The 72089-nt window shown below is 35.7% G+C and overlaps 1 protein-coding gene across 3 annotated transcripts; it reads right to left on the reverse strand.

The window, feature by feature from the left end:
* Positions 1–11226: 11226 nt before the first annotated feature.
* KCNJ15 (potassium voltage-gated channel subfamily J member 15) lies at positions 11227–50694 on the reverse strand. 3 transcript variants are annotated; one of them, XM_027875443.1, is made up of 4 exons: positions 50606–50694; positions 50444–50521; positions 17631–17714; positions 11227–12712 (listed from the first exon to the last, which is right to left on the reverse strand). In XM_027875443.1, exon 4 carries the CDS (start codon positions 12690–12692, stop codon positions 11565–11567), a length of 1128 nt encoding a protein of 375 aa, XP_027731244.1. In that variant the 5' UTR covers positions 12693–12712; positions 17631–17714; positions 50444–50521; positions 50606–50694; the 3' UTR covers positions 11227–11564. The 3 variants fall into 3 exon arrangements, with proteins under 3 accessions (XP_027731244.1, XP_027731242.1, XP_027731245.1); XM_027875441.1 differs by lacking the exon at positions 17631–17714; XM_027875444.1 differs by lacking the exons at positions 50444–50521; positions 50606–50694 and adding an exon at positions 22685–22715.
* Between the last annotated feature and the right edge of the window lie 21395 nt (positions 50695–72089).

The raw sequence follows: 72089 nt of genomic DNA on the forward strand, positions 1-72089 counted from the left end.
TATGACCTGGATGCCACCTGTCATTCTCCTTCACTCATGTCTTACATGAAGAGATGACCATTTTGAACCCCTCTTTTACCCAAATTATCCCATTTCATCTTATTTTCTCCAGAAGACTGCTCTATTATTCCCACTCTCATATATTTTCATTCACTGCCTACCAGCTGCTTTTCTGTCACCTACAAATGCCCATGTCTCTCCTGTCATAAAAAAAACTCTTACTTCATCCATCCATCCATCTTTACTATCTATCTAGCCTCCTTTTTTGTGGCTAAACTTGAGAAGGCCATTTGCAATAGTTGCCTCTACTTCCTTTCCCCCTTACTCTTTTTAACCAATTTTTTTCTTTTTTACTTACATTTTAATTTTTTTCATTCATCAAAAATCTGCCTTCTCTTCTTCTCCTACTTCCATCCTCCACTCTAGACATTAAGAAAAAAAGAAAAATAAGACCATTGTTACAGAATATATAGTCAAGCAAAACAAATTTTCACATTGGCCGTGTCCAAAAAACCTTATGTCTCATTATACACTTTGAGTCCTTCTTTCTGAGTTTTTCACCTTGCTGTCATGAGGTGGGTACCATGTTTCATCACTAGCCCTCTGGAATTATGGTTGGTTATTAGACTGATTGATCAGTCATTATTTTTCAAAGTTACTTGTTTTTATCATATTGCCTTTCCTCAGTTTATAAATATCCCCTCAGATTTGTAGTCTTTGTCACCTCAAAAAAGACTAAATATTTTTGGACATCCCTAGAGTTTGTTTTGCTTAGGGCTAAGCCTTCCCTTCATCTATCTTCTGTATTCTTTTCCTTCTCTCCTTTCCCTCCTATTTCCCTGTTTAGTGAAATGTATTTATGTTGTATAAATTGTGTATCTATCTATCCTTCCCTTCTTATCTGTGCACCCTACTTATGTGAGGTAATTTTCTATAACCTTCCTTTCCCCTAGTGTATTCCTCTCCCCCTCTCTTTCCATTTCTCTTCTAAGATAGTCAAACAAAGAGAACCATGTCCAGACCTTGCATAATAAGATTCCCCCTATCACCTTTGAAAATGGTAGAGTTCAAAGGGGACAAATGTATCACCTCCCCTCATTAGAACATGGGCAGTTTATCCTTGTTTAGCCCTTTATCATTTTTTGTTCAATTTTTATGTTTCTCTTAATTCTTATGTTGTACTTCAAAGTTTCCACACAGTTCTGATCTTTTTACCCAAAATTCTTAGAAGTCTATTCATTAAAAATTTATTTTTACCCTGAAGAATTATATTCTGTTTGCTGCTTAAGTTATTCTTGACTATAAACCCATATCCTTTACCTTCTGAAATATCATATTCTAAATTCTCTGCTCCTTCACAGGGGTGGCTACTAAATCATGTGTTAACCTGAGTGTAGCTCCTCAGTACTTTAATTCATTTATTTTCTGGCTGCTTACAGTATTTTTTCTTTGATCTGGAAGCTCTGCATTTTGCCTACAATTTACCCAGGAGTTTTCATTTTGGGATTTTTTTTTTCAGATGAACAATGGATTCTTTATATTTCCATTTTGCACTCTAATTCTAAAAGAACTGGGTAGTTTTCTATTAAGATTTCTTTTTTTTTTTTTGCCTCTTCAGCAGAAGTTTATTTCTTAATGATTTAACATTTTATTTTTCCCCCAATTACATATAAAAAAATTTAACATTCTTTTTAAAAAATTTTGAATTCCAAATTCTCTCCCTCTCTTCCTCCCCTCACCCCATCATTGAAAAGGCAAGAAATTTATGTAGGTTGTACATGTGAAGTTATGTAACCCATATTTCCATGTTAGTCATGTTGTGAAAGAAAACACAGACCAAAAAAAATCCTAAGAAAAATAAAGTAAGGAAAAAGTATGTATTGATCTACATTCAGATTCCATAGTTCTTAATCTGGAGATGGAGAGTATTTTTTCATCATAAGTTCTTTGGAATTGTCTTGGATCATTGTATTGCTGAGAATAGTTAAGTCATTCACAGTTACTCACCATACAATGTTGCTGTACTGTGTATAATGTTCTTTTACTCTGCTCATTTCAATTTGCATCATTTCATGTAAGTCTTTCCAGGTTTTTCTGAAAGCATCCTACTCATCCTTTCTTAAAATAGCACAATAGTATTCCATCACAATCATATACCACAACTTGTTCAGCCATTCATGTTGATGAACATCCCTTCAATTTCCAATTCTTTCCCACCATTAAAAGAATTGCTATAAATATTTTTGTACATATAGGTCTTTTTATTTTTTTTTATCTCTTTGGGATACAGACCTAGTAGTGGCATTGCCAGGTCAAAGGACACACGTGGTTTTATAGCTCTTTGGGCATGGTTCCAAATTGCTCTCCAGAATGGTTGAATCAGTGTACAACTTCACCAATAATGTGTTAGTGTCTCAATTTTCCCACATCCACTTGACATTTGTCATTTTTCTTTTCTCTTATATTAGCCAATCTGATAAATGTAAAGTGGTACCTCAGAATTGTTTTAATTAGCATTTCTTTAATCAATAGTGATTTAGATCATTTTTCATATGATTATACATAGCTTTGATTACTTTGAAAACTGCCTGTTTATATCCTTTGACTATTTTTCAATTGAGGAATGGCTCTCATTTTTATAAATTTGATTCATTTATCTATAATTTGAGAAATGAGGTATGTATCAGAGAAACAATGTAAAATTTTTTTCACACTTTTGATTACTATGTATTTCCCTCAATCATATTCCCCCCCATGTTTATCCTACTCTCTTTCCTTTCACCCTGTTCACACTCAAAAGTGTTTTGCTTCTGTCTTTTACCTACCTCAATCTGCCCTCCCTTTCATCATCATTTCCCTTTTGTTATCCTCTTCAACTCCTACTTTCCTGTAGGGTAAGATTGATTTCTATACCCAGCTGAGTGTGTATGTTTATTCCCTCTTCAAACCAATTCCAATGAGAGTTAGGTTTGCTCTCTCCCCTCACCCCTACCTTCCCCATTTTCCTCTTCATTATAAATAAAGGCTCTTTCATGTTTCTTTTATGTGAGATAATTTATGCCATTCTACCACTCCCTTTCTCCTTCTCCTAGTGGATTCTTCTTTATTACTCCTTAGTTTTATTTTTTTTGGATAATCATACCATCATATTCAACTCACATTCATGCCTTCTATGTATACTCTTTATAACTGCCCTAATGATAAGAAAGTTTTTAGGAGTTGTAAATATCATTTTCCCATGCAGGAATGTAAACAGTTAAACTTTATTGAAATTTTTAATGATTTCTCTTTTCTGTTTACCTTTTTATGCTTCTCTTGAATTTTGTATTTGAAGTAAAAAAAAATCTATTTAACTCTGGTCTTTTCATCAGGAATGCTTGAAAGTCTTCTATTTCATTGAATGTTTATTTCCCCCCCTCCCCAAGGGTAGATGTTTCATGGTTGTAATCCTAGCTCCTTTGCCTTCTGGAATATCATATTCAAAACCCTCCAATCCTTTAATGTAGAAACTACTAAATCTTGTGGTATCCTGACTGTGGCTCCACAATATTTGAATTGATTCTTTCTGGCTGCTTGCAATATTTTCTACTTGACCTGGGAGCTCTGGAATTTGGTCATAATATTCCTGGGAGTTCTCATTTGGGGATCTATTTCAGGAGGTGATAGGTGTATTCTTTCAATTATTATTTTGCCCTCTGGTTCTAGAACATTGGGGCAGTTTTCCTTGATAATTTCTTAAAAGATAATGTCTAGGTTTTTTTTTTATCATGGCTTTCAGGTAGTCCAATAATTAAATTATCTCTCCTGGATCTATTTTCTAGGTTATTTGTTTTTCCGATGAGATATTTCACATTTTCCTCTCTTTTTTCATTATTTTGATTTTGTTTGATTGTTTCTTGATGTTTCATAAAGTCATTAGCTTCTATTTGTGCAACTCTAATTTTTTAGGAATTATTTTCTTTAGTGAACTTTTGTACCTCCTTTTCCATTTGGACAATTCTACTTTTTAAGGAGTTCTTCACCTCACTGAATTTTTGTATAACTTTTTCCATTTGGCTAATTCTGCCTTTCAAGGCATTCTTCTTCTCATTGAATTTTTGTACCCCTTCCCTTTTTTTTTTTTTTTTTACCATTTGGCCTATTCTGTTTATTAAGATATTATTTTCTTCAGTATTTTTTGTTCCTTCTTTACTAAGCTGTTGACTCTTTTTTCATGATTTTTGCATCACCCTCACTTCTCTTCCCAATTTTTCCTCTACTTATCTTACTTGATTTTTAAAATCTTTTTTGAGCTCTTCTGTGGCCTGAGACCAATTAATGTTTTTCTTTGAAGTTTTGGATGTAGCAGTTTTGACTCTGTAGTCTTCTTTTGAGTGTGTGTTTTGATCTTCCTTGTCACCATACTAGCTTTCTATAGTTAGCATTTTTTTTCTGTTGTTGACTCATTTTCCAGTCTATTTCTTGATTTTTAACTACATAATAAAGTGGGGATCTGCTTCTGAGTTAGAAGGTGTACTTTCCCAAGCTTCAGGGTTTTTGTGCTACTGTTTTCAGAGCAAGTTCTGGGGGTCTGTAAGCTTTCTGTTCTTCAAAGGTGGTAAGATCTAGGGGAAGATGTGTTTACTCCTTTCCTGGATGGTGCTTAGGTCTGTGAGTGACTATAAGCAATTTTTTTTGCAACAGAGTCCTGCCCCAGTTGCCAGCAAAGTGCCTCCTTTAATCTCCTCCTGAACAGTTTTCTGACCCTTTTCCTGTCTCTGGGCTAAGAGCTCCAGAAGTAGCCAGCCACTGCTGCTGCTGATTCAGTTGCCCCCAAGGCCTGTTCCTGGTTTTTCTGGGGCCCAGTCTGAGCTGGTGCAGCCTGCAATGAACTGTGTTCCACTTTCACTCCAGTATGACAGACCTTTCCTACTGAACTTCTAAGTTGTTTTGGACTGGAAAATTGTTTAACTCCATCCTTTTGTGGGTTCTGCTCTTCTAGAAATTGATTTTGAGGCATTGTTTTAAAGGTATTTGGAAGGGAATTTGAGAGACCTCAGGCAAGTCCCTGACTTTCTCCACCATCTTCCCTCTGCCCCCAAGATTTCGTGAAATGTGGTTTCTAGTTTCCCCCCCTTTTTTTGTCATAATGATCAGGTACTAAAATGATTTTTAATTTTTTTAATCTCCAATCTGTTTTCCAGGTCAGTTGTTTTTGTTAAGAGCTAATATGCATTTTCTTTTATTTTTCAGGGTTTTTTTAACTTCAATTTAAAATTTCTTCTTATTTTGTTGAGTCATTAACTTGTAATGATCCATTTAGGCAATTTTTTGTCTGGCTAAAGTTTTATTATCTTTCTTCCAAGTAAGTAATTCCCTTTCTCATTATTTCTTCTATACTTCTTATTATAAAAATATCTTTTCTCCTTTTTAAACTCTTGCTTCATCTCCTCTAGGAATTCTTGATGAATTTGTACTCAAACTGTTTTTATTTGAGACTTTTCTTGTAGATGTTTTGGAGGTATTCTTTTTTTTAATAGGTTTATCATACCAATCTCTGTCACAATAGCTTTTTATGATGTGCTTCTTTTCATCGTTGTTGTTTGCTGATTCTTCTAGTTTACTTCTTGATTTCAAACAATGTTAGATCCAAGGTCTGAGAACTTTTGGAAGAAAAGTCTGGATTTGCCTTGTTGCTGCTTTCTTGGAGTATTATGTTGTTTCAGGCTCTTAGAACAGCTCAGATCCAAGACCTGCAAACTTTCTGTGCTCCCAAAATGGTCTGATCAGGGCCTCCTTGGTCTGTACTCTTCAAGTCACTTTCCTTGGTTTTAATCTGACCACAGTAGACTTCTGGACTCAGCCATTATGAACCAGCTGTGAAACTCTCCTAATTCTGAGGCAAAGAACTACAAGTTCTTCTTGGTTCTGGGATTGCTGCCCTGGGATTCAGACTGGACTAGAAGATGGAACTGAGACCTTGATCTAATCTGGGAGTCAGCATCATACTACTATGGTTGTTTCTGAATTTATTCCTCTCTTCCTAGGGCCTGTGTCTGTTCCCTACCCAAAAATGCCAACCCTGGGCAAAGGTCAATCTTCAATCTATAACTTGGAAATGGATAGTAATGACAAATTTCCAGTTAGTACCTATTCCCCTACTCTGCAGTATCCTAGTGTGGAGCTGGGACCTCTTCTTAACTAGTGTACAGACTATCCCTGGGCACTGAAGTGTTTTACCATACTCTTGGATGGACCTAGTTCTCAATGTCAATAGATTTCTCAGTCTGTATCCTATATCCTATATCCTATATCCTGGGTTGGAAATATGACTTACTGAGATTTTTTCTTGGATTTCCCCATCATGATTTAATCTGGTGCGCTTTCTAGGTCTGTTTGCAGGAGGTTATTTTGTTTTGTTTTGCACAAAATTTGAGTGTGGGGGGGAGTGTTCAATGTACTGTTTTCAGATATTCCCCCTATTTTGGTTCCACCCTATGACTTAATTCTCTTCAATCTATCTTCCAACTGACCTGCTCATTCAACCAAAACTGTTCTCTTCAAAGTTATTAATGATCTCTTAATTGCCAAATCTAATGGCCTTTTCTCAATCTTCATTCCTCTTGACCTCTCTGCAACCTTTCACACTATTGATTACTTTTTTCTTTTCTCTAGGTTTTGTGTGTGTGTGTGTGTGTGTGTGTGTGTGTGTGACAAAAATCTTTCCTGGTTTTCCTCCTCTGACCTCTCCTCAGTGTCTTTTTCTGGATCTTCATCCAGGTCATACCTGCACACTGTAGGTGTCCCACAGAATTCTGTCTTGGGTCCTCTTCTCTCTATATACTCTTTCATCATATCTATGCTAATGATCCTCAAATTTACTTACTGAGATCTAAGCTCTCTGCTTACCCCAGTCTCTCATCTCTAACTGCCTATTGTCAATCTCAAATGTCCTGTAGACAACTTAAACTCAATATATCTAAAACTAATCTCATTATCTTTCCCCCAAATCTTCTCCATTTCATAACTTTCCTATTACTGTTGAGGATATCACCATTCTCCTAGAGATCTAGACTCACTGTCTAAGTGTCATCCTCAACTCCCCACTCGTGTAAAACATTTCCATGTAAGTCATGTTGTGAAAGAAAACACACACACACACAACTCCAAGAAAAATAAAAAAATTGAAGAAAAGGTATCTTTGATCTGCATTCAGGCTCTACCAGTTCTTTTTCTGGAGATAGATAGCACCTTTCATCATATATCCTACAGAATTGTCTTGGATCATTGTATTGCTAAGAATAGCTAAATTATTCATGGTAGATCATTATACAATATTGCTGTTACTGTTTACAGTGTTCTCCTGGTTATTCTAATTTCACTTTGCATTAATTCATGTAAGTCTTTCCAGGTTTTCCTGAGAGCACCCTGTTCATCATTTCTTAAAGCACATTAGTAATCCATCACAATCATATGCAACAACTTGTTCAGCTATTCCCCAATTGATGGACATTCCCTCAATTTCCAATTCTTTTCTACCACTAAAAGAGCTGCTATAAATATTTTTGTATACTTAGGTCCTTTACCTTTTAGTTTTATCCTTTTGGGATACAGACCTAGTAGTGGTATTGTTAGGTGAAAGGATATGCATAGGTGCCCTTTGGGCATAGTTCCAAATTGCTCTCCAGAATGATTGAATCAGTATACAACTTCACCAATAGTACACGTGTTTCAATTTTCCCACAAGCACTCCAACATTTGTCATTTTCTTTTTCTGTCATATTAGTGCATCTGACATGTGTGACCTTTTTTTGGAGAGATTTAGGGGAGAGATCAAGTGAGTTCCTGACTTTACTGTGCCATCTTGGCTCTACCTCCCTCACAATCTTGCCAATTTTTTTAAAAATTCTACCTTTGTGACATCTCTTAACTGCCACCACTCTGGTGCAGGCCTTTATTTACCCCATATCTAGATCATTATAATAGCCTCATGGTTGGTCTCCCTATCACAAGTCTCCTTCCACCCCAGTCCATCCTTCACTTATATCAGTCATATCATGAGTCTGAAAATTAGTATTAGTGAGTTCATGTTCATAAAACAATTTGAGATCATTGGTGAAAGGTGTGTTAAACTGATCTTCGTAAAGTGTAGATCTGGCTACATCACCCCCATACTCAATAAACTCCAGTAGTTCTCTGTCACTTGTAGGATGAAATATAAAATCCTCTGTTTAGCATTCAAAGCCCTTCAGAACTTCTCCCATCTATTTCCCATTTTCTTATATCTTTCACTCCCCTCCACAAACGCTCTGTGATCCAATGATATTGGAATTCCTTGCTGTTCCTCAAACAAGGTAAGCCTTCTCCTGACTAGGAATTTTCATTTGCTGTCTCACATAGCCTAGAATGCTCTCTTTCCTCATCTCCACATCTTAATTTCCCTGGCTTCCTTCAAATCCCAGATAAAATCCCACCTTCTACATGAAGTGTTTCCAGATCCTGCTTAAATCTAGTGACTTCCCTCTGCTAATTATTTCTAATTTTTGTTTATATATCTTGTCTATACATTGTTGTTTGCATGTTGTCTGCAACATGCATTAGTCTGTGATCTACTTGAGAGCAGAGAATAATTTTTGTCTTTCTTTGTATCTGTAGCACTTAGCATAGTAGGTGCTTATAGGTGTTATTGATTGGCTGACTAAATCAATTGTTTAGAACTGTAATGAGAAACTGCTCAGTTGATTGAATTTTTCAGCTGCTATTTTGACCAAAATCTCTTTTAGTTACTCTCTTATTATAGACCAGTCATTCTCCACAGTGACAGAAATCTTGTAGTAAAAGCCTCTAAAATTATTGTTTTAATACCTTTCAACAAACAATATCTGATTCATTTTGAAGTGTCTCAAGGTTTCTTGCAACACAGTTTGAGGAACAAAATAGGAAGGCATGTATCAATTATATCACAAGAGTCTGAAAATTAGTATTAATGAGTTCATGTTCTTGAAACAATTTGAGATCATTGGGTGAAAGGTGCTACATATTTTATTACTGAAATAAGACACTGTTTACAGATTGCACTGCCATTCTGCTATTTATCTGAGATTTTCAAGAAGGAACAAAGTGGTGGTTTTTTTTAAACAGTTTTCAATAAGAAAGCTTTATGACCAGAAAAATTTCAAAATGCCAAAGTTCAGTGAAATTATGCTTAGAATGAATATTTTAACATCAGAAAACTTCAAATATAAGAAATTTGTTCATTACCTGTATGCTTTGGCCAGATCCTAATTTTATAGATAACAGAGCATAGTTTTATAGATAAGCAATATGATTGGATGCATCTATTCAGACTATAATCAGAGATAAATTAAGTTCTATACATTTTGTATTGATAGTATCACAATTTATTGCTCAAATTACTTTTTTAGATTCTCTGTGAACTTGTTGTATATCAAATTAATCAAACATTGCAATCCTTACTCAAATAAAAAGTCACTAAATGAACATGTCAGAAGAATCTTATGAAAATCTTATTTAAAAGTATTCCTATGAACTATAGATTGAGCTTCTTCACTTTTATTCAGATTTGCTTCACTATAAATCTTTGTTAATTCAACAAATTTGTTTTCTCAGCAGCGTGGGCATTGTGTCTCAAGGAAGCATATAGCACTATTTCTATATCTCTACATCCTGTGTTTTGGTGAGCTTTTCCTAGGTTTCTTGATGCTGATTAGTTACCAACAAAACATCTGGATTTTCCATTGATTTTCCTCCTTTACTACGTGATGATCTCCATATTTTTCAGTCATGCATTTCTATGAAAATATCCCTTATAATAATAGTAATAATAATAATAATAATAACTGACATTTACATAGCACTTGAAAGTTTACACAGTGCTTCACAATTGTTATCATATTTTATCCTCACAAAAATTCTGAGAAGTAGGTACTGTTATTATTCCCATTTTATAGATGAGGAAAATGAGGCAGACAGGTTAAGAGCTGCCTATGGTCACATAGTAAATATCTGAAACTGGACTTGAATTCATCTTTCTGACTCCAGATTCAGTGCTCACCCACTGTGCCACTAAGTTCTTCATTGGTAAGATACTGTAGTCTATTTTGCCAATTATATAATTTGAGTGAACCATAAATTTAATTTTTCAGAAACTGTTGTATTCTATTACTTGAAACCAGAATATTGTCAGAAGAATACTGATATTAAAAATATAAACCTTTGTTCAAGAAATAAGCTTGGCATTGTTAAAAACACTATATGATTTCCCAAAGGCAATTCAACTATTTTCTTCCTTTTCAGTTATGGGTGAAATTAATTATTCATTTGCACTGCTTGTCCAAGATGTATGTCCTGAAAGATTAGGTCCATGGGATTTCCATCCAACCACAACTCATAGTGTCAAAAATACATATTCTTCACCTGCTTTGTTTTCCTAAGGCAAGCTCATGAGTGTTTATGAATCTCATTTCAGAGGGTCAGCAGTGATCTGAGCTTGCTGAACTCAGCATAATACCATCTACAAGCATAAGCTTCTAAGAGACCTTCCAATCTATGAATCCCTCTTTCTTTTGGAATCTATATGAGATATCTTCCATAACAGTAATGAATACTATTGGGGAATATGTCCTATGCTATTGTAAGTCCAGATGTTAATAATCAAAGGATTGTAGAACAAAGTTCTCTTCATTATTATAATTTTCAAAGAATCTTTTATGATTATGATACACATTGGAGAGAACTTTAAGGCAAAGTTGTACTCAGGTGAATGAAGTGAAAACCAAAAGAATTCAATTAAAAAAGGAATTGCAGTTAATATGTATCTGGGCATTATTTTCTTACAGATTATAGCACATTAAGTAGATAAGTGGTAAAAAGTAAATGACCCTAAGAAACTAATGATTTTAAGTATCTCTCTTAAAGTGCAGCCAAATAGCAATACATAAATACATACATACACATAATTTTCTCTTCCCCAAAACCAAGAAACAAGATTTTAAATTATGACTACATGATTTTTGTCTATTTTTTTGTCCTTTGAACCAAATAAATACCTCATATAATTGTCTTGCTAATTATCTTTATACAGTCCTATTTCCTTTCAATATTTATTCCATTAATATCTAACAAAACTCTTGAAGGAGTGAAATTCTTAGAATTATGCTTGACCAAGTTCATTCCAAGTTCATTGTTAGAAAACTTTATTTTTTAAAGATTTTAAATAAAGTATAGTAAGTGCACCCAGGAGGGAAGTGGAGAAAAATATTTCATGGAGAAAAATATTTTATTTGACCAGATATAAAGAAAGAATCAATTTTTTCTACCTAATGACTTTTTTGATGTCATTGCCAAATATTTATAATTAGTAGCCTCATAGAAGATAGAATGACTTAATTCAACAAGCATTTATTAAGTACCTACTATGTGCAAGACACTGTATCAGGGGCTGGAGCCACCAAGACAGAAGTGATACAGTTTCTACCTTTTAAGAGCTTACATTCTATAAATTCCTACCCTTTCATAATCTGGAGAATCAGCTTGTAAAGTTAGATTTTTAGATTCCAATGTAATCAGACATTATTCTGTTGCAACAAAATTGTCCTAAGTTCCCTCTCTCTCTGCTCTTCTTCTCTGTATTTCATTTCAAGTTTTTGTTTTTCTGGGTCTATACAATAAAATGTACAGTCTGAACTTCTTCGGATTTCTTCAAACTGACTAAAATCAGCCACATACTTTCCATTTTTTGAGAGAGATACCACAGGTACAAATTCAAATCCCCAATAGATCTCCTCTGGAATATAAGATGTTCGGCTCTGGCAGACAGCACTAGTGGACTCCACGGTGGCATTGAGGAGAACCACTAATTCAAACTCCTTTTCTTTCAGGTTTTGTGATGTCAGATCTCTCAGGGGGCTTGTCTCATCCAGCACATGATAAAATGTCATGGGTAGAATGAGGAAGGGACTTTCAGAAGAAGAATCCACATGAAACTTGACAGTTGCTTGGTTGAGTAGTATCATTTCCCCTTCTTTGGTAAGGTGAGTCTTGAGGAGCTTGCCAGAAAGCTGGCATTGGATCAAAAGACTTTTCCTCATGTTGGCCACTTGAATCACCAGGCATAACTTCCCATTATGCTTGGTAATGACAGCACAATGGCTAAACTTAATGGTCTCAGCCCGTTTTTTAGGTCTTGCAATTTTGGCCAGGAAAGTGCCAGTGATAAAGATCTCAACCAAGGTTGTTATAACCAGTTGAGTAACCAGCAAGAAAATGGCATGAGGACACTCTTCAGTGATGAAACGGGCACCATATCCAATGGTTGTCTGAGACTCAAGAGAAAAGAGAAATGCCCCAGTTAAGGAGTTGACTTTCATAATGCAGGCTGTTTGATTTGGGGAATGCTCACTCTGTTCCAGATCCCCATGAATAAATGCAATCACATAATAGATGACTCCAAATAGGAACCAGGTCACCACAAAAGTGGCAGCAAATAGGGAGAGTTTGTACCTCCACTTCATGTCTATAACTGTTGTCCATAAGTCTTGAAGGTAAAGTAAGTAGATGCCATCAACTTTGTCAATCCTCACATTGCTGTGTCCATTTTTTGACATGACCCGAGGTCTCTTTGTCTTCAGTTCAGAATTAGTTGAGTGATTCACAAGAGGTGTGCTTGACATATTGATGCGAATGCCTTCCATTTTCAATAGCTTGCTATCTCCTAAGAAAATACAATAATTCAGTCACTTAAAATCATATATTAATAAAATGTATGTCTAAAAATGTACCAATCAGTAGGAAGTAGGTATTGTCACATGTAGTATTTCATGAAAAGTAATTATAGAAGACATATAATATATAGGATGTTAAAGCAAGTTAAATATATTTAAGGAAACATACTATCATGCAGTGTTCTCTGGTATATACTTATACTTAGAAATGTGCTGTAACAACATTCACGATGATGCTTAATTTCTCTGAAGAGAAAAGGAAAAACAGACTAAAACCAAAATTAAGCTTCCTCTTTATGCTCTTAAGAGTGTTATATACAAGAGAATTATGTGGTATGTGAAAAGGATGCATCAATGTTATGTAAGTTAAAAGCAAACTACTTAAACCTAGTATAATTGATTTCTACCCAAGTCTGGAAAATTTTCCACAAGACTCTCCAAATAGGTAGAGAGAAGGCTGACCCAAAGCTGCATGATTACATGGAGGGAGGAGTTGACACTTTGGAGATTAGAGACATTCTTCTTTTTCTTCTTTGAGAGAAGTCATGGATGGTTCCAGACTTTCTCCTGGACTAACTCCAGACACATGAAGAAAAAGAGAAAGACATGGGAAATCAGCGATGTACTGAGGAATTAGCTTCCTCTACTTGTCTGTAGTTTACAAAGTCTTTGTTGGCTAGAAACCTAGGTTATACCAGCATTTTCTGAGAAACATTAATTTTTTTTCACTTATTTAAGCATAAGCTAGAATTCATGACCAATCTTACATCCCCATGAAAATATGACAATAAAAAAAATAAAACTGGTGGCAATAAGTTCTCTATTTTGAAGTCATCAATGTCACTTATTCCAGGAGAAATACAGTCAACATAACATTTTAGGCATAAAACCTTCTCCACATAAAGAAGCTACATTTGGCATAGTCTCTCTTTAGCCATATGAAAATAATAAATATCTCTTTTCAAATAGTCACTGAAAATTGAGAGAGATCTTGAAATTCCAGCAGACATGACCTACATATTCTAGCAAAAGAACTGAGAAAGTAGCATATGGCATTATATGGGTTTTTATATGTATCTGTTTGGTGAATTTTGTAAATTGGTAATTTTGTAAGTTGACTCTGTATTCTCTTAAGACACAGCTGGGAGATTAAAGGGTGTATTTCAAGGCTTAACAAAATTCCACTTTGTAATGAAGAATTTCCATCTAATGGCTCTATGATTTATATTAAACTTCTTGGTTTTATGGTCATCCACTTTCAATAGAATTTTTGAAAGTATTTGTCAATAATTTTTTAAAAGCCTTCTAGATAAACCCTTAAAAAAAATCAAACACCTCTTCAGGATAGTGCAAATTTGTCAAATGTTTCAATTTTCCCATTAAGTTAACAAAGCTTTTTTTTCTAAGTAACACTCAAAATGAACATTTTTTCTCAGAAAGGAAGTAGAGACATTTTTATTACATTAAGGATTTTATGGTTTTTTTCAGAATTTGTTTCATTCATTTAGCATATTTTGGGATCAGTTTCAAAGAAAATATAGAATATCATTGATATTCTTTTCTTTGGAAAAGACAGTATTTTATTTTTTTCCAATTACATGTAAAGATAGTTTTCAATATTCATTTTTTATAAAATTTTGAGCTCCAAATTTTTTCTCCTGCCCTCCCTCTCATCCTCACTGCCCAAGGTGGCAAGTATTCTGATGTAGGCTATATATATGCGATCAAATAAACATATTTCCACATCAGTCATGTTGTGAAAGAAGAAATAGAACAAAAATGAAAAGCCACAAATAAAAAAGTGAAAATAGTATGCTTTGATTTGCATTCAGACTCCATGGTTCTTTCTCCAGATACGGATAGTACTTTCTATCATGAGTCTTTGGGAATTGTATTGGATCATTGTACAACTGAGAAGAGGTAAATCATAATTGATCATCACAAAATAAAATGCTCAGAGTGAGCATTCCCCAAATCAATAGTCATTATGTACAATGTTCTCCTGGTTCTGCTCAATTCACTCGGCATCAGTTCATGTAAGTCCAGGTTTTTCTGAAGGCATTTTGCTCATCATTTCTTAAAGCCCAGTAGTATTCCACCACAACCATACACCACAACTTGTTTAGCCATTCCCCAATTGATGGGCATCTCCTCAATTTCTACTTCTTTGCCACCACATAAAGAGCTGCTATAAATATTTTTGAACATGGAGGTCATTTTCCTTTTTTTTTATATCATTGATATTCTTAATACAAGTTGTGACCATGGGAGTCAATATATCCACAGCACAGCATTTCTCAGCAACCAAAGTGGAAAAAATGCCACAAAGCCTGAAAGTCTAGAAAATAAAAGCCATGTAGACATGAAACTAATAATGTTTAGACAAACTCAGAATGATAGAACTCTCAGAGAAAAATTCAGTTGGGGTAACATTAACTACAAATAGTTTTATGAAAGGGAAATATAAAGGACATATGAAGAAAGATACTATCTGTAGCCAGAGAAAGAACTGATAAATAGAAGTATGTATAGAATAATTTTAAACACACACATACAAATATATATATATATATATATATATACATATATATATACCTATTTGTACTATTTGTGTCTAATGGCAACCCTCTCTAGGGTGGGGGGGGAGGTAGGGAAGAAAAAAAAGAGGAAAAAAATGAAATTTGCATAATAATTTTGTTGTATAATTGAAAGTAATAGCAAGTTGTACACAGTAGATTTTGCAATTTCATGTACAATCATCTTTTTTATTGTACTATGTTAGGAAAATGCTTATTTTATTCTATAAATTAAATATTTTAAAAAGAAAGGGAAATTGCTTAGAAAAGGTGAAATTAATACAAATAATCTATTTAATATTAATTTAAATATTAAATATAAAATTTAATCAAACTATATAAATGTTGAAACTTTAGTTTTAATGTGTGACCCACATTCATATAGCCTGTGAGCATAAATGGAGCTTTTGGAGGCTCATGATTTTCCACCAGATTCTGTAACTCTCTAGCCTTGTTTATATAAATTAAGCATTGGAATTCTTTTTCTAAGATATTTTTTCAAATGGGCAATAGGATAGAAATAAGAAAATATTTGTTTTTTCCTTGGTTTTACCAAAGGCTATTGTGATCCATTAACCTCATTATTCTTAAATTCTCCATATCTGGAAAATAGAATAAAGGATAGTAGTTCCTAAATACTTTACGGCCATTGTGCATGTTAATGAACTATTTTAGTGAGCTTTGATCATCTTGGGTAAATTGCAAAATATCTGAATTTATTATTTAATCTAAGTATTTAATAATTCTTTTCCTTTTCATAGATTCAAGGGTCATATGTATCTCAAACTATATATATATATATATTTATATATATATACATATATATATATATCTCATAGTCAAATATCTTTGGACTCAGGGGACTTCTACAAAGTTACGTGCTGTGGTGATCACAATTTAAAGAGGATTTAAATTTAAAGTTATCATTGGCATACAAAATCAATGTTAATCTTTACACTTTTTTTCTGTGCCTTCTGCATTTCTGTGGGGAGGAGGAAATAAAATTGGTTTTTTGTTGATCCCTGTTTTTTTCCTGCTTCATTTACCAACCAATGTCCAAATTCCCTTAGCATGATTGCCTACCTGGTCTTCCCACTTATTTGCACCTAAATACAGCCATTTATCAGATCACTCCCTCCCATTCAAAGATAAGGAATCTCCTTATCTGCTTTCATCCAATCTGGCCACCATTTGACCACCATATAGTTACTTTTTTATTGAATAGGCTCATTAATGGAATTAACCTAATAAATAGAAAGTGTGAAACTGTTCTTGACTTTAGAAACTTCCTTATCATGGATTTTTCACTACTCTGGAAAACTAGGCTACATACCTTGCCTAGTTTTGAGATAAGAGTTTTCTTTCTCCTTTGAGCTAGGTGCCACAGTGGATAGAGTTGTGCCTAGAGTTAGGAAGATATGAATTTAAATCCCGTCTCAGATATTTACTAGCTTTAATTTGTGTTTGCTTTGGCTTCCTCAGCTATAAAAATAGCTTCTACCTCTCAGGGTTGTTGAGTCTAATTTGAGTCCCAGGTAGGCATAAATAGATATTTGTGGAATCACAACCACTCATCTTCAAAGGAGGCTTTAGTTCCTACCTAGAAAAGAATAGAAGAAGGGGCCACTAGGTTGACTGCTCTGTGCTTTTCATAGACTAGAATTCTATTTGACTTACAACTATTACTAACCTAAGGGAAATTATTTTGGGGCTCAAACTCTTCCTGGTCATTATCTCTTAAAGAGAAAGGGGAACATCTTATAGCCAAAGGATTGATTCCTTCCCACCAAGATAGTTATAAAAGTATATCATAGTTCAAGTGAGAGAGTCCTTGATCTCACAAGAGAAATACCCCAATGTCTCCAAGGAAACAAGCTGGAAATCAGGAATATATTGGGGTCCTCTACATGTCTGCTACTTCCCAATCTTTTTTTCCCTTTCTCTGTCTTGTGTTCTTCCCACAAAATGTCTGGTATCAAGGTTTTTGAAACAGAAAGGAAGAAGAAAGTGACTTCTCACAAGCTCTCTCAATAACTCCACCTCTCCTGAAGGCATCCAGAGTACTCAATCACTCCTCCAGTAAGAAAAGCCTTTATACAAATGCACCAGGTTTGAAACTCAGATTACAGAAATAATGTGAAAGAAGTCTCAAAAAGGAGACAAAAAAAGGCAAGAAAAAAGTTAAGGACTTGAATAGATTTTGAGAAGACTTAGATATGATAGATCTCTGGCAATTACTGAATGGAAATAGAAAGAACTTTATGTCAAGATTGATATGATACAGCTATACCATGAGTATAACCATATAATGGTTATTGGATATGTGTCTCACATTTAGAGTGCAGATAGCCAAGTCAAAGGTCACATTTCCAACATTATCAGGTGATAAGTCTCTCCATATCTGGCTAGGCTGAACCTTGGGAAAAAAAAAGATTTGTTTTTGTTACTTGGGGCATACTTGAAACCTTTGCAGCGTGACAGAACCTCTAAGAGTTTACACTAAGAACCAAGAGTCACTTCCATTCTGTATGACTTTGTAATCAGCAAAATCACAAGGAAAAAAAAAAAAGATAGAACATATACCACAATTCATCCTTTAAAAAAAAAGTTTGGGGCAGCTAGGTGGTGCAGTAGATAGAGCACCAGCCCTGGAGTCAGGAGGACCTGAGTTCAAATCCAGCCTCAGACACTTGACACTTACTAACTGTGTGACCCTGGGCAAGTCACTTAACTCCATTACCTAGCCGCCACCCCCCCACCAAAAAGTTTACATTTTCTTGTGTGGGCTTTTTTTCTTCTTCTTGGTATATAGAAATGTTTATGTTTGTTGATAATTGTCAAGTTCACAATAAATGGAAATTCAATTAAAAATATAGGGCATACAGTTGAAACAACACAATTTAAACAAGTAACTGGTAATGAAAAGTGAATAACGAACAAAATAACTCACATGGACATCAGTTATAACAATTTTGTAATTTAATCATTAATATCAATTAATTGTCACAACAAGAAGAGCAAAAGAACTCAGAATACATGTTAGTCAGGAACGATCTGTCTTATTTGATAATCATGGAGAGATGGCGTCCAAAGCAATCTCAGTTAGGCATATAAACTCATGTATAAAATTGTATGAAGTAGGATGATAGCTGTTTGAATATGGCCTTATAAAGCAGACAGAAGCTGTGGAGGGTAAAACTAATTTAAAGAAAGCTTGACAAAAGATCCAACTTGTCATCCTCATGGCATTTAACGATAAAAATGGAAAAAACATAATGAACAGAACATAAAAAGAAAGGAAATATCTACCAAGATTTTTATACCACATTGTTTGCACAGTCAAAGTCAGTGAAGTCACTTAGCATTGGACTCTAGCATCACAGTCCCAGGTATGCTAATAGGGGACATAGAAATGGCACTAAAAAGAAATAAATGAGAAATACAGGCAGCTAGATTGGGCCAAGTAAATACAGAAGCTATTTGTGTTGGAGATGCCACAACTGTGAAGGCATTTAGGGATCAATCCACAAAGGATAGTGGAGGGTGGGTCAAGATACTAAATGTGTTTTTCAAAAATGGCCATTATGAGACCATCATACTGTCCATATAAATGCTAATTGTTATTGTTGTTGTTGTTATTGTTGTTGTTGTTATTGTTGTTGTTATTGTTATTATTAGTTTGCTGTCCCTAGGCCTCCAATCTAATGATGACTTCATTCCCAGAGCCTTCTACTGCACCTCATGCTGAATTCAAGGAAAGTGAAAAATAAGAACAATGCAAGTGTATGTTGGTAAATATTTAACAACTGGGCTTTCCAGGGGAAAAAAAAGTTACATTCACATTTAAGTTCAATTGGCATTATTAACTCTTTCCCAAGTCTATACAATCAACAAAACAATAAATCAAGCTCTGATGCTATTGTCAAATTCTGAGATGTAAATTCTCACACTGATAATTTAACAACTGTTTTTGTAAGAAGGTTAGAGCTGAAACCAGCACACCTTTATAACTTTTCTGTTCTATTCTTCTATTTAAGACTTTTATGAGACCTACAAATTAAATGTTTCCTTAATGAAAGTATTAGAAGGGAACAAGCAAGGTCTTGCAAATGATAATCTACGATAGACCATATTTTTACCATTTTATAACTGAAGGATGTAGAGAAAACAACATCCTTCTGTGCTTATTGTCTGTTGATTATGAAAAATCATTTGATTCAGTGGAGCAAAACTCCAACGCTAGAAGACTTTCTTCAATAAGGTGCCTGAAATTCACATGGAACATTGTCTAGTGTATACACAAAGTCTCTCTACTAGTAACTCCCCACATGTAGAGCCTGAGGAATATGCTTCCATGTTAGTCATGATAACATGTAATGGAAGTGCCTTGGATAGATAACAGAATGCGTGTTCATATTTTATAACTGTTTCTAATTGGCTGACTGTGTGGTGAAGACGAGGCTCTTTGACCGACTGAGAAGGCATTCAGAAAGGCCTGAATCGGCCTTGGCCTCTTGGATTACTATGCTGTTGGTCTAACTCCATCACTCATGGCATCTGATAAGAGAGGGGAGAGATTTTGGGCTTTCTTTCCCTCCAAGGCCATGTGGCCCCTTAAATACAGGCTATGCTTATTTTTTTGCCTTTGTATTTGTTCTTTTCCAAGTATAGGGAGAGAGGATCTAAGTGTCTACGTTTTACAGTCAGATAAGCATTGATGAGCCAAAAAGAAAGAAATAACCCTTGAGAGTTGCCTTCAGGACCCAGCCCATTAGTGGCTAAGATAAAGATTCAGGTATTGGGGGAAAATATTTGTACTTTTGTTCTTGTTGTAACTTCAAAATAAGTATTTTTCACCATTTAGCACAGTGTCTAGCACATAGTAGGTGCCTAATACATGTTTATTGATTCATTGATATCCCTTGATATTAGTTAAATGGAACTAGGTAGCTAGTCACTGTCATTTAACAGTGAGGGAGGGGAAGGAGGAACAGCCCATGGGGTTAAAACCAATATCAGTAGAGAAGAGAGACAACTCTTAAGCCTCCAGGGTACCCTAGGGCCCTGAGGAGGCTATAAAGCAGGCCTTGCTCTGGGAGAGTAAGACCAGAGAAAACTTAATACATATGCATCAAAATCATTCAATAGTTATTGAAAGAAATAACCCTGAAGCAACAGAAACAATCCTGTTTAGCAGCCTTACGTTACAAAATCTCAAATAAAGCATAAAATAGAGATTGTATACTTGTCATAGTTGTCCATCATTGTGATGGACTCCAACGCAGTTCATATTTAAGAGGAGTTCTTTGTGGATGGTGAGTTCCTACAAATACCCCTGTTAAAGATAATATTGTGCCAACTGAATCAAAGTTTGGAACATTGCCAAAACCAGGGTTGGGGAATCTGTGGCCTCAAGGCCACATGTGACCCTCTAGGTCCTCAAGTGTGGCCGTTTGACTGAATCCAAACTTCACAGAACAAATCCTCTTAATAAAAGGATTTGTTCTGTAAAACTTGGACTCAGTCAAAAGGCTTCAAACAAGGACCTACAAGGCCACATGTGGCCTAGAGGTTGTAGGTTTCCCATCCCTGGCCAACCCCCTTGAAAGATCTGTAATCCCTCAAAAGTTTGTTTTGATAAAGGCCAAGTAGATGAAAGAAGTCTATTGCTCAGATTATGTCATGCATTGGGATGGTCCTGCTATTGAATTTGTCCAGCAGTAGTGTGTGTATAACATACATATATATGTATGTGTACCTGGGATTGAAAATACAGATGGAAAAAGAGTTAAATTCAGAATTAAACTGAAAGGGTATAGTAGGCTGCATTGCCTTCTAAAAATTACAAAGCTACTTTAATAATAAAAAGGTTTTTTCCCCTAGAATCAATGGCCTATATTTTTAAAAGCAACTTTAAATCAGTGTTTCTATATGATTTGAGACATGGAATATAACAATCTCTGAAGAACTGAAAATGAATATAACACGGAGGGCATTAGAGAGAAACGTTCTGAGTGAGCAGGCTGAAACATATTACCAGTGAAGAAACCTGAACAAGGACAAGTATAAAAAATGTCATTGGGAGGCAGCTAGGCGGAACAGTGGATAGAGCACCAGCCCTGAAGTCTGGAGGACCCGAGTTCAAATCTGGTCTCAGAGTAAACACTCGACACTTACTAGCTGTGTGATCCTGGGCAAGTTACTTAACCCCAATTGCCTAAAAAAAAAAAAATTTTATTGGGAAAATGTGATGGGAAGAAAAGAAGGGTTGATCATTTGGGAAAAAAAAAGGGATTACAAATGAACAACCTTAATGCTCCAATGATGCCTTAATGATGTGTCAAGACAAAGCAAGAAAAGAATCTAGCATGTTGGATTTACCACCTGAGATGAACTTATAATTGCAGAGTTATTCTGAGGTTCCTTGCTTAGGATATTGGTAAATATAAAGCAATATCCACTGTAATGGATATGGATAAGAGTCACACAGGATATGCAAGCATGGATGCATTATGATCTGCATTGTGGGAAAGAACATCTAAATTGTTAAGGTTATGTATCTATTTGTTGCTGGTTTTATTTTATAAGTACCTTTTATATGTTTATTATTATTTTAATATTTTATTTTTCACCAATTATATGTTAAAACAATTTTTAACACTTTTTTTGTTTTGAATTCCAAATTCTATTCTTCCCTGTCTCCCCTCCCCCCTACCTGAGACAGTAAGGAATGCAATACAGGTTATACGTGTGCAATCATGTAAAACATTTCCATATTAGTCATTTTGGAGAAGAAGACTTGAATGAAAAAACGATGAAAGAATTTATGTGGTGCCTACTCTGTGCCAGCCACGAATATTATCTCATTTGATCCTCACAACAACCCTGGGAGGTAGTTGCCATCATTATCCCCATTTTACAGCAGAGGAAAGAGGCAAAAGTTAAATAATTTGCCCAAGGGCATGCAGCTATTAAGTATCTGAGCCCAGATTTTAGTTCAGGTTTTTCCTGACTCTAGGACTAACATTCCATCCACTGCATCACCTAGCTGAATTATTATGGTCCATTCCTTTATAGTAATTTGGGTAAAGAAACTTTTTTTAAATTTACATGCTAATAGTTCAAGTAATACAATGTTTTTTTTTTTTACCTCTGAAGTAAAATACTAATCCTGTAGTAAACAAAAAACAAAATAGACTTGCACATAAATATATGGAAAAGGCGAATGTGAAAAAAACAACTTTACGCCAGCAAGTATTTTTGACAAAGAAAAAGGAGTCCTCCCTGTTTAAAGTGTGATAGTTACATGAAACAAACCACTCCAATGTATGAATCATGCCCATAACTAATCTAAATACACTCTCCTAAGCACATAAGTTTTCATACCTTGTTAGTTTAATGGTAGCAGGGACAGGTGGAGAAAACATTTTTCAGTGAGGAACTTCCCTGTTCTTATGACCTTGGTGGGCTTTCTTCATTAAAAAAAAAAAGTCAGAAATAAGCAATATAGTACACAGTTGGAAAGTTAGTCATTCAATGCAATCTAAGTAAAAAATGTTCATCTCTTCACTTGAACAGTTAAAATATAGGTACAAAAGTCTTCTGGCAGAAATTTCTTTCATGAGAAAATATTATAAGTACATATCTTCCCAAAGTATTTGCAAATCACAGGTGGTACAATGGACACTGTCTATCAACATGACCAAAAGCACTTGAGCTTAGGGCAGTGCCTGGTATATTGTAGGTGCTTAATAAATGTTAATTCTGGTTGTTGTCTTTCATGCTTGAAGAAGACCAAAATTACATCGCTATGTTGAGGTAAAGGTACATTGTGTCTGACTATGGCTAATCAATCCAAAACAATCTTGGAAGGCTCTGTACCACAGTATGAATAGCCCACATGAACATTTTGAGTGAAAAAGTCTCTAAATTTGTGCACCTCATATTTCTTTTGAGCTACTGCAATTCTGTTTTGCTCATAGAGCACAATACCTTCTTTGATGCAGGCACACCATGCTGGGTGGTCCTGTGCCAATGTCTCCCATGTCTCACAATTGATTCCAAAATTCTTCAGAGAGATGTATCACTTCTGACCTCCATGTGAGTGCTTGTCTTGTGTGAGTTCTCTGTAAAATAGTCTTTCAGACAAATGTACATTTGGTATTCAAACAATGTGGCCAGCTCATCAGAGTTGTGCTCTCTGTGGTAAAGTTTGAATGCTTGGCAGTTCAGTTCAAGAAAGGACCTCAGTGTCTGGTACCTTATCTTGACAGGTGATCTTCAGAATCTTCCTGAAACAGTTCAAATAACTGTGGTACACTGTCCAAGTTTCACAGGCATACCATAATGGGGTCAACTCAACAGCTCTACAGACTTTCAATTTGGTAGGCGCCTAATACCTCTTTTCTTCCACACTTTCCTTTGGAGCCTCCCAAACACTGAGCTAGCTCTGGCAATGCATGCACCAACCTTATCATCTGTGCGTGCTTCCCTGGAAAGTATACTGCCAAAGTAAGTGAACCTAATCATAGCATTCAAAATTTCTCTATTTGCTGTAACTTATATTCCACATATGGATGGTGTGGTGCTGATTGGTGGAGAATTTCTGTTTTCTTCATGTTAATTATCAGAACAAAATTAGCACAAGCAACAGGGAATCAGTCACAGGGGCTGCATTGGGTACACAATCATCTGTGAACACAAAGTTGCACACCAATTCTCCCTCCACTTTAGTCTTGGCTTTTCTTCTTTTCAAGTTAAATAATTTACCTTCAGTGCAGTAGGTGACCTTGATGCCATTTTTGTCTTCACTGAAGGCATCTGACAACATTGCTGAAAACATCATGCTAAAAAACATGGGGGAAAGCACAAGGCTCTGCTTTACTTCATTGGTGACTGGGAAAGCACTAGAGCATGGTTCATTATCTAGAACCCATGCAAGCACACCATCATGGAACTGGCATGCTGATGAACTTCTCTGGGCAACTAAATTTTGCTATGTTGATGATCAAGCCCTCATGACTGACACTATCAAAGGCTTTAGTCAGATCAATGAATGTTATGTATAGACCACTATTCTGCTCCTGGCATTTCTCCAGAAGTTACTGGGCAATAAACACCATACCGACCATTCCTCAGCCCTTTCTGAAGCCACAAAGACTCTTGGGTAGATGACTATGTTCCAGATGAAGAATCAACCTATTAAGGAGGACTCTGGCAAGAATCTTACCAGCAATGACTAAGAAAGAGAACCCCATGTGATTGTCACAGGACAATCTATTTCCTTTTTCTTTATGGACAATAAAGGTATCCTTGAACTCCTGGAGGATAACCTTTTCTTGCCATATAACCTGGAAGATTACAATCAGCTTTTGTATGAGCAGTGGATCCCTTGCCTTATGAATCTCAGCTGGAATAGAATTAGCACCAGACACTTTGCCACACAAGTGGAGCCTAATGGCATTTAAAATCTCTTCTCCAGTTGGAAGTTTGGCTAGAGAGGGACTGACTTCACCTTGATATATATGGTCAGTGACTTGAGCATTGATTCATGAATGTCTGTTGAGAACACTATGGAAGTGTTCAGTCCATCTCTTTAGGATCGTCGGTACTGAGTAGTTGAGATGCACCAGAGGTCTTTGCCTCATAAGTAACCATCAGAGAATTATAAAAGAGCTTTGGATTGTTACAAGCAGCATAAAACTGAATTTCATCTACCTTCTTACTATGCCAAGAATCCTGCATCTCTCTGAGTTTCACTTGTACTTTAGTTTTGATGGAGTTAAATGCTGTCTTTTTAGAGTTGGATGAACTATGCCGCTGGTAAATCCTGTAGAGTCCTCATTTTTCATTTAGCAGTTTCTGAATTTCCCCAACATTTTTGTCAGACCAATATTAATGTTTGCAAATGTTCTGGTCCAGATGAGTAAAGGCAGTTCAGTACACCAAATCTGCCCACTCCTTTTCTGTTCCACTGTTGCCAACCATGTGTTGGCTCAGTTTTCTTTCCAGGGTAGCAACAAACTGTTCCCTCACAGAGAAGCATTCTGATCTGTTGACATTAAATCTTTTGGTAGTTGTCCTACTTTGGAACTGCAGGTTGTTTAACTTGGAGATGATAAGTCTATGATTGGTTCAGCATTCTGGGCCACACATTGGCATTGTCACTCTCACATCTTGACTATCTCTTCTCTTTACAATGATATAGTCTATTAAATACAAATGTTTGCTGAAAGGGTGCATCAATGAAGTATTATTACATTTAGGTAAGAGGAAGTCAGTGTTGGTTATGAGAAGGTCATGAGACACACAAATATTCAGTACTACATTCAGTAGATCATTGCTGTTTCTGACTCCATTCCTCCCAAGGACTCCCTTCCACAGATGATAGTCTGCACCTACTCTTATGTTAAGCCACCCTGAATTACAAGCTTGTCTTCTTTCAGCACATTGATGATGAGTGTCTCTAGATCTTCATAAAATTTTTCTTTCACCTCATCAGGGTTCATCATGGTGGGAGCATATGCACTGATGATGGTGGTGTAGTGCTTACCTGCAAGTGGCAATTACATTGTCATGAGCCTGTTATTCACTCATTTTGGGAAGCATGCAAGTTTGCTTTGATTTTAAAACCTAACACCAGCTTCAGGGTACTCCCCATCACTGCAGCCACTACAGAAAAACATGTGTCTAGCTCCAACTTTGGTAAGGTGGCCTTCATTTGCCAACTTTGTTTCATTCCAGAATATTATTTGGGTGTAATACCTGCTGAGTTCCCTTGCAATAAGAGTTATTTGTCTTTCAGGTCTACCTGATTTCCTGTTGTTTATAAGTATGTATACTTTCTATATTCCAATGATGAGTGGAATCATCTTCACAAAAATTTTTATGCATATTTTTGTGTTTGGACCTCAGGGTAGGATCCAGTTAGGTTAGGTGAAACAGACAGTTTTTAGGGCATCTTTTCTAACCCCTTCCTCACACCAGGAGGTGATCAGTGCAGTTCTTAAAATTTGCTCAGATGGGGAGAAAATTTGGAACTCAAAATCTTGTGGAAGTGAATGTTGAAAACCCAAAATAAGTAAATTAATAAAATCTGAAAGAAAAAAAACTGCCCAGACACTTAGGGGGCTGTCAAATACTACTGTCGCTTCAGTCCAGTAAGAAGACAACCCTATGGCCTGGGTGCAGGGTTGTGACTATAGCTCCCAGTGTAACCACACCTGTTGCTTTGTTACTTGCCTCTTGCCACAGGACTTTGAGATAAGTAAAAATGGTAAAATAGTATAGGTGATGTCTTTTGACTCATGCATAAACTGGATTTCAGTGAGGCCAAGTTGGGCAAAGTGGTTGGCCCTGTTCTCTCTTCCAGAGTCATCAAAGTCCAGTGGCAAGGCAAAAGTCAATATAACTAATGATGGCTTAGAATGCAGTAGGTGACCTTGGCATCTTCAATGTCTGACCAAGCTGTCAGCTCTCCATAACACCTGCTTCTTCCACCTTTGTGGCCCATTGAAACAAATTGTTCACATCTGCCTTTCCTGCTGTGGAAGTCTTCACATGGTTGGGACAGCCATTCCCCTAACTCACCAATGGTTTCGAGGCCTCTTGGTTACCCTCAGCCTAGGTTAGCCCATCTGCCAAAACAGTTTACCAGGGTGTGGCCATTGTGCATGTTACAGCTGCTTGGAGCCACAGATGAGAACTGGGTGGTAGATGGACACCAAAGGAGGAAAGCAGTCCTAAAAAGGTCTTGGCAACTCTCACACCAACAGGACTAGTTTTTGCCAAACACCTGTATACTCTAATTAATAAATGCTAGTTTATTATTGACTAAGTGAGGGAATTAGACTCTAAAAATCCTTGAGTTATCTATGAAGAAAATCTTTACAGCACATGGTCTCCCATTTTAAGAGGTCATTTGAACAACTGTACCCTTAATGGACCAATAGATACTATTATCTTTATTATTAACAAAAAAAAATAATTTACCAAGTGCTTGGGCTATTGCCCTAGGTGTTATAAAAAGGACTCTCCAGCAACCTAATACAACATTGATTTAGACACAAAAAATTTACAGTAAACCCAAAGAGTACATACATTTATTTTCTCAATATTTTGTATAAGGGAAGATAAGTTTATCATGGAACATGATAGAACAGATTACCAACTGTCATAGTATTGGTGCTATCCTTATGAAAGAGACAAAGGCTATAGGACGTTAAATATTTAGAAAAAGCATCTCTAGGGAAGATAGTCATTAACTCTTTTCCATGGGAATGCTTAAATGAAAAAAGAGAGGAAGAAAGAAGAGGGCACTAGCCTGTAGGAAATTATTCTGAGATTTCTTGCTTAGGAGAGTGGTCAGTGTGTGATGCGGTTATAGAAAAAACCAAGCATTAGAGAAAGACATGAAAAAAATCAGGACTTTAGACATCATATATATATATATAATTGCTAATCACTATAATGATGACAAATGTTTTATTAAAGTCCTATCCAAATTGTGCATTTCATTAGACCTTTATTCTGACTAATTCACTTCTATAACTAAAGAGTCATCTTCTTCCTTATATCAGCCAATCATCTGCAAACAATTTATTAAGCACATTACTGGTGCAGAAACACAAAGAATAAAATAATACCTACTCTGGGAGAATTTATATTATAATGTGTAAACAAGTATGTATATAAGTATTTATAGAATAAATTTGAGATAAATACAAATAAATAAAGGTATTTAGAGAAGGAAGACACTGGCGTTTGTTGGCCTAGGAAAGGTTTCATGTAGAAGGAAATGTTTGATTAATGTCTTGAAGAAGATAGGGATTCTCTAAGGCATAGAAGGAAGTACAAATCAGACATGGGGCAGAGCAAAGGTACAAAGATACAATTTAGACTGTCATGCACAAGAAAGAGAAAAGGCAAATTATATATATATATATATATATACACATATATACATACATATATATGTATTTGTGTGTGTGTGTGTGTGTGTGTGTGTGTGTGTGTGTATAAAGATAGATTGGGGCCAGGTAGTTGATGACTTTAAAGGCTTAACAGAGGAGTTTTTATTTGATCTTAAAGGTAAAAGAGAGTTATTGGAGTTAGTTGAACAGGAGAAGTCACATGATTACATCTGAGCCTTAAAAAATCACTTTTGCACCTATATGCATGTAGATATGTGAAAGCAGATGTATGGAGTGGGGAGAGATTAGAATCATTTAGGAGAGTGTTGTAATACACTAGACGAGAGGTGATGAAGGCCTGAATTAAAGTGATTAAAGTGGTAGCTCTGAGTAGAAAGAATGGATTGGATGTGAAAGATGTGAAAATAGAAATAGCAAGATTTGGCAGTTGGATGGATATGTGGTGTGAAGGAAGGCAAGGTGTAAGAGATAACACGGAGGTTAAGAACCTGAGAGACTAGAAAAATGGTGGTGCATTCGATTATGAAGTTAAGAAGAGGGGTAAGTTTTTTGAGCAAAAGCTAAGTTCTGTTTTGGATATTTTGAATTTGAGATAGTATTGGCAGATCCAGTTTAGACTGTCCAGTAGAGTCGGTGATGTCAGACTGGATATATAGATCTGTGAGTCAACACAGATAGCAATGATAGTTAAACCAGTGGAAGATTAAGGAGAAAGACAGAGAGACAGAGAGAGAGGTGAGAGAGATGAGAGAGAGAGAGAGGGAGGAGAGAGAGAGAGTAGAGAGAGAGAAAGGAGAGAGAGAGTAGAGAGAGAGAAGAGAGAAGAAGAAGAAGAAGAAGAAGAAGGGAGATGAGAGAAGAGAAGAGAAGAGAAGAGAAGAGAAGAGAAGAGAAGAGAAGAGAAGAGAAGAGAAGAGAAGAGAAGAGAAGAGAAGAGAAGAGAAGAGAAGAGAAGAGAAGAGAGAGAAGAGAAGGGAAGGGAAGGGAAGAGAAGAGAGAGAAGAGAAGGGAAGGGAAGGGAAGAGAAGAGAAGGGAAGGGAAGGGAAGCAAAGTGGATCCAGGAGAGAGCTTTGGGGAATACCTGTAATTCAGTGATATGATATGGCTAATGAACTAACAAAGGAGAACCATGAACAAATAATATGATAAAATACAAGAGGAGAGAGTATCCAGAAACAGAAAGTGGTTGATAATATCAAATGTAGCAGAGACATCAAATAACTTGATAATTGGGAATATATGATTGGATTTGACAACTCAGATCATTGATAATATATCAATTATTACAGTTTATATGGTTTCACATTCTGAAATTGGGAAACAACCAAGCACCTACCATCTGTAAATGAGTCATGCCTTACTTCTTAATTCTTATTCTTTTTTTTTTAGAGTGCATTGACAGCATGCTTGGCAAAGACAAGTTTGAACAGATACAAGGTTCACTGTGAGCTCTATTTTCTATTTTCCACCTCAAAGAATCTGAGCTTTGGAAGGAGACCAAAAATTAAAGGTATCATTAGGTTATTATTTTTGTAAGGGGTTTTTGATTCCAGGATCAATTTGTAAGAAAACTGACTGAAAAATAAAACAAAATAAACACTGTTGCTGCAAGGGAAAAACTTCTAGATAATATGATTGTCTCATATTACCTTAATTTCCTATAGATTAATAACATATGGACAATGGATAGATAGTAGCTTAGGATTGCTTCCCTTACCCTCACTGCTCCAGTGTGTAAAGAACTTTAGTAATAAGCCTTCACAATGAACCTTGAAAGATGACAGAACTATGAAGAAAAGGGTGAACTGTATTACATTCCCCAAAACAAGATGTATTCTTTCCTCCCCAGTTTATCTTTTCAACCTTTGTGTTTAGGAAAGCTGGTTTCTTCCACTTACTTATCTCACTTAAATATTCTTGTCTGGACAGGTTCAAAAGCAGTCAAATGAAGAACATGGTTTTAAACAGCAACAGTTAGGTCAGGAAAAGCAGACAGTTTGGAGTTTTCTCTTAAGGTACTGCTATGCTCTGAAACAAGAGCAGGGGTGAAAGAACCTATCTTTGCAAAAGGAACCATTTTTTAATATTTTTTCAGCTATGTAGATTTAAAGCAGGGAATAGAAGTAACATTCTAATTGTAGGTGAAGGAAAAAAGGGAAGCAAGTATTATCTAAAAAATGAATTAACTTTTGCCTTTATTAGATGAGAACCAGCTATAAAGGATCATCATTTGTTTTAAAAAAAAAAAATGTACCATTAACCCATCTTGTAAAATTCCAAATTTACTTGGACAAAAAAAAACAGAGCTCTAAGTTTCTTACATTTTCAAATTTTTATTCAGCCACATTTAACCTACTACCACTGTTTTAAGAAAAATCTGTCAAATTCTATTAAATGAAAAGATGAAATAGTTTGAACTATGAAATCATAAAATGACTACAAACTTATGTATATGATTACATATATGAGTTCTGGCTTCACTACAATGCCTCTCTGTGCTTAGAATGAATTTTGAATTTTGAATCTGTTTTAATCACTAATTGTTTCTGATTAGAATTCCCAATTCACCTTTTAATTTTTTTAATGAACAAACATTGATAAATACGAACATTTCAGTATACTTAGTTGTTCAACAGCTTTTTAGTTTGTCTTCAGAGAAAGAATTGGTAGCAAGCACCAAATAATAACACAAAGAATGAAATAGGGGTAAAGCAATCAGATTGGATTAAATATATAGAGATCCATGCTGGAGGAGACACAAATGTGAGGGAAATGAGGGAACTGTATACACGCTATCTGAAGGAAAGGAAGATAGCAGAGGTCTTTTAAAAAATTCTAATGCTTTGTTAATACCCAAAAAGTTAATTTAAAGAACATCAATAATTATTGAACTATATAGCTACTCTCATATCTTTCCAGCACCTTTATGATGGTCTTCTAAACATGAATTGAGAACATCTTCAATGAAGGTCTTAGTTGTAATTAGAAGTGATTAATTGGGAAAGCAGGTTTTCACAAGTGATATTCAACTATGAACCACATCTTAACCATCTCACAAGTATATGGGATCAAATATAAGATCCCATTGAGTGTTGTTTCTTGATTAGGAAAAAGCATTTGATTTGGCAAAATAATCATGACCTTACAGGCTTTTACATTAAATCATTGCCCATAGATATTTCAAGATTATTCAGGATTCTTTGATAAATTTAACAATAGAAAAAACCCCATTCAATAATCCTGTGATCACAAAAATCAGATGAGGTATAAAACAGAAACATGTATGCTCACCAAAATATTTGTCCTTTGATAGAGGAGATTCAGCGCAGCATACAATTTGAGGAGGGATTCCAAAGTTCCATTTAAGTATTTCAGAGTTCTGGCACTACTATACTTGTATGTTTAGCTCTCACTGTCTTTCTTCTGAATTTCCTTCTGCTCTCTGCTGTGTATTTTTAAAATGTTTCACTAATGCTCTTGGTTTCATTATTACTATCAGAATTTATCAGTGACCCCTGATTAGTTAGATTAGTTAGAACTCATCAGTGCCCTCTGATTAGTTAGATCTTCCCCCAAATTTCATTTAAGGAGGGCGATCAGGATACTCATCTCTTCATTTCCCACCCTGCTACTCTTCTTTGAACTTCTCCATCATACCCCCAGGAACCTAAACATTTGTTAAGATTGTACCAGCCTTGGTACTCGTGCCTCATCAGTACTCTGCTCCTGGGATACCTCTGATTGGAGAATAAAGAGCTCCTCTCCAAATCACCATTCAAATAGGACTTCCAAACCAGACATTTCTTACTTGATCCATTTCTTTTGGAATTCTCCATAATGCCCTCAAGTTAGGTACCTTCCTTAATCTCTTTTGAGCTTCCTTTTGTATATTGCTTTTCCCCATTAGATAGTAAGCTTCTTGAAGGCAGAGACTATCCTTCTTTCATTTATTTGTATATTTCAACACTTAGTACAGTGCTGAACACATAGTTGTTGTTTAATATGATTATTCACTGACATCTCACCTCATTTTATTTCATATTGCTCCTCTTTTCACTTCTGTTCTAGTCAAACTGACTTATTAATAGTTTCCCATACATAATTTTCCATCTCCAATAGGTGGTATCCTATGTTTGGAAAGCATTCCTTCCTCATCTATTGGGGATGGGGGTCGGGCAGGGGCACTGTGAAAAAATTATTGAGACACTGAGGGTATTGTGAACCAAGAAAGTTTAGAAACCTCTGGATTAGCCTAAGACCTACCCAACGAAAATGCTTTTTACTCCATTCAAAGGGAAGTTCCCTCTTATTCAGAAGAGAGTCTAAATCTTTTATTCCAAAGAGATTTTCAATTTTGATTTCTAAGAGGAGTCCTATTGATTCTTTCCAGAGAATGGTCCAGGAAGGAATGGGATGGTACTTTATTACTCAATTATTCTGAAATGTTAATACTAAAGCTGCATTTAAACATATTATGATCTTTCTCAAAATTACTATGAATTACCTTCTTGGGGTGTAAAGACATGTTGGAGGGCATGGAGGAGCTATGGATCTCTCTCTAGGAAATGACTTGAATTTTTGTTGTTCAATCATTTTAGCTCTGACTTTTCATGACCCCACTGGGGGTCATCTTGGCAAAGATACTGGAGTGGCTTGCCCTTTCCTTCTCCAGCTCATTTTACAGATGAGAAAACTGAGGCAAACCGGGTTAAGTGACTTGCCCCGAGGTCACACAGCTAGTAAGTGTCTGAGGCCAGATTTGAATTCGGGTTTTTCTGACTCCAGGCCTGGGGCTCCATCCACTGTGTCACTTATCTGCCCCTATGATTTGGATATGTTAAATTAAATAAAATGTTTCTGGCAGAATTGTACTGAAGACACACAGTCTACAGTTTGAATATATATTCTTTGACATTCATTCACAGGTTGTTACTGAGAACACACTGATTAGGAAATTGTAGTAAATAATTAAGCCAACTTGCATATTTGTTGGTGAAAACACATTAATAAAGATGCTACATAAATATACAGATACTCATACTGATAAGAGAAAAATTTAAAAAGATGTTCACAATTAATTCATAAACCTAAGTTTAATTTGGGGCAACTAATGTGGAACTTGTATTTATGCTTTCAGATTGTGCACAGCAGAATTACTTGACTATACTTGAATTCTGAAGTAAAACTTTTAATTTAATGAATACATAATTACATAGCATTTTGAGATTTTGAAAATCATTATTCTCTTAATGTAATTATCATTACCCCTATTTTAAGAGATAACAAAACTGAAACTCAAAAACATTAAGTGGCCAAGTTGAACTAAGAACCCAACAGTCACCTGACTCATATGACAATATGCTTTATACTATACCATGTGGGCTGAGATTTCTGCAGAACAACTTTAGGTAAAACATTGATAATGACTATAAGCATGTTCTGTAGTTATATTTGTGTTATCACTAAAAATATGTACTAAAGGTTATCATACTCCCTCCCCATTTGCCTCCCAAACAAAAATTAATTAGCATTCTTGTAACTGAAATAGTTCTAGAAGGTAATCATCATGGTTAGATACTTAAAAATTTATACTGCTTGCATAATAATTAGCTTACGTTACTATCCAAAAGCAGCCATTGTTTAGGTTTTTGTTTCACTATTTTATTTTCTGTACCATTTCATTTGTTTAACACAAAGATTGGTGGCCATCTAATCAGGCTGGGAGTTATTTCAGGGAAAACATAGACTCCATCAGCTAGGTGACAACAGATGGTCCCCTCAGTCACCACCACTCTTATCATTATCAGTGTCTACTGACTTCTTCTCTACTGCCTACAAATATCCCCATATCCCTCTTCCTCAAAAAAAGAAAGAAAACACTAATTGCATCCTTCCATCTGCACTATCATCCTTTATCTGTTCTCTTGTCACTAAACTCCTTAAAAAGGTTGTCTTCAATAGGTACCTTCATTTTCTCTTGTCTCATTCTCTTAACAACCTGGTTTCAAAATTTATCTGTCTTTGGTTTAACTTACATGGCCTAAGTGGAAAGTACAAGACTGCAATACATAAAAGTATTTCTGTCATTGATATAAATACAGTCCTAATGATGGTTCTTGTTTGTTGTCTGAGGCCCAAACCTATGCTTGAGTATAATAAGACCTAAGTTTTTACCTATATAATTGCTGTATTGTCATATATTTTGACAGCAGTTATGTACCACATAAAGTCAGAAGAAATACTTCTCACATTACAGTTCTAATCATTTGATTTTGAAGCAGTATATCCACAACCATAGTCTCTTGTTTAGAATTATTACAGCTAATAACTGTTGCAACTTCCTGTGAAATTACATATTTCCAAACCTTTATTTTTATAAATTATAAATGGCCCCTTTGCACATTTTAGGAAAACAAATAAGAAACCAAAGTCATTCTCAGGGAATCATCTCTTGCAAAAATGTCCTTTCTAAATACTGGGAGTGACTCCCCCACACACACACAAAAAAAGGTAAAAGATTTTGTCCCTTCCAACTGTCAGTCTGCCATCCCTTTCCAAATGCTACCCTTCAACCACACCATGGCCTCCAATCATTCAACCCCTGTTCACTCTTGTGAGTGAGCAGTATTTGTGTTTGTTTGCTTTATTTAATAAAGCATGTACATCAATATTGTATTATTCAGTGTCCTGGTAAATTCAGGTGATCTTTCCCCTATATTCTGGTCAGCCAATGGAAATGGATGGAAAAGAGAACTTTTCTGCCAAAAGCTTTAACAATTTCAAAAGATACAGTCTTAGCTATACAGCTTGTACAAATTGGGAATGTAGAGGGAGATAAGAATGAAGACTCTTTCCCTATTTGCAAAAAATGATGGCAATGAAAATAGAGGCTAAGTTTTTGACTGAAGTGCAATGATTAATGTGGATTTGCAAATTATGGTAAGAATGTAGTTGGAATACTTTTTATGTGCTGACATATCCAAATGATTTGAGGGGCAGAAAGTAGGTTCTTAGGACTATTAAAAGTATTATTAAAACAGTGAAATTTGTATACAAAGAGCTCTCAGATGCTTCTAAATCTCTCTCACTTCCATGGAGTGAAAATGTTTATTTCTTTAGTGTAAGGAAAGAAAGTGAATCTGTTGACTAGAGAACAGCGTCTCCTAAAGAGAATTCAAGCTTCTAAAAATTTTGTCACTAGTGATTCCAAAATAAAAGGGGAGGAGCAGTTTTGTATCACCATTATAACTGGTTTGGACTTTGGTGGGGGTAAGTTGAGGGTGATGGAATAAGGAATTAATGTTAGGATGATTAACTTACAGGGGTTGAAATCATTGGAAAATGTAGAGTATGAGCAATTTTATGGTTTTCAGGGCTTTGATCAGTCCTTGGGGAAAAAAGAGAGGATGAACATTTAAATCAATTAGAGGGAAATCAGTAGTATATAAAACTGCTCTTAGATGTAAAAAAGTTTTCAAAATATAACTCCCCAACTGTAGGTATATAGAACCAGTGATTTTTCTCCAAAGGTCAGACAACAATACGATCTTTGTTGTCTACCAAAACTTCCCTTGTAGGTCAAAAATAAAAGCCAACAATTTAACAAAGCATTGCATATAGTTAAGAATTAGAAAATTAAAATTACTATACTTATAGAATGCTAGTGAACTCTCCGCTTTGATAAATGCTTGTTTCTTTATCAGGAAGTTAAAGTTACTTTTGACTTTCTCACAATTTATAAGCTTGATATCACAAATTCTCACATTCTTATGCATAAGGAAAAGCAACTGGAATCATGTAGCAAGATTTTAGAATGAGTATATCAAAATTTGGATTTATATTGGGTTCCAAAAATTGGGGAAAGTTTTATTCATTTCACATTTTTCTGTGCTTTAAAGTGTAATGCTATTGGCTCATCTTTGTAGTTACGTGAACTAAAGGGATAAGGATTCTATAATGATTTCTTTGAACATAGAATGATAAAATTGATAGGCAAATGGAATGGAGGATTCAAATGGATTAATGTCATTTTACTGGAAATGTTTTGATTTATGTTTCATGATGTAAATCCATGGTGTTAGTATTGTGCTTATAACCTTTTTTTTTTAATTTTGGGAAGTCATGGTGTAGGAGTAATGTTGATCTAGAGTATAATGTATTTATAGTGTTAGGATATTACTTCCTTTCTTCATCTGTTTGCTGTGATTTTTAAACTTTGACTTATTAGAGACTTTTGTCTGGATGACAAAATGCCCTTCTGATTAAAGATTGTCAAGTATTCAAGTATGAACATATTTTGGTTTGTTGAAATTAACCTGGTACTTTGTCATGTCACTGCCTACAAGAAGTTTTGTGTGAACTTGCCAGACCCTGGGTATTTTCAATCCTAGTAAGATCAAAAAATATTACCAGCTCAATGAAGGAAGCTATAGAAAGGCATATTTAAATGGAAAATTTGTAAATTCTACCCTTAGTGATGATTAAAAACTGCCTTACAAAGGGACTAAGATGTCAATCTCATAACAAAAATGTGCACAGACTAAAGGGGTTATCATTTAAAAGTCTGCATTTGTGGTAGAGAAATTATTTATATGGTGATTGTCTGATTACTTAGATAAATTGTAACTCACTAGTTTGGGTTAACTTTGAATCAACAACTTTAAAAATTTTCCCTTTTGGCCTTGGGGTTGACATGTAATACCTTACATATCATAACCATAGGCTAACTGTAGCTCTTTCTAGGTTATTTCGAAAACAAAAATTCAATTTTTTTTCTAAAATAAAATTTCTAAAATAACTAAAAACTCAGAATGGGATTATTTTCTTAAACTCCAGTGGTTTTTGTATAAGTGTTAAATTGGAAGAAAAAAATTGAAAGCCTTTGGAAAGGCCCTGAACTTACCATATGTGTTCATAATAATGTATTTTCCTTATTATAATAAATTATAATTCATTTTTACCTTATTGATTTTGCTGTTAACATAAGAAATAAATATGTCCTGCTCTAAGCTGTTAAGTAGTAAAACCTCTTGGGACTGTAATTTTCTTTGTCTGAATAGTGAATCCAGATATAACTCTGAATTAATGTTAAACCAGTACTCTACTACTGAAGGGAAAATGCAGAGAACATTGTGATATCCCACAGGTATATCTCCATCTCCAAATATTAAGGTATGCAGGTAAACAAAGGTGACTGAGAAGGTTGAAGAGATACCCTTATGAGGACAATGATAAGATCACTTTGACTCAATTTCCTTTCTAAAGAGGAAAATTTCCCATTTCTGGTCATGAGCTCTGTTGCATTCAGAAAATAACAAAAATCAAACAGAGTTGAGGAAGTTTAGTCCTGTTAGATCCATGATAAGTCATTATGTGACTTTGGCTTAGGCAGAATGCAATGGTCTTAATATTGTTACAGCTATATCCCTCCTCATTTCATAGCAAATTTCTCTAACCATGGCAGGTGAATGTGAAGATCTTATCATCTTATTTCTTGAAGCTTTATGTTAAAATGGTTCCTCTGTCCCTCAGTTGCATTTTTCATGGTCTGCCCCGTTTTATCTCACTCTTATTCCCCTAGATACCTGTACTGGCTTCCAACCATCATGAGAACTTTACCAATCAGAGTAATTGATCTTCAGCGCCCTCTATGACATTTCATGATAACATAAACATGGGATTTTGATGCCCCAGAGCCTGGGATATCTAGTCATGACTATTACTAGGCTTTTGATGTAGCTCTCAGGTACTTTCTGACCTCTGGTTATTTCTTGGGAGGCCTTCACTCTTCCCTTTTGCAGGCTATGTCTCCAGGGCATGTGTCCCCAGTCACATTGGGGGTCTGTGAGCTTATTTGCCTCTGCTGGCACTAGCTTTACTGATGGTTCCCTTTCCTATTTAAGTAGTCAAAGTCTTATTTGATATTGGATTCCAGGACCATAATTTAAGTTGGTGCAAATTTCAGGTTTCTGCTGGAGTATCTATGTGGGAGCTGGAGTGTCTACCTCCCCTTTAGGCAGTCTATATTGGCTGAAGTTTTAATCCTGGATTTTACATATTTTTCAAACTTTGCTTATCTGTGGACATGTTTCTTTCATTTCCCACTCACAAAATGGAATCTCCTGGAAGGTAGACTTTTTTTTTGTCTTTGTATCAACAGTACCTATTACCTAGGGTCTAAAACATTTGAGTCTTTAGATACCAAAAGGCATTTCTCTTTATTTTCTGAGAGCAGCCCTGCTTGGTGTCCATTCCAGTAACAACATGCCTCCACAGTACTGGAGACTTAAAATAATCAGTGGGCAGATTGACTTTAGTATCAACTTTCTTATCCCTTTCAGTTAGTTAGTTGCCTCTCCCATGTTTAGAGAGTGCAATTCTAGGGGACTCAGAACTTTTTGAGGTAATTCTTCATTTTCCATCAGTGGCTCTGCTTGGTTTTAACTCTAGGATTACTATGGGACATAGCCTCCCTTCTACTTTCTCAGTTTTCTTTTGTGTATTGCCTTCCCCAGTCAGATTGTAAGCTCTTTGAGGGGAGAGACTGTCTTTTGCCTCTTTTTGTATCCCCAGTGCTTGGCACAGTGCCTGGTACAAAGGAGGTGCTTAATAAATGTTTATTGACCAATAGCTATGTGACCCTGGGCAAGTCACTCGACCTATTTGCCTCAGTTTCCTCATCTGTAAAATGGAGATAATAGCAGCACCTACCTCCCATGGTTGTTGTGTGGACTAAAGAAGAGAATAATTATAAAGTACTTAACCAGTACATGGTACATTCAGAGCTGGTCCCTGTCTCACCTGTGAGACTTCTGTCCCCCTTTTCATAGCTACCATTGCCATTGATCTAGTGCTGAAATCAGAATTTCCTTTAACCATTTTGCACCTAGGCCACTATTTTGTTGTTGTTTTGCAGTTGATTCAGTCATGTCCAACTCTTCATGATGCCATTTGGGGTTTTCTTGACAAAGATGCTGGCCTTTCTCCAGCTCATTTTACAAATGAGGAAACTGAGGCAAATGGCAAATTAAGTGACTTGTCTAGGATCATACAGCTAGTAAGTGTTTGAGGCCAGATCTGAACACAGGAAGATGAGTCTTCCTGATTCCAAGTTCACTTAGCTGTCCCCAGGTTACTATTAGATTTGTTAATTAAGTTACCGCCACATTCAGTTTTATCTAGAGCAAAAGTCTACAAATCCCAATGTAAAATTGAGTTTTATAGACAGCAGCACTTTGGTAGAGTCTTAAATGGGCAGTCTGAACTTTTATAGCACTCTTGGTGTAGGGAATTCAGGTTGTATATCAGAAGCAGGACTTGAACAAAGAATTTCCAGACTCTATAGTCAGGGCTCTACCCAATATGGCACAGTGGTCTCAATAATAACTAGAACATATTGAAAATCATAAAATGGGTGAGATACTTAAAAGATTCTTTGTGTTTTGTAAAGATATACCATAGTATTCTCATGACACCTACATATTACTTTTAAAGTTAAAGTTAGATGTATACAAACACATTTTCACGTATATGTTATATACATAGTCTATCCTATCTGTTCATGTTTTTTCATATTTTAGAAATACAAGAGTATTGGAGAAGTAGATGTCAACTTAACTTATTTCTAATATGATCTAAATGATGTGATGTTTCAAGTGTTTAATCATTTATTTTAAGTAAGGAATAGAGAGGAGAAAGAAAAAGTATATACCAAGCCAATAGAAGATAATAGCTTACAAGATATTCAAGGAAGAGCAGATAGCTTTCAAATTTGTCTTTAAAGATTAGGAATGTAACTCAGAAGGAAATGTTGAAGAAACTGAAATTATATATCTTAGCAGGTATGACTTAGGTAGAGCAAGACCTCAATCTACAAATATTGAAAGAATGAAGCTAGGAAAAAAAATTATTTGGCCTGATAGAAATAAATTTCACTAGTAGTCATGAAATATTAAGAAAGAGAAATTAAAAGTGATAATGGAAGCTGAGGTTTTTGAAAACAAAGTTGAGTTCAATAGCTAGAGATAAAGAATCCATCTAAAGTAGACATTTCTTCAAAAACAAGAATATTTATGAGAAGTTGTCTGAGTATATAGTATGACCTTCTAGTTCATATTTTTATGACAGTATTCCCATTTCAGTCTTCAGTTTTGGAAGTTATCTATTAAAAAGGAGTTAATTTCTACTCAGTTGATTTCCCAATATAGAGTATTAAAATATTCTGCACACATAAAAGAAATAAAGCTCTAATAGTATGTGACCCTTTTTTAAAAAATGATAATTCCCAGGTGTGTTACAGTAGACCTCTTTCAATTGTATCTGAAAAATGATTGAATGAATTTTAAAACTAATCTTCTGCATTGGGCTGTAAGAAAATTCTATAGACCACCCCATTCATGGTCCCTCTACTTGTATAACAAATACCTTGAGGCTAAATTCATAAAAAAAAACTAGCATTTAGGGAAAAATGAAAAATTACCCTTACTTTTCCATTTTCCTAAGCCTGTAGCAGACGTTATAGGAAAAATGGCATCAATTATTTCATTGTGTGAATTGGCATACTATGATTTGGACTACTTCATTTTATATGGCCTGAATTTGAATCTCTATAATGTAATGGGAATAAAAAGGTAAAGAATCACAGTTCTTCTCTTTTGCATCACTTTTCCTTATGCCACCTTTTGCATTACTTCTATTTAATTTCTTCCTACAAAAAAACCTAACCTAGTATTTTGGTGCATGTGGATTCCTGAACTAAAATACTAAACCTCATACTGTAGTGCCACAGGTTTTTTTCCCCAAACCTAATTCTGCTAAGAATTCACTTCATCTACACTTACACCTCAGAATTCATGGCTTCCATTGTCTACGTCTTTCTTTCCTAAGAACCAGTTTTATACTAATAAATCCATGAGCACTAAATTCTATTTTATTTCCTTTAAATACCTTTTCTGGATCTTGATAGCCAGAGTTGCATACCACAAGAATTTAGAGCGAGAAATAGAGGAAGAGGTTTGAATAAATGTTCCATGGGAATTTATTAACCTCAGCAAAGTCAGGCTTGGTGGCTGATTGTTGGTTTAAACTACTGGCTACATGCCAGCAAAAGTCCATTTGATGGGGTAGAGCAAGAGCAAGGTATACATGACTTTCTCCCTGAGGCTCTGGTGAAGTATGGAATACTGCTAAAGAGCTGTAATAGAGAGAGGAATTCGAAGTCCGCCTCAGAAATTCCCTTGCTGTGTGAGCCTGGGCAAGATGTTCAATTTCTCTAGGATTCCATTTTCTCCTCTGTAAAATGAGGGAGTTGAGTCTATTGGTGTCTAAAGTCCTTTCAAGCTCTTAAATCTATTATTCAATATTCCTAGAAATTAGAATCCCAAACTGGGAAACATCTGCTTTACCTCTCAGTTTTCCCTCTGTTTTCTCAATGAGAAAACTGGAAAGAACACTCACAGACTGTGGCACCAGAAGACATGGGTTCAAATCCCATCTCTGGCACTTGTGATTTTATCACACTCAGCAAATTGTTTTAATTCTCTGAAGTTCAATTGTAAATCATCTATGAAAAAGAGGGAATACTATTTTCTTTACCTTCCTTGTGGGGTTGTTGAGAGGAAAATGCTTTGTAAATGTTAGTATGAGTTATTATTACCTTAATACAAATAATATGGCCCTTTCTCCTTCATAGGGTTGGGAAGAAAATGCTCAATACTTAAAGCTCTTAAAGAAGCACAAATTGGTAGTGGTAGTAGAAGCAGCAATAGCGATTATTGCTCTAGGATGTACTGCTAGCTTATCACCTGGATGGTCACAGGGTAAATTTTTTAGCCACAGTAACTCTGGAAGTCCATCTTTTAAGTAATAGAGGGGTTGCTATCTGTGGAGGGGAAGAAAGGGAGGAAACTTGATTCAACAGATCTTTGAGATATTAATTTGTAAAATGCTGGCACGAGAATCAAATAATAAGTATATAAAGAATTTTGCAAACCTTAAAGTGCCTAGAACATTGTAGATACTATATAAATTTTTGTTCCTTTCCTCTTACCCATATGAATGTGAGCTATCAGTTTCATTAAATATTTGAGCCTTTACAGGAGAAAGTACAGTGACTGAATTAATGAGCAGTCCAGAAGAAAAAAATGATCTGTTAGAATTATACACCTCAAACAAATGCTACAATCAATCATTGACTATTTTCTCCTACTTAAAACTCTCTGCATATTCATGTCCGATTCAAAACATTGGTGCATCAACAGTAGTCTAAATCTGGTATACCAACAGCCCCATAATAACTTACTGTCATGGGTGCAACATTCTAACTCCTTTCCCTATGTAATTTAGACTAGTTCTGCCTCCCTTTCCCCAAAACAAAAAAGCTGCCTCTGAGATATGATTGACCCAGGGGGCTAAGGCTCCAGCTGTGCCTCCCTTGACACAGTTTTCTAATAACCTGTAGCCATATTGACTTGGCTTTATGGTCATCTAGGGACAGAAAAAGTTCCTTAGTCCATGGGGAGTTAGGGCCCTTCAGATTGTCAGATATCTTGGGACATGTCACCAAATCCTAACCAGACATCTTTCTATAAGAAGAACAGATACCTTTAGGAGGAGAGGTGGGCTATGACTACCTAAGCTAAACACTGCAGTATCCTTGTTAAATATACTTTCTATGTGATAGCAAAGTAAACCTGCTTTTGTTAATTGTTGAATGACCTACAAATGTTTCATTTCATTCCAAAACTTAACCTAAGTTAATAAGATACTTCCCTGTTCCCTTAGGCCTGTTTCAAATATTTGAGATAGACTGTAATTGGAATGGGGTACCATCTTAATTCACATTATAGTTGAAGTGAATAAGACTGATGCAAATATGGAGCATGAGATAATTGGATGACTAGATATGGCAATGGTATCCTTTGGTAAAAATCCTTCTGGTAATGTGCAGACAATCTTCTCAATGGAACAAAGAGCAGATTCCATTGATGGGAAGCTATTACATGAGTTCATACTGGAAGATGATGCTTTGCAGGGTAAAGAAAACATGAGGTCCTCTACACCCTGCTTGGTTTTTTTTTTATTTAATTTAAAAAAAAATAAAACTAGGCGTCCAGTTGTGAACTGATCCAACCATTTTGAGGAGCAATTTGGAACTATGCCCAAAGGGCTACAAAAATGTGCAATATCACTTCTAGGGCTATATCCCAAAGAGATCATACAAATGGGAAAAAGACCCACATGTACAAAAATATTTCTAGCAGCTCTTTTTGTGGTGGCAAAGAATTGGAAATTGAGAAGATGCCCATCAATTGGGGAATGGCTGAACAAGTTGCAGTATATGAATGTAATGGGATACTATTGTGCTATAAGAAATGACGAGCAGGCAGACTCCTGAAAAACCTGGAAAAGCTTGTATGGACTGATGCTGAGTGAAGTGAGTAGAACCAGGAGAACATTGTACATAGTAGTAGTCACATTGTGCAATGACTAATATTAATAGACTTAACCCTTCTCAGCAATGCAAGGATCTAAGACATCCCCAAAAGCCTCATGTTGGAAAATACTATCCACTTTCAAAGAAAGAACTGTGGAGTTTGAATGCAGATCGAAGCATACTATTTGCTATTTTTTTTCTTCTGTTGTGTTTTGTTTACTCATTCTGGTAGTTCTTCCTATTGGTTCTAATTCTTACTTACAACACCACTAATGTGAAAATATGTTTAATAGGAATGTATATGTATAGCGTATATCAGATTGTGCACCATTTTGAGAAGGGAGATGAGGAGGGAGGAGGAGAAAAATTTAAAACTCAAAAGCTTATGGAAGTGATTGTTGATAAATCAAAATAAATTAATAAAGTTTAAGAATTTTTTTTTTTAAAAACAAGGCTTCCCCATTTTGTCTAGGCAGGGGCTATAGGCTTGAACAGTACTGCTCAGAAACTTTGACCTGGGCTGTTTCTGACATTTATGACCTGGGCTGGTTCTCCCCTCCCTGAGCAAGCTGGTGCACCACCACCATGACCACATTATTGTCAAAATTTCTTCAGTTCTCATGATCTGCATAACCCCCTAAAGCTTAGAACTTCTGAGCTTAAGAGACCTACCAGTTTCAATTTCTCCAGTAGCTGAGATTATGGGAATGTGCCACCACAGTTTCCCTGGTCACTATTGCCTATGGTGCAATAGCAGCCCTGGACAGTTAGCATAATATGACTGAAAGCTAACTGGTCCTGCTCATTTGGCACCTGGAGACAAAATTCTCAGTTTATGAGGACTATACAATGAAATAGGAAGGGCAGCTAATGTAGCTGGTAACAAGATACAAAAAAAATGCTCTGCCAATGGAGATGGGGACTAATACATCAGAGTGGATAAGCCTTTGACAAAAAGCATGGCCTCAAACCCAAATGTTTCTCTGAATCACTTTTGTAGGGCCAGTTTTTATCAATTATGCATTCCACACAAAACCTACCCTTTGTACCTTTTAAGATGGCCAAGATATGGAGTTATATGTCACTGGCTTTATTAAGATGGATTCCCATTGCAAAAAACTCTCCAATGGGACCTGCAAAGGAGGGAGTGAAGTTCTTAAAGGAAATAGGTTTGAAAGATTAGATCTATCTACACACACACACACACACACACACACACACACACACACACACACAAACACCCTAAGACCAGCCAGCCTCAGGGGTAATTAGTTAGCAGAGCACCACCCAGTGGCTTTAGGCTTTAGCTATAGGTCTCCCTCTCTCACATAATTATATAGGTATAGGCTGATCAAGTGGTGAAATCTGTGGAGATTGGAAAAGTAGTAGAAAGGACAAATACTACTGTCAGAGAAATTGGGTACTCTGGAGATGAAGGGAGGAGGTAATAGGTCCATTTTTCTTTAGGTGAGCAAGAAGAGATGATGTCCTCTCCTAGAGCCTTTGGTTATAGCTTCTTAAACATGAGGTGATAAGAAAGCCCTATTGGTCTTCTAATAAAATCATACTATGAAATTCAGCCCAGGCAGCCAGTGTGGATGGAATGAAAGTGGTACATTTTAAATTTCACTCTTCAAGGTATTAGTGCTTTTCACAAACAGGTTGTGGCTATGCTAGAAACCAGGGCTTCCAGTTCAGACCCTAGAGCCTTGCCTCATCCACTAGTCAAAAGGGTCTCATCTATAAGGAACTCACTCCCAAGTAATACCATTTTGCATGGTTTGCCAGCAGGCTCCATCTACTATAGAAGAATACACACGAATTTCAGCAGCCACTAATCTAGGGAATCAGGGGAATAAGCAAATATCCCCAGTAAATTGAGCTGCAGGCCATGTGGCTGGTATATGAGAGAGCCCTGAGGGGTGGAGCAGAGATAATCTTCATCTATACTGTTTATAGAAGTGGTAGCCAAGTGGTATGGGTCGTGGAGAAGACAGGAATGGACAACCAAAGCCTACAGAGGGGGATCAATGGAAGCATTTCACTGAAGCCTCCCACTGCATACAGGTATTTATGTACCATGTCAACACTTCCATCAATGGCATCCTGTGCTCTTTGAGGATCTAATCAACTAGGGTGGAGTCATTACAACAGAAGATGGAAGTGAGTCCATTATGAATCTGGAATTGGAAGAGTGATGACACATTGTTCAGAGTATGGGACCATGTAATCTCCCTAAGGATGAGGCAGATATTCCTGCACAACTGAGCTCCTTGTACCAGTAGGAGCACCCCCCTAACCCAAGTGGCCCTCAACCTGTCACCAAATGATAAAATGGTACATCCACATCTCAGTGCAAGAGTTTTGTCCCTGCTAATCAATACCTTGCGCCATTATACCTAATTGCCCAGCCCAGATGTCCACCTCATGAGCTGTGGGAGGCTTCATTATCAAAAAACCAACAAATCAATAACAACTACCAAAGGGCAAGGAATTGCCAATCCAACAATATTTTAAATCTTATCTCCAATAAGATTTGCCTAACAAGAATGACCTATATTTAGACATAGTTCCAATGTACATACTCTGGCCTTTCTTTATTACTCCCCTATCAATCACCTGGGCCTTGAAGTGTTTGTTCTCTCAGTGGGCTATATACAACCTGGACTATATACAACTTTAGCTATAGCTCAAGAACACACAAATTGGCTGACTTACTTTCTTCTGGTTTGATTTAGACAACTCTTCAAAAAGAGCATGGGGGATCAAAAGGTTGTATTGTTGTGAGATGAAATGCTTTATAATAGCAATGGGGGGGATGTTAAAACTATCATACTATAGAACTATGGTGAATGTATTATTAATTTGTAAACATTAGTGACCCTCCAGCTGACTTAGTGGTGATTCTGAATCCTTGGATGAATGTAAGGAAGGGTCTTTTATTTAATTTCTGTGGAAGGAGGCACCCCCTCCACAGAGCCCTGTAATGGAGGAAAATTTGGTATGATCCCATGTTAGGATGTGGCTCTCAAGGAGATAAAGGTTTTGATGATGAGCCCAGGAATTTGAGCGGGAGGCAGTACTGAGAAAGCTTCAGTTACCAGAATCTAAACTGGTATGTATGTAAGAGGTCTATGACTTCTTGGCCACTTTACCTCAGGTGACTGACATATGAAGAATCTATAGCAATGACAGATGTCACCATCAGTAGTTTCCCTCTAATGTTCTTGGTACTAAACCTACTTTATGTCAACAGATAAATCTATGACTTCCATAGATGTTAACCATAATCTGTTTGGTGTTCTTGATGTTGCTGGTGTTGCTTCTGCTCATTTTTGCCATAATACATCAGGAAACTTATCATAGTAGGTTGTAACTGTCAAGATTTGGTGTCACACACAACATGGACTAGATCATTGAGATCTGGGACATGGTACTTCCAAAGTATTGAGGAAAAACTGAAGATTTCTAGTCTTTGTCCTCTTCATTTTTTTTTTGCCATTCTTTCAGGGGGCATTAGGTTTTTTAAGTTGCCTATCTTTTTAGGTCTTTGTCTCTTTTTCCCTGGTAATGCTTATTGCAGGACCCTCAAATCAACAAGATTAGGATTATCTAGTAACAGTTCTAAAATTATCTAAGTGGTGAAAATTCCACTAGAAGGAAGATCTTAAGATCTTTGGTAAGGGATAGAAAGGTAGTGTGAGAAATATCCTAGCCCTTTCCCCTATGCAAGTTAGGCTAGGTTTTTTTTCTTCCTGAAAAGTGAAAAAAAACTCTCCCTGGAACATGATTGGCTTAAGGACATAAAGTTTAATTTGTGCTGCCCTTGATGTATCTTCCTAGTAGCCTCTGGCTCAACTGAGGTAGTTTCCTGCTAACTTACAGACACAAAAATGCCCACTTGTGTGGCCAATTGAGGATCTTCAGAAATGGTGAATGTTTCAACAACATAATCCTTCCAGATGTAGATGCATTTCCATATAACAACTAGTATCTATATAGTACTTTAATGTACTCAAAGCTCTTTACAAATATCTCATTTTATCTTTACAAAAACTTTGGGAGGTAGCTGCCATTATTAACTCCATTTTACGGGTGAGGAAACTGAGGCTGAAAAAGATTTAGTAACTTGCTCAGGATCATAGTAAGTGTCTGAGGTCAGATTTGAACTCAGGTTTTCCTGACTCCAAGTCTAGCACTTTGTCAAAGGGATATATGCCCAGTATTGATTCTACCCAAGCTAAGGTTTGTAGTATTTTTGCTGATTAGCCTTTCTAAGCTATAGCTAGCTGACTAACCTTGTTATGTTAGCTGTTGGATTCTCACTTTGTTCCAAGATAGAACCTCAACTAACAGGAGACCAACCTAAGACCTACTCCAAACACTTATCAAAGAAATTCAAAGCATTGCTCTTTAATTCCAATAAACTAATGGGATAGAACAGAAGGAAAGCAACTTTCAAATGCTTGACATTTCTTTTACTTAATTTGGAAAACCTAACTAACTATTTGGTGCTCTGTACTATACTGTGTTGGTTAGCCTTGTACAAATTTTCTTGTTAATGAGCAGGAAAGAATTAAAAAGAAAACAAAATCTTGGAAGAGACAATTAACATGAAACCTTCCAATGTTCAAAAGACATCTAAGTTGCACTCTTAAATGCTTAGCTCACGTTTCCTCTATAAGCCCTATCTGACATTAGTTTTAAATACTAGATGTCCCTGTCTCACTCAGGCTAGAAAAGCTCAGGCTGTTACTCATGGCTCTATTTCACTGTCGATTCCCTTGGGAACTTTTGACCTGCACTATTTCAGACCTGAGCTGGTTCATTTGTCTTTAGGCAACCTGTTAGTCTCCAACTCAGTGGGAGAAGAGGGAGAGCACCCACCCCATATTATTGACAAAATTAAGTGTGGAAATCTGATAGGCATAACCCACTGAAGTTCAAAATTCTGGAACTCAAGAGATCTGCCAGTACCATTCTCCACAATAGCTGGGATTAAAGGTATAATGCCTGTCAATGCCTACCTGTTCTTAAAGAGAACCATCCATACCAGTTAGAAATGTCAGAAGAGGGAAGTAGGGAATTTTTTTTCAATAAAATGACCACACATTTTTGTTTCGTTCAGTGGGAAAGACAAAGGGATGGAATGAAGCCTTTGAAGAAGTTTTATTTTACATAAGCAACCCAAGACTGTGGCCACATAACTCAGTGGGGAAAAACTCTAAAATATAAGCATTAAGTACAGTCGAGAAGAAAAAAAAAAGGGAAATTAAATTCTGGATGACAACTTGAAAATAAAATAAAAAGCTGGTTGGTTTTTTCTTTTTTATTAGATTTTTCTGCATTTCAGCCTATTATTATTATTGTGGTATTGGCAAGACCATGTTTAAACTTGCATGTCTAAGAATGACTTTTTAAATTTATGAGTGACAACTATTTTGTCTATTTTTACTAGTGGAATTCTACTATGTTTAAAATCTTGGGGGCACTCAATTTTCACGTGTGATGGCAATTATAAATAGCACAATTTTGTCCAACACCTGAGCCAGTTTTTTAAAAAATTCTTAAAGTTACCAGCAACGAAAGAAAATTAATTCACCTTCTTCCTTACTCCTCTTCCCCCTTTCTCAGTATGTGATTACTGATTGTTTTATACATACATACACATATACATACACACACATATACATACACACACACCTATACATATATATTGTTTTAAATCAAAAGGTTAGTTTTAGCAATTTTTGTACTTTTTTCTAAGATTCTCTGAGTAATAGAAAAAAAGAGCATTTTTAATTAAAATGAAAAAAATGGGGCAAAGGAGAATCTTGAGGTCTGAACTTAGAGGAAGTACAAAGCAGAAGATAACTTTGATCTTAAGTGTACAATAAATCAAGAGCATACTAATTTTTATTTTTTTGTAAGATAAATAAGCTGTTAAAATTGGAAAAAAAGGTGTAAAAAAGAAGGATTAGAATAGATCTAAGGGAAATGTTTCTTAGGGAAGAAAAAAAGGAAATAAGTTTGCATATGTATTAGAATGCCTTTAGGCAAAATATGAAGGAAAGCAGAAGTAGTAAACATAACTAAATATCATGGGGAAATTTCAGCCAGTGTAGATTTATTTTCAGAGACTAAGCCTAAACGTATAAAGGTACCTTCTATGGATCAGGAACAGTTCAAAATGTCCTCCAAGTCAGAATTGTTTACATTCCTTATACCTAGCACAGAAAACTTACATAATCTCTTCTTACATGGCTAAGCAACCAATTTTAAAATGCCCTGATCAAGTTTTCCTTAACAGTAACTTAAACTTCTTTCTTCCACCAATAAAAGAAAAGTAACTGACAGAAAGTTATTGGGGGAAAAAGCTTTAAAACATAACATAAAATCCAGAAAAAAACATAACTCTCAAAAATTCTGAAATAAAAGAAACCTATACAAAGAGAAGAAATAAGAATGTTTCTCCTAAGAGCTAAAGCTCTCTAACACACAGCAAACATGATATCTGGATATTGTTTTTTAATAAATAAAAAAAATCTCCCTATGCCATCCTTAAATATTAACCATTTTTCTACAAGTAAAAAGTATTTCTTAAATTCTTTCTGACAAGATTGAATTACTGAATTACACTCTTGAATTCCTGAAACTGCTTTTTAAAAACTCATAATTTAAGGCTTGAACTTTAGAAAGAAAGGTGTTGCTGTGGTGGTTTTTACATAGCTCCCAAATCATTACATGCTCCACTGTTTTAATAAGTATGTACCTCTTACCTGCAAAGATCAATATATGCAGACTTCTTTTTAGATGTTGTCATAACAGAACAAGGAATTAACAGCCAACTCGGGGTCCTTCAGGAAAATAGAAAAAATGAAAATGGTTTTTGTTCACTGTTACTGAAAAAAAAAGTTGGTTTGATTTTGAATATCAATTACCTGAATGAACTAGAGAAAGGAGAAAGTGAGAGGAGAGGGAGCCCGAAGGAAAGGAATCTGAGAAAAGTCAATGATGTCAGCAGAATTTCTTAAGGAAATCTACAGACCAGCAAATGATTTGCAGCAATAAACACCCAGTTCACTGCTATGCAAATATCTACCTAAGAGGAAACTGATGTACTTTTAAAGAAGGCCAGTTAATCTTTGAAGAAACTTTAGCCTGTCAGATCAAAGTCTGATTTTAAGACCCCATAGCCAAAATAAAGTGAATTGCTTTTTACATAACAGCTTTTATTTCAAGCTTCATCTTTATGTGCTTTCCCCCTTTTAGGAATCAATTCTTGGCCCTGACTTCTCAAAATGGGGAAAACTGGAATCTAACTGAAATTCTAACTTAACACTCTGAGTGAACTAAACATAATAACCATCATCATGAATAAAAAATCAGATGAAAACTAAAGTTACCACCAAGCACTGTGATCCACGACATCAACTTTTCCTATATGTTATTTCTTCCACTTGTAACAAAACCTGAAAAGAATTAGAATAGATCTAAGGGAAATGTTTCTCAGGGGAAAAAAAGGAAATAAATATAGATATCTATTAAAATGTCCAAAATTCCAAAGTCTTATGTAGAATAAAGTCTAACTTATAGAAAGAAATTATTGGAACTACAATTTCAGAGGGCTAATTATGAAACATGTTGCACACCTCCTAACGAGAGAGGTGAAGGATGAGACATACATTTTTGGATACTGCCAATTTGTGGCTTCGTTTTGCTCAATTGTGTTTTTTTCATACGGGGGAGGGCATTGGGGGAGGTACAATTGGGGGAGGGGTACATTGGGGGAGGGGATAGTAATGCTCCCCCCTCAAAACTGTCATTGACATACTTTTTTTAAATGTACAATAGAACTAAAGGAAGTTCAAAAAGGACATAAACTGGTAGAATAGTTTTGAAACTAACTGATTGATTTCATTTTATATTTAAAAAAACTAGCTGCATGTAATAGAGATTTGTGGTTTCCCATGGAGGCACATGAATAGCAAGCATTTATTGACAGACACTGGACTAAGTACTGGGAATAGAAATATAAGCAAGCAAGCAAACAAACAAAAAACAATCGTTGCCTTCAAGGAGCTGCTGACATTCTAATGGAGAAAGACAAAATATGAAATAGAACTAGAAAGGATAGAAAAGAAAAGGGTTACCCACCTGGGCATCATAACAAAGTTGTTAGCATAGCTGCTCCAGGCCTGTTCCTTAAAAGGAATTTAGTAGGAGATGGGAATCATGTATCATGGAGGGATATTGAAGGATTAGAAAACATTGGGAGCCAAGGGAAGTGCCAGAAATTTCCAAACTTATTTTTGCTGTTCTTGTGGGGGGGAATGTTCATGTCTGAATTTGTGAAAAACAAAATTACTCTCTCTCTGTCTCTCTGTCTCTCTGTCTCTCTGTCCCCCTCTCTCTCTCTCTCTCTCTCTCTATATATATATATATATATGTAGGTATGTATGTATGTATGATTAGAAATATTTTAAGAAATGATTAGAAATATTTTCTTAAAGTCAATATTAAAAAGGAGATACTGCAACAATAGGACAAAATATGTGCTATCATTTGTAATTTCTTTTTTTTTACCCTCTTGTTTATATAGGGGGAAAAAAAGAGGGAATAAGAATATATATAGTGCCTACTATGTGCCAGGCACTGTACTAAGCACAATTTATGAATATTATTTTATTTAGTCCTCACAAACTAACCTTTGAGATAGGTGCTATTGTTATTTTACAGCTGAGGAAACTGAAGCAAACAGAAATTAAGTGACTTGTTCAGGGTCACACAGACAGTAAGTACCTAAGGTCAAATTCCAATTCTGGTCTTCCTGACTGTAGGGCACATAGGTGGCACAGTGGATACAGCACCAGGCCTATAGTCAGAAAGACTCATATTCCTTAAAATCAAATCTGGCCTCAGATACTTACTAGCTGTGTGACCCTGAATAAATTACTTAACCTTGTATGCTTCAGTTTTTTCATCTGTAAAATGAGATGGAGAAGAAAATGGCTAACCACTCTAGTATCCTTGATAAGAAAACCCCAAATGAGGTCCCAAAGAATCAGACATGATTGAAACAATCTCTGAACTATAAATTCCTGACCGTCTAAGTATGTATATACTTACATACCTTTCTTGAGACTCTTTTTCCAGGTATGGTGTCACAGTAGGCTGGCTCAAGGCATACACAGATTTTCAAGCTTTCTGGTGGTTTAAAAAACTCAAAGTGCCATATTCAAAGATATAAGAACTTTTCTATAGATTTTGTTGTTGCTGTTGTTGTTAACAACATCCTCGTATTGTTTCAAAGGCTGATACCTCTCTTTGTTGCAGAGGAGATGAATATTTTGGATGCCTCTGGCTTCCAAATGTATTTGGATTTAACGTATGCAGATGTCTGAAATTACATTTGAAATTAACATTTGTAGACATTTAAATAAAAGTCGGCAGTGATAGTTTCATAACATTGGAGAAAATAATTCTTTTTTTTAAATTAATTTATTTTTAGTTTTCAACATTTGCTTCTATAAGATTTTGAGTTCTAAATTTTCTCCCCCTCCCCCTTTGCCAAAATGGCATGCAATATGATATGGGCTATACATGTACAATCATATTAAACATATTTCCATATTAGTCATGTTGTAAAGAAGAATCAGAACCAAAGGGGAAAACCACAAAAAAGAAGAAACAGTAACAAAAAGAGAAAATAGCATTCTCCGATCTGCATTCAGACTCCATAGTTCTTTCTCCGGATGTAGATAGCATTTTCCATCATAAGTCTTTTGGAATTGTCTTAGCTCATTGCATTGCTGAGAAGAGTTAAGTCTATCAAAGTTAGTCATCACACAGTATTACTGTTACTGAGTACAATGTTCTCCTGGTTCTGCTCTCTTCATTCAGCATCAGTTCATGTAAGTCTTTCCAGGTTTTTCTGAAGTCTGTTTGCTCATCATTTTTTATGGAACAATAGTATTCCATTACATTCACATACTACATCTTGTTCTGCCATTCCCCAGTTGATGGGCATCTCCTCAATTTGCAATTCTTTACCACCACAAAAAGAGCTGCTATAAATATGTTTGTACATGTGGGTCCTTTTCCCATTTTTATGATCTCTGGGACACAGTCCTAGAAGTGGTGTTGCTGGATCAAAGTGCATACACAGTGTTATAGCTCTTTGGGCATAGTTCCAAATTGCTCCCCAGCCATTCTGGATCAGTTCACAATTCCACCAACAATGCATTAGTGTTCCAATTTTCCTACATCTTCTCCAAGATTCATCATTTTCCTGTTTTGTCATATTAGCCAATCTGATAGGTGTGATGTGGTACCTCAGAGTTGTTTTAATTTGTGTTTCTCTCATCAATAGTGATTTAGAGTATTTTATATGACTATAGATAGCTTTAATTTCTTCATCTGAAAACTGCCTGTTCATATCCTTTGACCATTTATCAATTGGGGAATGACTTGTATTCTTAATAAATTTGACTCAGTTTTCTATATATTTTAGAAATGAGGTCTTTATTAGAGTCACTGCTTGTAAAAATTGTTTCCTAGCTTTCTAATTCTTCCCTTCTAATCTTGGCTGCATTGCCTTTGTTTGTGCAAAAACTTTTTAATTTAATGTAATCAAAATTATCCATTTTGCATTTCATAATGTTCTCTATCTCTTGTTTGGTCATAAATTCTTCCATTCTCCATAGATCTGACAGGTAAACTATTCCTTGCTCTCCTAATTTGCTTATAGTATCACCCTTTATATCTAAATTGTGTACCCATTTTGACTTAATCTTGGTATATGGTGTAAGGTGTTGGTCTATGCCTACTTTCTGCCATATTATTTTCTGGTTTCTCCAGCAGTTTTTGTCAAATAGTGAGTTCTTATCCCAGAAGCTGGAGTCTTTGAAACCCAATAGATTACTATAGTCATTGACTACTGTGTCTTGTATACCTAACCTATTTCACCGATCCACCAATCTATTTCTTAGCCAGTACCAAGTAGTTTTGATGATTGCTGTTTTATAATACAGTTTTAGATCTGGTATGGCTAAGCCACCTTCCCTTGCATTTCTTTTCATTAATTCCCTTGATGTTCTGGATTCTTCCAGATGAATTTTGTTATTATTTTTTCTAGCTCTATAAAATAAGTTTTTGGTAGTTTGATTGGTATGGCATTGAATAAATAAATTGATTTAGGTAGAATTGTCAGAAAATGATAATTCTTTTCCCCATATTATTAAATCTATATATGAAAAACTGCTTTTATGTGCAATATTGTTAGGAATATTTGAACACAGGAAAGAAAGAATAGGATGCCATTTTATTCAGAAGTTTCTGAGACTATTCTATTTCCTTTCTATTTTCTCATTTCAAACATGGGCACAAGTCATCCTCCTTTCTTATGTAACAATGTGTCTTTAAGGAGGAAAAATTCACCTGCTGAACTTCTGAGAAAGAGCTGGATCTCACTTCCTCTCTTCTAGCCCCCATATTTGGAATGTGGACATCAGTCTTGTCACTCCCTTTCTTGCACAAGTTAAGGACTTTTCCCTGGTCACTGACCTTGGCTTTGCCCCATGGAGGGGTTCCTCTGAACAAATATAGAGCAGAGTAGTGAAAAAATTATTCCAAATCACACACACACACATGCAAATGCACAGTTCAGATAAAGCAGGTCCATGTTCTCCCTTTCTCTTTCATATGTATACCTTGTCTAAATGCTAGCCCTCTTTTAAAAATTCACAAATAACAAAGCCAGCCAACTAGAAGCCATTATGACTGATCTAAGTTGACATTAGTACTAATGAAACAGATATGTAAGAGAAAAAAAACTTCAAAGAACAGGAAAATTTTGGATTTAACATTTGCTCTTCAGAGGTTAAGGAATGGGGAAGGGGAAACAGTCATTTCACCATCTGTAAGAACTTAGATTTACCTCTCCTTTCAGTTGTGATTATTCCATTGGACTTCTGGGAAGTACTGTCCAAACATCAGCCACATCTTTTGTCTTGACTCTCTCAAACTCCTTCAAATTGAATAATGCACCAACTGTGGAGAAACTGTTCAAACCTTCAATGTCCTTGATAATTTGTCTCAGGAGAAACTCCTCTTCCTGGGTAAAGTAAAACTTACTTTTAAATTTTAGACCATCAGTCTTGTCAAGCCAAATTATTTCTAACTTGATTATGGCAGAACTTCATCTTCAGTGTGTATTTTTCTTGGTCAGAGAGATATGAAGGTTACACATTTCTTCAATTGGAATGGTAGCAATACCATCTGTTTTTGTTTTTGCTTTTCTGTCCTTCAAGCACTGAGAGCTAAAAGGTTTAAGCAAGTTCCTGCTTAGGAATTTAATCAGCAAACCTCAGAATGTTTGGATATTTTGAATTAAGTAAGTAGTTCAATATACAATTTCTATTTGTATATGCCATCTAACCTCCAAACTTATGTAATTAAATTCTATTTTTACTTTACTACTAATAACTAAACTTGAAATGTCAGAAAACATTCTACCTATATTGAAACATCTGACTAGATTAAAGTAGGTTCACCACTGATTGAAATACAATTCATATGTTATGAAACTCCAGTGAATTAACCATCTTCAATCTTATTTTTATTTTACTTTTTGGACTATTAGCAGATATCCATGTGCATTTTCCTCTAAGTGAAAGTATTTAAATTCTGGTTTGTTTTAATAAAGGCTTTTCAGAAAGGTAAAATAAACACAATAAAAAATATTCTGGTTTCTATATGGTAAAATGCTGTGTGAAAAAAGTAGAGAAATAAAGCCTAAGATATATCAGTGGTAGAAATGAAAATCAGAAATCTCACATGGAAAAATATGTTACACAATTGTGATCTTTTTCACATGCTAAGTATATTAAAAGAAAACTCTTTCATGACTAGTCTCATAAGAGATCAGTCTATTTATATTTGTATAGGTAGATTGAAAAGTAAACAGATTAACAAGATTTTAATCATAGAATCTCAGAATTTGAGAGCTGAAATAAACCTCAGCAGTTACCTATAGTCCAAACCATATAGGAGAAGAATTCATTCTATTATAATGGCCTAACAATTACTTCACATAGTGAAAGTATACTGCTTTTTCAACCTCAGGGCAAGGCATTTAAGATCCCTGGACCTCAGATTTTTCATCTATAAAGTAAAGATATCACATTAAATGGAAGCTGAGATTATTTTCAGATCTAGACCTATAATTCTAAGAGGGGAAAAAAGCAGAAGGGATCAGCCTATGTAGTCTGTCCAAAACAAACCATTTGGCTCAGAAAGACTATTTTCTTGGAACTTCTGGAGCTAAATAAAGGAAGTGAACCAGAAGAATGATTAACTCTATCTCTAAAGTATCTTTAAAGTCACTCAATGTTGCAAACAATGACTAAGAACCTGGCAGCATGGTGTGGTAAGTTGAGTGCTAAACTTAGGGTCAGGAAGACCTGGGTTCAAATCATGTCTTTGACATTTACTGTGTGACCTTGGGCAATTTACTTAACCTCTCTATCCTCAACTTCTTCAGCTATATAATGAGGACCTTGATACTTTCAGCTCCCTTCTATAGTCCTACGAACTGTTGCATAATGTGGTTTTCTGTAGTACAGTAAGGCACCTACAAGAAATAACAGTACTCTATTTTCGATGCTTACAAATAATGAACATTATTGTACTCATAGATAGAAAATCCACAAATATAGATACATTATTCAGTTTAAGCTAAATTCCCTGGAATGTTCAAATTAATCAGTCTGATTTTGTGAAAATCAGACAAATTAATCAGTCTGATTAAATGTATAATTTAAGTTTTTATCCTAACTGAAAATATTTCAAAAATACTGGGCAGAAAAGTTTACATATAACTAGATATTTTTTTTGAAAAATTCATTTCCCAAGAATAATTCTTAAAAATGCATTGTAATACTTTCACTTCTGTTCTTGGTCTGAATCAAGAAATGAAATATTTTGAAGTGTGATGAGAAGAAAAATGCCTTTTTACATCAGAGTAGATTCACCTTAAATTGGGTTAGACAGGAATGGCTACAAGCAGTTATGTCATTATACATAAATGCCCTGCAGCCTTACACTAACACTACCTGCATAAGAATGGAGTTCCTAAATGTGTTGATTACAATCAACTAGTGGATTCTAATCTATGCTTGGATAATTGTAGGGTCAAAGCCACTGAACACATTTTCCCCTCTCCCATTTTTTATTAACATTTGAAATTCTGTTCTAACGTGCTAGTTAGTTTCTAGGAATGGGGTGAATGCAGAAGCAGCCAGAAAAATTCTCCTTTGCAGCACATATTAATTCAAAATGACAGCATGAAATGCTCTGAACCATGGGGTAAATGTTCAGACTAGGGAGGTGGTATGGAAAAGTTTACTGGCATCCCATTGTACAGCTACCTCTATCTCAAAAGTATTTCCATTAAAGAGGGAGGTACAGTTGGAAGGAATAGGAAATGCTGATAACTTCTGGCACCTCTCCTATGCTTTGTTCCCTCTGACTTTCTGTAGGTATATTTCTTTTGACCTCTATACACAAACCTTATACTACCCAGTAACACCACCTTACTAATTTGTCAATAAAGATAAAATTGGAAACCACTGCACTGAAATGTGGAACTAACTGTAAGATCAATATGGATCTGTCTAAAAAGCCCTTTGGACATGGACAATTATTGGATTTACTAGAAGGATCTCAAAATTCCATTATAACTACATGATGTGATCCTATAATAAGAGAACCTCTGTTCCCAGTTAGACCTGATTAAGGCTGGTCCCCTGGTAGTGTTTGGGTTCAATACAGAAATAAATATCCATTGGTCATTCAACACTTAACAAAATTTACTTAGTCAAAAGAAAGATAATGTTATTCAACAATGATATGCATTGAAGACAACTCTGATTAATTTGGGCAAAGCTCCCTTACCTTAGTCGTTCATCCTTGTTCAAAAAGTACCCAAGAAGACCTGAAGCTCATCCTGTACTCAGCTGACCAGCAAGTGATGTCAAGTGCCTGAGCTATTAGCTCCCTTCAATGAGCCTTGTTGATTGCCTCAACACTTTTTTAAAATTAATTTTTTTCACTTAAAAATTTATTTTCATACTTTCTCATCTAACATCAACGTTGAAAAGAAAAAAGAAAAAGCCTGTGAAACAGCCGTGTCAAGCAGAATAAACCCCACATTGGCTGTGGCTAAAACATATGATTCTCATTCTGTACCCTGAATCAATCACCTCTATCAGGAGTTGAGTACCATGCCTCATCCTTGGTCTCTAGAATCGTGGGTGGTCATTGAGTTTAGTAGAGTTTCTAAGTCTTTCAGAGTTATTTGTTTTTATTGTATTGGTTGTTGTACTACTACTCACTTCACTCTGAATTAGTTTCTCAGGTTTCTGTGAAACCATCCCTGTCATCATTTCTTTCATCACAATAGTATACAATTATATTTATGAGCCACAATTTATTCAACCATTCCCCAATTGCTGAGCACCCCTTTATTATCTAGTTCAGGATTGGGGAACCTGCAGCCTCAAGGCCACATGTGGCCTTCCAGGTCCTCAAGAATGGCGCTTTGATTGAGTCCAAGTTTTACAGAACAAATCCTAAGATTGTCCTAAGAACAAATCTTTTTGTTCTGTAAAACTTGAACTCAGTCAAAAAGCTGACCCAAGGACCTAAAAGACCACATGTGGCCTCGAGGCTGCAGGTTCCCACCCCTGATCTAGTTCTTTTACAAGAGCTGTCATGTATGTATGTATGTATGTATATGTGTGTGTGATTACATATGGCTCTTTCCCCTCTTTGATATCTTTGGGATCAAAATATTGGTATTTACTAGGTTGCCATGACAGTTTAGTACTTTGATGGCACAGCTCCAAATTGCCTAATATTGGTATTTACTAGGTTACCATGGCAGTTTAGTACTTCAATGGCATAACTCCAAATTACTTTCTAGAATGGTTGGTCCAATTCATAGTTTCACCAACAGGGCATTAATAAGATTATTTTTCCCACAACCCTCTAACATGTGTCATTTTCCCTTTTTTGTCAACTTTGCCAATGTGCATAAAGTAGTAATTAAGATTACTTTTATTTGCATTTCAGTAATTTAGGGTCTTTTGAGTATTTTTCATACGGCTAGGAATAACTTGGACTTCCTCCTCTGAAAATGGGCTGTATCCTCTGACAATTAAGGAAATAATTTTTATAGATTATAACCAGTTCCTTACATTTTGGAAATGAGATCCCCATCAGCAAAACTTGCTGCATAGATTGTTTTCTTTTTACCAGTTCCTTTATAATTTAGCTAAATCGCTTTCGTTTATGCAAAAACTTTTCAATTTTAAGTAATCAAAATTATGTATTTTATCTTCTGTGATCCTCTCTATCACTTGTTTGATCATGAACTCTGCTCCTATCCATAGATTTTTAAAAGGTACTTTCTTCTTTGCTTCCCTAACTCATCATGTCACCATTGATGTCTAAGTCATGTATGCATTTGGAGCGCATCTTTGTATATGATGTGAGATGTTGGTCTGTGACTAGTTTCTGCTAGACTGCCTTCCAGTTTGTTATATAACTTCTTAGCTCCAGTAACTTGGTTCTTTGTATTTATCCAACACTAGGCTACTGTTAAGTTTGTTTCTGCATGTTGTGTACCAGTACTAGATAATTTTGATGATTATTGCTTTATAGTCTAGTTTGAGATGTGGTTACACCCATTCTTTTAATATTGGTTTTGCCTATCCTTGGGGTGTTAATATTTCCCAGATTATTTAGGTCTATATTTCTATGGGGAGTATTTTATTGTTTTATTAATATAATACTTGTGTATCTTGTTACATAGTCTCTCTACTTGCCCTCTATTTTAAATGGAGTTTCTCTTTCTGCAGATTACTGATGGCAATATACAGAAATGATTATTTTATTTGTTGCAACATTGCTGAAGTTATTAATTCTGTCAATTAAATTTACTCTCTAGACTTAAGTGCACCATCATATCAGCAAAAAGCAATAATTTTGTTGATCCTTTATATATGATTATTATCTGAAATTATTTTTTCTATCTTATTAGTATGGCTAGCATTTCTTACAGTAGGTCAAATGGTAGTGGTGACAATCAACATCCTTGCTTTACTGCTATTCTAGCAAAAGGGCTATTAGTTTGTCCCTATTATATAATATGTGTGTGTGTGTGTGTGCCATTATATACCTTGCTAAGGTTACTATATACCATGTTAAGGAAATCCTAGTTTTTCTATTCTTTTTCATGGAAATGGGTGTTTTATTTTGTCAAAAGCTTTTTTCTGAATTTATTATTATAATTATATGAATATAATTATGTATAATTATATACCTTGGCATATAATTATATTTTTATTATTATATGGTAAATTATGTTTACCATTTTCATAAAATTGAGCAAGCCTTATGTGCCTGGTGTAATGACTGTTAAGATATGTTGCTTAAAATTCTTTCCTAACATTTTATTTAAAGTGTTGACATCAAAGTTCATTGGTGATATTGGTATAGTTTTGTTTCTGTATTTTGACTCATTTTATTAATTTTTTTAAAAGATGGAATTGTTTAAATTTCTAATTTCTTATTCTGCTATTTGGGGTCTTTCATATATATATGTGTGTGTGTATATGTACATATATACATACACACATATGCATACATACACATGCATACATATATACATACATATATACATACATACATATGCATACATATATGTGCATACATATATATATATATATATATGTATATATGTATATAGTCTGCTGTAAGCTGCCTGCCCTCCTCACAGGTAACACAGAGTTGTTGTAAGGGAATCTGGTACAACAAAGTACTCCAGCTTCCTTCCTCTTCATCAATAGAGGAAATATCTTTCACTCTAACCTTGGAGGCCCAATATTGTATGATTTTAACTACATGATATAGATTAAGTAACTAAACATTTCCATTTCCATTTGGTACCCATAATAACATGCCTAGAGAGCTGAAAAGAGTGATCTCGGACTGGAAAGATGTATCACTATGATTTCTCCTTGGATTTTCCTATACTATGTGGTCTGGAAATCTTCTAAGACCTTTGTCCAAATATGTATTTGGCTTTGCTTCTTCTTCCTATTTTGCCATTTTGACTGAGTTCAGTTTCTATACATTTGAAAGAAAAGGAAGGATGAAAAATAATGAAAGTAGGTAGCAATTTATGGGAGGTAGGGAAGTAAAAAACAAAAAACAGGTAGTAAAAAGTATAAAATGTAATTATTTTGTACTTTGGGTTGCAGTGATGCAAAATGGTAATATGGGGGGGAGAGAGAGAGAGAGAGAGAGAGAGAGAGTTTGGACAAGAGGTAGACAACATATATAGTCATGTCTCCCAGTGTGGCACATTTTGATAACCCAAGTGGGTATGTGATTAAACTATATAGGCAACGCACACCTTATAGTTGCCTTCACATATATTTGAGGACATGGGAAATAAGTTTTGTTAAGTCATAATAAGTAGACAAATTGATGTATACTAGAAATGCAGTTTACTGAATTGCTAATTGGACTTTTTGCATTTCATCTCCATTCTACGGTTCAAACAACACCCAGTCAATAAACATTGAGTGTCTACTATGTGCCAGGCACTTTGCTAAGTGATAGGGATACAAAGAGCTCGTGATCTAATGGGGAAAAGAACATGTAAACAATATGTATTAACAACTTAAATAGGGGAGGGACCAGAATTAAGCAGGATCAAGAAGTGATTCCGGTAACAGGTAAAATTGTAGCTGGGGTTTAAAGAAAGCCAGGGAATCCAAGAGGCAGAGATAAGAAGGGAGAACATGGGGGACAGCCATGGATAATGCCCCAAATTGAGAGATGGGAATGTCTTATCCAAGAAATGGTTAGGATTACAGAGCATATGGTAGAAGGGAGGGGAAGAGTCAATATGTAAGACTGGAAGTGTAGGTAGTTTATGGAGGGCTTTGAATATCAGAGGATTTCATATTTAATCCTGAGGTGATAGGGAGTTACTAAAATTTACTGAATAGTGCGATGACATGGTCAGACCTGCTGCTTTAGGAAGATCACTTTGTCATCTGAATGAAGACTTGCCTTAAAGCCACAGTTGATATACATTAATTTAAATTTGTCAGCACAGTTTTATGATTTTATTTAGCTTTGTACATGAGTAGTAGCAAAGATATTGGATGGTGGGATTAATCCAGGGCTCAGTCAAAGAAGGGCAAGACTGGTGAAAGAATAAGAGTGCAAGGGATTCAGGAAGGATCAAGGTGAACTGGTTCATTAAAGTGTCAAGGCAGAGAAAAGAAGGGAAGAAGGGAAGAGAGCATAGCCTATGCAAGGGTGATGGCCTGGGAAAGAACCAAGGGATTGAGATAAGAAGTCATGTTATAGATAAATAACAGGCTTTGAGGATGCAAGTCAGAGAGAGAAAGGTGGTGTGACCACAGAAACTGATTAGATAAGGGAAATTGAATTCATAAAGATGAAAGTGGAGCAATCATGAGTGATGGCAAGATCAAAATGTTATCATCTCTGTGTGTCATGGGAAATGATTGAGTTGAAGAACTGGGAGCTAAAGGGTGCTTGAAGGAGTATAAAAATGGATATCGAAGACAGTAGCAATGAAAAAAAAACATGATAAAAGTATTGAATTAAATGAGGGAAAGGAAGGTAGACAACAACTCCCAGAGTTTAATTAGTTAGTAGATATGGAATGAGTGAACCTCAAAGATAGAAAGGTACTGAGTAAAGAAGGTAGAGAATGTAGAAGAGGAAATGGAGAGACTGAGTGAAAGTGTGACCATTGCTGAAAAGGGTGATCATAGAGGCTGTGTCATCAGGAATGATCCAGGTCTCAGTGAGAGCAATGTCTTCTGGGAAAATGGGCCATTTTGGGGCCAAGTCTCTTGCTGGTGGTTGGTTCCTCCAAGAATACTGGAGTCATTCTTGGACTTCATTCAGGGATTCCTCACCTTGCTCCAGTAAGCTCTGACTTAATGGGACCCAAAACCTCTGAACCTCTTAAAATCATAATATCACCTCTAAGCCTGGGCACAGCTATGTTATCTCTCCTCTCTTCTCCCTCTTCCTCTCACGTCTTTGTCCTGCACATTTATCCTTGCCTGAGGAAAGAATGCAGCACAAACTGAGGGTCAGGATTTCCTAAGTAGGAATATGCTTTAGTTTCTATGTACTCACTGATGTATAGAAGAAGCCAGGGTTTGATTGGATAAGCAGAGGTGTGCTGATAGAAGTTTAACAACTGGGTATCTAAAAAAAAAAAGTATGCATAACATGCTTTTAAATTTGATCTGAATTAAAATTTTTTTCCATCTGTTAAGTCTAGATGATTAACAAAACAATAAATGAAGCCTTCATTTGTAGCATAAACCAATTTCTGAAGTGTAAATGCTAAACAAAAATACATCAATTGTCTTTCATGATCCAACACAATTCACAACAAATGAATGAAGAAAATTATTTGAAACTCTATGCCAATAAAAGCAACAACTTCAATGAATGTTTAAAAACATAAAATATCCAAATCAATAGAAGAAATAGAGAATTTAAACAACCCAATCTTATGAAAAGAATTTAAAGAAGCCATTCAATTAATTTACAAATGGAGAAAAACAAAATCCCAGGGTCAGATAGATTTATAAATGAACTCTGCTCAAACATTCAAAGAATAATTAATTTCAAAAATTGGAAAAGATGAGATCATAACAAATTCCTTCTACAAATATGTTCTTGATATCTAAATCAGGGCAAGTCAAAATAGAGAAATAAAACTGTCAACATTATCTCCCATAAATATTAATACAAAATTTAAAAAATATATTAGCAAAGAAGCTACATCAGTTTATATCACAGATGATGGCCAGGTTGGACTTAGATGAAGAAGTGTTGGCTCAATTTTAGGAAATCTTTAAGCATAGCAAACAAAACTTTGAATGAATATTAAAAACCATCTTTTAAGTTCAAATTAAAATATTAACAATTCTTAAGGCTTTTCTATTTGAGAGTATATACAAGGGCAAGAATAAAAGCCTTTCTTAAGGAAACAATTAAGAGTACAAACAAAACTTACCTCTTGGGTAAGATGATTGCTTTCCCCATCTCCTGAAGTTATTGAATGCCTGTCACATTTCCAGGGAAGTGCCTTTGGCGGTTTAGAAAAGATTTCATTATCAATCCCAAGGCAGAGGCCTTTTCACTCCTAGAGGGGAGTAGTCAGGCAAGGAAATGAGTAGTGACTATAGTTCTAGAATATTAACCACAAATTGTATTTTAATAGATTATAACCTTTCTTTGCTTGAGATTCCTATTAATGTTACCTGACATAAATGTGTGTGTATATATCTACGTATGCATATCTTGGGGTAAAGAGATTTGTCTGAGGGTTTGTACCAGTTTGGACATTTCTAAGCTAAAAAAGCTTGCATTTAAAATAATTTTAAATTAAAATTGTTTCTGGCAGATGTGCCTGAAATGTAGAGAACAGTTTTAAGTTGTGCTGATTAGATATATGTTTGGAATCCTAATTCCTGGGCAGCATGAGCCCAGTACTTCTCTTTAAAAGACTTCCATAGTGAACTAAATAGAGGCAAGAAACTTTTTAAATTCTTACATAGGAAAGTTCTTTTGCAGTAGAACTGCTCTGTCTTGCTGACTCAGAGCTAGGTTCACAGGATCGTGCAGTTTAACAGAAAGACCAAGACACAGTGAGAGATATCTTTGCACATCTGTTTATATCATTTGTAGCCAATTTGTATGTGCGTATGAAGTTATGCCAGTATAAACCAGTATAAGTCACTTGCCAGTTCTAAAACTTCTTTAGCTAAATTAAGCGACCCTGTACCACTTGGAAAACTTTAACAAGTATTCTTTCTTTATCCTTTTTTAGCTTTAGGCTGCAGATGTGGAAGTAAAATGGCCTATGACTTGTGACCCAGTCCATGAGGAACTTAATTGTATCCAACCACTAAGATTTCCACAATCCAGTAACTAACTGTCCAAGAAATTCCAACTGGCTAAAAGTAATAACTTTGGTAGTTTGTAATTCTTTCCCTATTTATGAGCTTGTATAGTGTCTATGAACCTGTTCTGTGTTTAGATGTGAAAAGCCCTAATGTGAATGGCTCATCTTAAAATCAATATATCCTCACAGTAAACAGGTATTTGACCCAAGATCACAAGGATTTACCCTTTCTCAGAAGTGATTGATATTTGGCTCAATAAATCCTTTCTATCCACTTCGGAGTGTTTTACCAAAACTTTATCAACAAACTGTACTATCTGAGAAGGATATCTTAAGATCAATAGATCCCTAGCAATGGGAAATGAAGTTCAAAACTCAGTATTCAAGGGAAAAAAGTACCAGATGAAGGGATGAAAACAAATTCAAGATCCTATAGGTAAATGCAGTATGCAGATGGGGTTAATACTGTCAACCTGAAAAAAAGAAGACTGCCAAAACAGCAAACACTAGGTTCGTTTAACTGAGACAAGAAAATTGCAATCTGGAGCCACCACACAGCACTAAGGTGTGGGAGTGCCTGAGAAACGCCATTGGAGGGGGGGAATTTTTAAATACATTTCATCAGGGAGGGAGTCTTCTGGGAGGCCCAGACTCAAGAAGCTGTAATGAAGTTCCTTTGCATAATAACCAAAAGTCCTTAGAGAAGACTGGGAGAGGTTCTAGAGTGGTAATATTTGATCAACACAGGGCTCCTTCCCCCCTTCTTTTCTTTTCTAACTGCTTTTGATAGTTCTGTTTTAACTAGTTTTGATAACTCTCAGGCAATTTGGGATCAGGCAAGGCCAGCTGCCTTCAATACTCCCCCATCTTAGTCAAGCCAAATTCCATCACTGACCAAGGGAGGTATTGAAGTGACCAACCCATTGATAGGAGCCATTAGGGGTAGTCCCCTTCAGCAAGCAGGCCTTACAAAGAATAACAATGCATGAGAAAGAAGGGAAAGGGAAGGGTAATCCATTCCTGCTGTCCATTTTATCTGCTCATCATATCCTAGGGGTCAGATGTCTCATGCATCTGTCTGGTTTCTGAGAATATCTCCTATGGCAGTTGTCTGGTCTTCTGGAAATCTTCCCTCCTAGGCATTCTGGAATAGGTGGGTTCCCAGAGAAACTTCTTCCATGAAAATATTTGAATGATTTGGCAACACTGTTAAACATCTACATGACAATGAATAGTAGTAAAATGTGCATATAATTTCTCAGGGTGGTAAATACACAATTAAATGCTCAAAAAGGACAGACGATTCTTTAGGTTTTTGCATACACACACACACACACACACACACACACACACACACACACACGAAAAATTGAATCCCACTGTCTAACACAGTACATTATGTATTTGATTTTAAATTATTGCAAGGCACTCAATGTAGAACTTATTTAGCCATGCTGTTAGGAACAAGCATGCAGCATTACTGGACTGATTGAAATGTCTTGATGGCCTTTAAATCATTTGGCATTGGTGCATACAACAGTGGTGAAAATTAATCTCATTGGCCATCTTGATTTAACTTAAATATACAATATTCTTTTAGCAACTTTTTTTACATTTTCATTAGAAATTAATTTTAATAGTAACTATCAGAAATTTCTTGAGCAGGTATACATATTACCAGAGCTGCTTAAAGTATTTGAGTTTTGGGGTAGATGTACTTAATTACTTTTTAGAGAAGAAAGGAAAAAAAGTAAAGATAGGAGGTACCCCATTAAAGTTGGATCTGACACAAGTCATACTTATTAAGATGCAATTTGCCTAAAAATATCATAATAGCAACATAGTTAAGACAACATTTAAAAAGTAAATAGACAAAAGCTAAAAAAAAACAGAATACAGGTTGCCAAAGCTTATAAGCCTGGCAATAAAACAAAATAATATTAATGGAAGGAAAAAGGTTAAAATGTGCTTTAAAATAAAAAACACCAGATAGTAATAAAACAAATTCTAGTCAAATATCCTATTGTGAAACAAAATAATCTTCCTACAAATACTTTTCTGCCATTCTAAGAACAAAACACAAGCCTATTACTTTCACATTTTGTTTTTAATAAAAGATATTATGTTTTACTGATGTGCTTGCTCAAGCAAGTATCAGCAAGAAAGTATCAAATAAATACACAGAGCCAACATAATATCTGAATGGAAACAGCATGAAAACTTGAAATATCTGTCAACTCATTAATAGGACAACTCATTCCCCTCTCAGAAGGAAGAGATATTGCTAAGGATCTAATAACAATGCTTTTCGTAGGTAGATAACTGCTATGCACACAAATGAATTCATTCAAAAGATGCTTATTCTAACAAAGTTCTGTGATGGAGTGTCTGAATAAGGTAAGTAAATAATTCCAGATTGTATCAAGTGAGTTGTCTATATGAAAACATGTTCAATTACTAACCATGCTCAAATAAACTGGATGTTATACCCACATAAACCATTGCTCTCAAATCTCCTTTATGCCCTTGTGCAATTTGCTTACATTTCAAAGCATGCTGTATATACAAGTGTTAATTGTGAGGGACTGTCTGATGTTGGCAACTGCCAGGTGCTCGCTGTGGCAAGATTAGGGTAAGAACTGGGTATTTGGAAGTCGAGGCAGGGGCTGTGGTAGGCGGAGTCGTGGTGAACTGGGATGGGCTGGGTATGGAGAAGCCCTGAGGCAGTGGGCAGTGCTATGTGAGATAAGCTGGGTGCAAGGAAGTAGCCGGAGCTTGTGCTCCTGAGGCAAGGGGCGGTACCACGTGGGAGTGGGACGGCAGAGGATGAGTTCCCTTTGCTTAGTCCCCTCCCTATATGCAACGTCAACCCCAGATGCCTCCTTCCTGTGACCTTCCTGACTTCCTGGGTCCCTTTGTGTAGCACTGACCCCAGACGCCTCCTTCCTGCCTCCTTCCTGACTTCCTAGGTCACTTACTCTGTCTATGCACTAATCCCAGACGCCTCCTTCCTGTATCCGGTCCTAGCCTCCTGCATCACTCCCTCTCCCTTGGTGTGCTAAACTCAGACAGCCCCTTCTGGTATCTGACCCTACTATCATTGGCTAGTAAGCGGGCTGGGAAGGAGGGGCTAAGTAGGTACTTAAGGAGCGAATGTGGTCAGATCACACACTCTCTCTTTGCTCCTGCTCTGTTGCTCTGGCCTTGCTGCTTGGCCTTGCTGTGATGGCTTGCTGTGATGGCCTCTGAATAAAGCTCTGGTGTTGGCGCCTCCCAATGGCTCGTCTCTGTGTGTTTATCTGGTTGAGGACCGAAGACTGGTGAGTGAGTATGACTCTGGCAGCCTGCTCCTTATAGGAGGAGTGTTCGGCGCGGCCGGCATAAGGTCGGCGCAGCCGGTACAGTTAATCCTCCATTAAATAATAAATCTAAGTAAAAAATTGGAATTCCCTTTGAGGTAGCACAGGATATTCCATATTCCATAATTATTCTCCTTTAAAGTTAATCCTTTTTTTGGTGAGGCGATTGGGGTTAAGTAACTTGCCCAGAGTCACACAGCTAGTGTGTTATGTGTCTGAGGCTAGATTTGAACTCAGGTCCTCCTGACTCCAAGGCTAGTGCTCTATCCACTGCTCCACCTAGCCGCCCCAAGTTAATCCTTTTCTAAAAAAACAAAACTGAAGATTTTGGGATTTAATTAAGAACTCAGATGATTTTATCAATAGATGCAGAAAAAGCTTTTGACAAAATGCAACACTCATTCCCATTAAAATCACTTGAAAGCATAGGTATAAATGAATTTTTCCTTCAAATGCTAAGACACATCTAACTAAAACCAACAGCAAACATTATTTGTGATGGGAATAAGGTACAAGCCTTCCCAAAAAGATTAAGTGAAAAAAAGGATGTCTATTATCACCAATATTATTCAATATTATACTGAAAATGCTAGTAGTAATAATAATAAAAGAAGAAAAAGAAATTGAAGGAATTAGAATGGGCAAAAAGATAATAAAACTATCTCTTTTTGCAGATGATATGATGATATACTTGGGAAATTTCTAGATAATTAATTAAAATGCTTATTGAAACAATTGAGTTTTAGCAAAGCAGCAGGATATATCACCAGCATTTTTATCTATCATCAAAAAAGATAGTAAGAGATACCCCATTTAAAATAATTGTAGACAAAATAAAATACCTGTGAGTACCTGCCAAGAGAAACCCAGGAACTATATGAACATAATTATAAAATGCTTGATGCAATTATAGTCAGATTTAAATAACTGGAGAAATATTATTTGTTCATATGTGGGCTGATGCAAAAAATGACAGTTCTACCTAAGTTAATCTACTTATTCAGTGCCATTCCAATTAAATTACCAAAAATTATTTTATTGAGCTAGAAAAAAATAATAAAATTCATTTGGAAGAACAAAGGTCAAGAATATCAAATGAATTAATGAAAAAAATGTAAAGGAAGGAGGTCTCACAGTGCCCGATCTTAAACTATATTATAAGGCAGTAATTATCTAAACAATCTGGAACTGGCTAAGAAATAAAATGATGGATCAATGAAACAGGCCAGCTAGATGACACAGTAAATAAAGTAGGGGCCTGAATTTGGGAACTCATCTTCCTGAGTTCAAATCTAGACTCAGATATTTACTTCCTGTGTCACCTTAGGGAAGTCACTTACCTCTGTTTGCTCCAGTTTCCTTAACTGTAAAATGAGCTGGAGAAGGAAATGGCAAACCACTTCAGTATCTTTGCCAAGAAAACCCCAAATGGGGTCAGCAAGAGTCAGAGTCAACTGAAACAACTCAACAAGAACATCCTTGTGTTTAACAAATGTAGAGATTTAAGCTTTTGGGATAACAATGTACTGTTTGGCAAAAATTATTGAGAACACTGGAAAGCAGTCTGGAAGAAACTTGGTATGGACTAATATATCATTTACCAAGATAAATATAAAAGGAGATATCTTAAGTAAATTAGAAGAACATGAAACATATTACCTATAAGATTTATGAATAGGAAAATAATTTGTGAATAAACAAGGGATAGATAACATTGTGAAATGTGAAATCAATAATTTGTTTACATTAAATTAAAAAGGCTTTGTACAAATAAAACCAATGTAGCAAAAATTAGAAGGAAAGCAGAAAATTGACAAAAAATTATGGATGGTTTCTTGTGTAAAGGTCTCATATTTAAAATATTTAGAGAACTTTGTCAAATTTATAAAAATATTAGTCATTCCCCAATTGATAAATGACAAAGGGATATAAACAGGCAGTTTTTTGAAGGACAACATCAAATCTGTATATAGTCATATAAAAATGCTCTAAATACTGAATAGAGAAATGTAAATTAAAACAATTTTGAGGTAGCATCTCACAACTCTCAGATTGGATAAAATGATAGAAGGGGGAAATGACAAACAGTAGAGGGAATGTAGAAAAATTGGGACACTAGTAAACTATTGGGGAGACTATGAACCTAACCAATCATTTTGGAGAGCAATCTGGAATTATGCCCAAAGAGTTATAAAATTGTGTATACCCTTTGACCCAGCAATAGCACTATTAGGTCTATTTTCCAAGGTGATCAGGGGAAAAGAGAAACAAACTATATGTTCCAAAATATTTATAGCAGCTCTTTTTGTGGTGGCAAAGAACTGAAAATTGAGATGTCCATCAATTAGGGAATGGCTGAGAAAGTGGTAGTATATGATTGTGATGGAATATTATTGTGCAGTAAGAAATGATAAGCAGGCTGATTTTAGGAAAACATGGAAAAACTTGCGTGAAATAATGAAGCCTCAGTTTCCCTGTCTGTAAAATGGGAGTAGTAGTAGTAGTAGTAGTAGTAGTAGTAGTAGTAGTAGTAGCAGTAGTAGATAATTCCACTGCATAGTGGAAGATCTATCTTCAAAACCCACTGACCGGTTCAGATTCTTAAAATCTGGCCCACTTGCTTTAGTGACACAAACACTTAGATTCCTTAAGAGTCTGGCCAGTATGGTGGATCTTCAATAGAACTTGTCTTTGCCTGAAAGAAGGCTTGGGTCAAATTCATTTGGGCAAGACCTGACTGTCATGATTTTGGGGTCCAGCACCCCTAAACCTCATTTCAACACCATCACACACCCCAAGTTCCTAATTTTTTTTGTATTGAGATACTTTATCTGAATATGTGAACTGCATAGAACAAAATGCATAGGATTTTAATTATACTGAAATACAGATATCGATGTGTATATATATTTAAAATAACTCAGATGACAAGTTAAGAATTTCTTTTTTTCCTTTTCGGTGAGGCAATCGGGGTTAAGTGGCTTGCTCAGAGTCACACAGCTAGTGTCAAGTATCTGGTCTGAGACT

This window comes from Vombatus ursinus, unplaced genomic scaffold, assembly GCF_900497805.2.
Source record: "Vombatus ursinus unplaced genomic scaffold, bare-nosed wombat genome assembly UNPS02014809.1, whole genome shotgun sequence".
Classification (NCBI taxonomy): domain Eukaryota; kingdom Metazoa; phylum Chordata; class Mammalia; order Diprotodontia; family Vombatidae; genus Vombatus; species Vombatus ursinus.

Excerpts from the sequence above, each read along its gene's own strand:
- KCNJ15 (XM_027875441.1), bottom strand. The coding sequence starts at position 12,692 with ATGGAAGGCATTCGCATCAATATGTCAAGCACACCTCTTGTGAATCAC.